Raw genomic sequence first — 72,089 nt, 5'->3', positions numbered from 1 at the left:
GTAATACAAAGCACTATGACAAGTCCAGTGGGAGAAGGAAGACGTTAACTCAGAAGTAAAAATGTACCTTGGCACTTCCTGTTCTCAAAATGCTTAGCTTCTAGTTGAGAAGATAGCTTAGGTAGAATGTGCTAAGAACTGCACAAATTTTACCAATTAAAAATGAAGCTGAAGTTTGGAAAAGGGAGAGCAGCTTGTTTTGGCTAGCATGCTCCAGAAGTTCTTCATAAAGGAGTTTGGAAATTAAATTGGGCGTTGAAGAATGTGGAGGGTTCCAACAAGAGGAGAGAGGTTTGTAAAAGTGCATCTATTAGGTGTGGTTTCTCTGTCCATTGTCCATTTTCCTATGTTTCTACTTTATATCCATCATACATTGCATTATTGTAGGTTAATTTTGATCATAGTTTCCAAGAGGTAAAAAATAAATTTTCTTTTCCTCTTTTGATAAGCACAACATATATTTCTAGCTTTCCTGTAAAATAATTAAAATTAGAGTTCTGGGGTTTGTACTATTTTAACTTTTTATTTTAATTTAAAAAAGAAGTAACACATTTCATTATGGAAATTTTGCGAAGTACAGAAAACTTACAAAGAGAAAAATAAAAATATCTATAATCTCACCATTTAGAGATAAGAAAAAAAATTTTGGTAGTTGCCCAGGTCATACACAATTAGGGAGACTGTGCATATTATAGCTCCAGACTACAAATGTCAATGGTACTTCTGGGATGCACTTAGTAGTGGTGCTGACACTCATAATTAGAACATATCAAGCATATTCTTATATAACCTCTTTACATTTGTTAATATTTCAAGTATTTTATATATAATACATATTTATCTCAAATATATTTTTAAATAGTAAATGATATTTTGTTTTTAATGTATCACGATTTTAAACAAATTCTCTACATTTGGAATTTTTAAAAATTTTTAAATTTAAATTAATGTCTTAATGAACATCCTCATAGGTATATATTTTAACTTTATCATAATTTGATTTTTCTTGGGTTAAATTCCTAGAAAGAGATTTGATGGGGAAAACAATCTGAACACTTATAAAAATTATTGAAGTATAACATTCTGACATAAGTGGACAAATCATTAGTATATAGCTTACCGAAGCAGCACCTAGAACAAGAAACAATTTATATGGAACCCCATACCCACCCATTCCTTGTTTCTCTTTAGTCATGGTTCTCCAAGGGTAACCACTGCTTGACTTATAGTACCGTGTACTATTTTGTCAACTTTCGTACTTTATATAAATGGAATCATATAGTGCTTATCGTTTGTGAGGTTCATGCAGATTATGGTATATGGTTGGGGATTGTTTGTTCCATTACTGATATAATTCCACTGTGAGAGTATACCACAATTTATCTGCCCATTCTACTGTTGAAAACATTTGGATAATTTTTAGTTTTAAACTACTACAAATGATACTGCTAAGAACATTCTTGTACCTGTCTTTTGGTAAACATATGTATGAATTTCTGTTAGGCATACGCCTCGGTAGGAAGTTGTTGGGTTGTAGGAAACAAACACACATATCCAGCTTCAGAAAACTGCAAAACTGTTTTATAAAGTGGTTTTATCTATTTACCATCCCACCAGCAATGAGAGAGTTCTGGTTGTTTCACATCGTTGCAATATTTGTAGTCTCTGTCTTAGACTGGTGAACACACACTGATATTTCATTGCAGTTTTTATTCATTTTTTTTTTCTGATGGCCAACTTAGGCGCTTTTTCATATGTTTATAGTTATTGGTCATTTGCAAATCTTCTTTTTTGAAATGTAAGTTCAAGTCTTTTGGCATTTTCTAATGAGTTATCTTTTTATTGTTGGTTTGTAAGAGGGATCTAAACACTTTGTTTAAAGACCTTCTTCGAAATTTTGGTGGCAAATACATACATTTAATCTACTGAGCCCTAGGGAGAAGAGGTAGTCCTTGGAATTCACATAAGTATAAAGAAAATCTGACGTGTGAAGAAAACCAGAAGTATTTACTTAGACTTTAGAGTGTATTTTCATTCTGCTATGGCATTTAAAAATAACACTTTCTATAAAATTCCTAATGTCCCATAATGCATGACACAAAGTAGAAATATATAGATGTTTATCCTGACATTTTATTTAAAAGTGTTTTTAAAAAGCCAAATTGTGTGAATGCTCCAGTATGGCAATCTGGAAATAAAATGATAAGGAAACAATTTTAAATTCTGTAAAAAAGAAATGAAGAAAAAATTATGCTAAAAATGTTCGAGTTTCAATATGTATCTCTATTTAGATGGTGATGATATATCCAGGGATATATAGCAGATGTGCTGGCCCGTTTCCAAACCCTGCTCGGAGGTTTTGAATCAAGGAAGACCGTTGCATTATGTGTGAAATGCCACTTTAGTTCAGAGTCAGCCAGTAAATTGGTAATACCAACTTCATAGTCTTTTCAGACTGATTAGAGGGAAAAGCATTTCCAGGTGCAAATATCCACACGTTTAAATCATTTTTAGAAAAAACATGAGCAGGAAACATCATATGATCCATCTCTGGTGTCTTCTAGATACTGTAGGCTTAATAATTTTATATTTCTAAAATTAGGTGGGTTTAAAGGTCATAATATTCCTCTCTCTCAAGGAAAATAAGAACCCTCTGCCAGTTTTTATTGACACTACATTAAATTCTGTGGGTAAAAAGAGTTGAAGTTGAGAGTTAAGAGTGAAATCTCATTAGTCCATTTGGGCTTTCTTCCAAAATATCATTACAAATCGTACAACTTTCATCAATTTTGGATTGGACAAACTACTCTTGAAGGTTCTGTCCATTACTTTCTTAGCTGTGGAAGGAACATCATCCTCAAATATTTAGCACAATGTATATGTGAGCTTGTCTTATACAGTTTTGAAACACGAAAAGATATTCTGTAGAGATAAGACTAGAGAGCTTCACAATGTGTGCTCAATCTTTGTGCATCTGGCTTTACTCTCAGAGTCTTTTTCTTTCTTGTGTGGCAGAGCAGTTTTTACTGGTTGGTGGGAAGGTCAATAAAAGAACAATATTTTAATGTGATAATAAAAGGCGAAAAAGAGGACATATAAACAAATAATGAAGAAACAAATGTTTTCTTTTCTGTTAAGAATTTACCGATGAAATCACAGATTTCACCCAGGTAATCAATACCTTATAAAATCATTTCTCTGAAATTTTACCTAAGTTCACACAGAAAACTTTTTAAACACACACCAAAGCACAAAACTTCGGCCACCACCAATCCCATAGGGTAGAAAATTTGGGGAAACTATTAAGGAAATTTTGGTTGACTTGACTGGAAGAACAGCTGCTCTTTATGTATCTCATCAACTCATATGATTTCATCAGCAAGTGCTGTCTTTCTTTCTTCTGTGGACTTTTGACCTATGATGATCGTCAATTTAAGATCAAGGCACATGACTCAGCATCATTGTTCTGGGATTTATTATACAGAGAAAATAAATCAACTAATGAGAAGTGAGATCCAAATTAACAAAGAACATCGTGTAGAAGAGATCAGTAGGGTGTTTATGTGATTGAACTAGGGCTAAAATAATTTATAAGGGATATGTGTAAAATTGTTGTCATGTATTTTAGGCTTTTGTGTTGGAATCGAAGTACCATAACTTTTAAGTTTTGTAAACAAAGAAGCAAAACATCATAGTATTATATGCTATTTTCCTTCGTGTGCTCAATAAACATAAATATTTTTCCTGACATTTTTTCATAATATTTTATAAGGGAATACTCTACATCATGATATCATTTTTCATTAGTGGTTTGTAGAAATATCATTACTTTTAATCATGCCTCATGCTTTTCTCAGGCATGAAGTTCAATCTCTACATATAATGGCTATAAAAAGAAGATGGATCAAAAAGACCATTACTGACTATACTTGAAAATGAACTCTTTATATAGAAAAAAAAAAAAAAGTAAAAAGAAGAAATGCAAAATTGTGAGGGAATAGTTTACTTGAAGCTTACCATTTTAATCATGTCTCCCAACTGCAATGCTCCCTGCAAGGAGATCTATTCAGACAATTTTTAATTAGGTTTTTGGCGCTTCATAAAGTAAGCTTTAAGGTAACCACAGGATTAGAGAAGCTAGATTTGACCATAATTCTGAGAAAATACTAACTTTAGATCTTTGTGCTCAGAAAGCTTCAGACAAGATTGTCTCTGAAGCATAGAAGTACTACACCAGAGTTATCCTCTTCAAAAATGGATAGAACTCATGTCACTCTCCTGCTAAAAACATTTACTTGCTTTCTCTTTATCTTTGGGACTAAACCCAAACTCCTTAGCCTGACATGCAAGAGCTTCTATAGTCTACATTTTCATTCTTATTTCCTATTATTATTCATTCTTAAAATATGGTCCTTGGATCATCTGAACCAAAATAAAAACAAATGCCTATTAAACTGAGACTCAAGCTCTCCAAATAAGTCTCGTACAAATACATTTAATGCTGAGATTCCTTATTCTACATGAGCCCTCTGCACAAGCAAAAGTGATGTCCCCAACATGCTTTATTAGGTATTATTTTTGGGCTCTGGCTCATAACATTCTTGGCAAGTCCTTTCTTTCTATTTTATTCATCAGTCAAGACTCAGCTCAGTTCTAATCTCCTTCATGAAACCATCCTGCGTGGTTTCTTCGGAGCCTTATTTTTTCCATACATAAAAGAGAATAGAACTAAAATAAAAATGAAAAGATTATTGTGAAGTAATGCTGTTACTATGACTAAAACCTGAATTCCAGAGCTCAGGGATGGTACTACCAGGGTGATATGAGATTAGAATCCAGGCTTGTGTAATTTCAAAGGAATCCATGCTCTTGTATGCTGTGTTACTGGAAACATAAATGTGTTGAATGATTGAGCTACTGAATGATAAGCTTTCCATCCATTTTATTCCAGCCAGAGAAGCTCCAAATAGTGGGACTTGAGGACAATCAGTGAACTCCTAATTTTTGTAAAATAGGAGTCAAGTGGAAAATTTTAAAAAAAATTTCTGAGAAGGTTAGTATATTAAAAGATTGGTCTTCCGATGCTGCAGAAAATATTGGTCTTCCAGAATTTTCCGGAGTTTGTTCCCCTGATTATATTTTCAAACTCTAGGATAACTCTGGACCGCCCCCTACCTTCCCCCAAGTATGTTTAGATTTGTGTGAGCTTATGTAGATTTATATAGACCTGAGCCAGCATCTGGTCCAGAGGAGGGAGAAATAGGTGGAATTCAGACTCTCCTCACATGTTTCCATATCTGTCTAGCCCAATGGTCCCCAACATTTTTGGCACCAGGGGCTGGTGCTCCTTTGAGAATCTAATGCCTGATGATCTGAGGTGGTGCTGAGGCAGTGATGCTAGCTCTAGGGAGCAGCTGCAAATACAGATGAAGCTTCACTAGCTTGCCTGCAGCTCATCTCCTGCTGTGAGGCCTAGTTCCTAACAGGCAATGGGACAGGTCCTAGTCTGCAGCCTGGGGTTTGGGGACTCTTGGTCTAGACTACCTAAAGCAAAAGGAGGTAGAGGAAAGGCTCTAAAATAAAGCTTGTTCTAGAGGAGGTCTACAATAAATAAGGGCCCTTTACCAGAAAGCAATTAACAACAATTAGCAAACACATATATAACTGTCAAGGAGAGGGTAAGAACATTTAGACTTGATTAATAATGGACTTGCTTAGGCTGTGGGAAACTTTATAATCCCAAATTTCTAAGCCATTTTATTTACCCCCACACAGCTTTTTGTTAATGAGTGTTTGGTTCTGCACTGTTATCTCTGCATCATCTCTTAGCTTACTCCCGTCTCAGACAAAAAGACATTTCTGAGGAGCTTTTGCATTTCTTTCTACTGGTTCTTTCAGTGTACTTTATTAATAGCCTCACTTTATTGTCACTTTAATTTGAAAATGAAAATACAAAGCAAAAACCATTTGGATGAGGAAATTTACAATTAAAATTCTTAGCGTGAAAACTTTAATTTACAGGAAATAGGGAAGAGAGGGATCAAGCATTTACTTACCAGCAAATTCAGTTTTAAAAATGGGAAAAAGGCTATATGTAGGAATCACATGTGGAAAGCACCTGAACTCAACCCCTTGGAGTCTGAGAGTACTCTAGATGGTAACTGAATGTTGGGAAATATAATTGCCAAGGAAAACTTTGTACTCACTCTTGCAGGGGAAACAGAGCTTTACTGACAAAAGGTCAAAGGACCGTAGGCCATTACATACTCAAAGGTATTAACCAGTTTACAGTTTTCAAATTCTAAAGAGAAAGGGGACAGTCAAGCCAATGAGGAAAGAGCAAATTAAATAGAGTTGGGGATCATGTCAACAGACAAACATGTTGTCCATAGTCAAACCATTTGACACAAACATCTTCTTGGCCTTCTGGATGTAGAAAATGTGAATTCATTTAATGAGATACAGGTTTGTCCGAACCTTGGCTTTTCCTATTATAAAATAGAAAGAGACGCTCAGAGCTGGAAGAACCTTCAGGCTTATTGGAACTATTCTATTTTTCCCCTCCTTTTCCACCTTAACATCTCTCATTTAGTGTGTTATATTTTTCAATTTCTAAAATTTCTAAGTTTTTATTTTTTTCTTCAAATCATTTATCTTCTTCAATTCTGTAATCAGATAGACAAGTTTAATCTTTGTTGTGGATGGAATGCTCGTATCCCCTTCAAAATTCACGTTAAAGCCCTAACCCCTAGTGTGGCTGTATTTGGAGATGAGGCCTCCAGGGAAGTACTTAAGGTTAACTGAGGTCATGAGAGTGGGATTCTGATCCAATAGGATTAGTGTCCTTATATAAGGAGGCGCGGAGAGCTAGTCTCGTCTGTTTCCTCTCCTCTTCTCTCCTCTCTCCTTTTCTCCCCTCCCCTCCCCTCTTCTCCTTCCCTCTCTCTCTGTCCCTCTCTCTCCCCATCTCATGCATGTGCACACACACACAGAGGAAAGGCATGTGAGGATATGAGATGGCAGCCATCATAAGCGAGGAAGAGAGGTTTCATCAGAAATCAATTTAAAAAAATTAAAAATCATCATCACACGGGAGAAGCTTATGAATGCAGTAAGATTGGCCATGGGTTGATGGTTATTAGGGCTCAGTGAGGAGTACATGAGAGAGCATTCTACTGTTTAATCTACTTTAGAAATTGTTTAGTCTAAATTTGAAATTTTCCATAATAAAATAACTTTTTTAAGTGAAAAAAAAAATCAATAGATAGCTGGAAACTTGATCTTGGACTTCCATCCTCCAAACTGTGAGAAAATGAATTTCTATTATTTAAGACACTTGATATGGTATTTCGTTATGGTAGCCAAAGCTGATCAATTGCAATCTTGTTTCTCTTATGATCTGTGGGATCTGTTCAAGCTCTCTGAGTCATGGTTTTGTTAACTGTGAAAATAGTCTAATGATATCTAACTCTGAGGACAGTTGTAAGGATTAAATGGTAAAAAATACATATAAAAGTTACTTTTATATAACAGAGGCACAATAAAATTTACCTTTCCCTTCCCTCCCCTATGGTTGCCCATCTCTAGAAATGAGGGCCCACTACACTCTCAGACAGCTAATTTCATTTTTCAATACTTCCGACTTTTTAAAAATCCCTTCTGATTACGTCATTTGTGTTCTCACATATCTTGGCACTATGGGAGGGAGTGTTTGGGGGGTCAGAAAACAAACCCTGTCTTATCTACCCTTTTTCCAAACTGATGGAAAAATAAAGTATAGGTGTCAGATGGACATCTGTACATTAGCTAAATTGGTGAAGCTGGATTGGCGAAAGCAGCTTTAGATAGCGCCTATGTGGATTCCCAATGCTCAGTTGGACCTATCTAACCACTGGGTCACAAGTGCAATAGGAAACCGTTCCCCTCACAGAGGGAAGAGGCTGCCCCAGACAGTATCCACACTGCAGGGAGAGCCAGAGGAAGGTCAGAAGGGTAGAGCTGAGCATGCTCAGTACTCTCTCCCAGATACTAGTCAGATAAATCATTTATTTTTCCTAGGTGAGGAGGGAGGAGGGGAAGGAGGGACGAGAAGGAAGGCTAGACATGTGACCTCAAAACCACTCACACCTGGGAGTACAGATTCCCACATGGAAACATGGAGAAAGGAGAAAAGGTTTCCCTAACCATAACTTTAGTTGCCAAAAATAAAATGTGACTTAAATGTTAAAGGAAAATGGGAATGCCCAGCACATGCTGACGTATTAACGATAAGTCATAAAGGGAAACCGGAAACTGCAGGGGAGTATATAGAGCAGATGCAAGGTTGGTATCAGACTGGGACAACAGGTAGCAGGGAGGGAAAGCGCAGAGCAGGGGGGATTAGAAGCAGATAGAGACGACAGGTAAGAAGATTTCTATACAAGTCTGTGAGGAGAGGAAATTTGTATTTAGGAAAGTCCAGAGGATGTAACCTCTACCTCAGTGAGGAAAAAAAAGTAAGGTGGAGATTTTTTTTATAAGTTAACTAAAAGATGAAAGAGAACTTTTTAAACATAAAAAAGCAAAAATGTAAGGAGAAGCAATCTTCTGGCTAGAAAAGCTGTTTTTATATATGTGTGGAAGAGATGGTGTAGGCATTTCAAGGAAAAATTAAATTAAGGGAAATTTAGCACAAGCTAGAAAGAAGCACGTCAATAACGAAAAGAAGTTAGGCTAAAAGAAAGTAAGAATTTTTATAAAACTTTGAAATGAGTTTCTCTTTCATCCTACCCATCATGCGCTTTTTTATTGTCAAGGTCATTTGATACACTTTAGCCATTTAGTGTTAGAAAGTGTCAAGTTACTAATTTGTCACGTGATTGTGGATATTAAAAATGAATCTGCCGAGGTGCTAGAGTCTTCTACATTTTGTATTATTTTCATTGAATCTAAGTTGTCATCAATTGTAAAATGCATTATTTTAATATCGCGAAGAAAGAAAAAAATGCTATTAATTAAACTCAGACATACTAGCAGATTATAAGAACTTTCCAGAAATAGTGAAATGTGAAAAAAAAATTTTAAAACTGGTAAAATACTGTATTTTATTTTTTTAGTAGCATTTATCAGAAGCTGCATCTAATTTCAGTCTCTTTTCTTTAGACTTTAAGCTCTGTGAAGGCAGGTCCTTTGCTTGCCTCATTCATAGCTGTGTTCCTGTCTAGGACAGTGTATATACACATAACAGGGAATACTGTTTGATGACTGGCTATTCTCATACAAGGGGGTAATAAGAAAAGAGAATGAAAAGAAGTTGGGATTCATTTGGTACCATTCAGTCACCCACTCAAGAAGATATTCTTCCTTAATTAATACTCTTCCTCAGAAATATTTCAGATGCCCCCCTCTCAGCAGTACAGAGTGCCCCCTCAACCCATCACAGCCACCACCACACATACTCTCTTCTAGGACTTGGCTTATCCCATTGTCTAATCTGGGGTCGCAGTCTAGCTTCAGTGGATAATGTAACCATTGTGCATAGTTGAAATACCTTGAGGATCCCCCTAAGAAGGTGCCATAAAGAAGAGTAACAACGTCTCTCAGTAATTCCGGTAAGAGCCAAGTTTTCCCTTAGGGTAGGAGCAGGTTAAGGTTTCTTTTGATGGGCACCAGATGAAAGAATTGGCTTATATTTAGAGGACATGCATGTGAAAAATATGTATCTCTAACTTCTAAAGTCTCACACTTATTGTGGTGAGTTGCTCTCACTAGGGGTGGGTGGAATGTAGACACAGAAGCGGATGGAAAAGCAGCTGATCCATGCTCCCATTACAGGGCCGTGTGCTGAGTGCAAAGCAGGGGGGTCACATGCAGTATTTAGATTTTTTTTTTTTCCTTTTTCTTTTCCTTTCTTTATTCAGGTAATGGAAGTAGGGTATGTCCTGAGTGCATAGGATGCCATTCCACGGATCATGTTTATTTTCCTTTGAATGTATCCCATTAAGATGTTCTCTTACAAAGTGAGGAAATAATTGATTTATATTTATACTATTATGAATTATTTTAATTTATGACACCGTTTATTAATTATAATAATAATACTTGATATTTCCAAAGTCCTTTAAAATAATGCTTCACTTTTCTACATTGCTTCACTTTACTATGCTCCTGGATTAGATAATATATCATGGAATGGCCTCTAGCTTCAAAACACTCAGCTTCGATAACCGTTCTACTATCTACTAGCTATGAAACATTGGAAAAATTACTCATCTTTTCTGTGCTTCGGGTTTTTTTTTTATCTGTAAAGTGAGGATAAAATAACAACTAATATCTAGAGTTGTCATAAGGATTAAATTGGATAAGATTAAGAATAATGTGGTCTCTCTGGATCTCATAGTGCTCACCAGGAAAATCATATCCCTAAGGCACTGTGCAGCTGTTTTGTTATTGTGTTCGTCTTTTAGTTCCTGGGACCCTGAAGAGCCATGTGCTACTTCTGACAATCAGGAAACCACCGATGTACAGCATGAGAGATAGCCTCAGACCATCATGATGTGGCAAGTCAGCCCCTGAATCAAGGGCTACTACGTCCAACAGTCATCCATTCTTTGTGAAATATTTCTGGAGTGTATGTTCATGGTACCGTTATCATCACAATTGATTATTTATTGGGTGGCATCCCTTTATGTAGGCTGTGTGGAACACACACCAGACAGGGCTTTCCCCAAGGAAATGGAAATGGAATTCAGATGCTCATGATTCATGAGATAACAATAAAGTGACCCAGAGTGTGCAAACACGGCTTGCAATGAGATCAGCCTTGGAAGGCTCAGCTAACAGAAGTGTTTGATAGGAGAGGAAGAGGGAAAAGTCACTTGGCACTAAAGGAGCAGAACATGTTTGCAGGTATAGGGAACATTATGAAGGTCAGCAATAAAAGGAATAAAAAGGAGCATGGTGGGAGGAGCAGAAAGAGAACCGACAATCCAGCCGAGAGTTCTGTATTTGTGGCTGTATGCTGGTGCCATGTGCTGTTTGTCCTGAGACAGACTGAAAGAACATGTCTTGCCTTGTTAAGGGAAGTGGCTCCATACGGCCGCCTAGACCAGGCTAGGAGTGGAAAGTTATATCACATCTGTACTGGTTTTTAATCTCTGTTTGGTTTTGTTTGTTCAAGTTAATGAAAATGATGTGCTATTGTTATGTAGTGATGCCAGAAAAAGTTTCACCAGAGACTTTAAAAATGTTTTTGGTATTGTGCCCATTTCATGTGGTTTCACTTTCCCCTTTCACTGTCTCTTCCCCGAAGCCCTTCTCTGATACTGATGGATTAATATCATGTGACTGGAAGGATATTTGGAGAAAATTCAGCTAAGCAGGCAAGCCAGCCCCCAAAAGATAAGTGATGGAAAAATCTAAGGGTGAATGGAGTTAGTATCATTTATAAGACATATTTGTAGGATATTCCAATAGAAACACATAATTGATGGCTCCTCAAATTCATAGCTGGAGCTGATGAATTAGGATGAATACACCTCCATCTGGGAATAATTAATAATAATTTATAAACTCTTTAAGGAAAGGAACTATGTCTTCACCTTCCTCAGTCAGTCCCCTGGGTGCCATAGAACCTGTTTTGTCCACTCGGTCTTTCGAAATTTATTAAGTACTAGGCATTGTGTGAAGGAATTGGGAGACACCAAAGAAAAAAAAGGCATCCTTACCCTCATGGAACTTAAAATTTGGGGGAAGAGGATAAAACAAGATAGAATGTAATAACCGCTCTCAGTAAGGTAAGGTAAAAGAGATATGGGTTTTTATTAGCATGGGGAGTGTATCACTCAGGGTTCCCAGTACCAAGTGACAGAAAATCTACTCAAACTGGCTTAAAACACAAATGGGAATTTATTGGCTCACTTGACTGCAAAGTAGGATGTTACCAGATTTAGGCTGATCAGGGGCTCTAATGACCTACCAGAAATCTCTTCCTCCACTATTTTGGCACTATCTCTGCTGAGTTGGGATAATCTTAAGACAAACTCTATCCATATTGGAGCAAAGATAACCACTGGCAGCTCTGTATTTATACTAGACCACCTGAGTAACCTCATCCCCAGAATTCCAGGAAAAGTCTTGGGGCTTCCTCTTGTTGGATCAACTGTGGTAAAGTGCCTACCCATGAACTACTTATTGTTGCCAGACAGATGGATTGGGCTCATTGGCGAAGCTTAGTTCATGTACCAGTTCCCTGGAGCCCAAAAGGTGAAGTCGGATCATTCAAATCACAGAATTTAGAGTGAGAGGACATTTTTCCAAATGAAAATCGGGGTTATCAGAACAAGAGGGCATGAATGTGAGCACATGAAATCAACAATGCTTTGAAGATACCCCCAAACAATTGGTGGCAATCTATGAAGAAAATCTTGTGGATACAGGCTCCACAGTGCTTCCACTAGTATATGAAAGTGCTTAGTCACATAGGCACATCTAACTGCAATAGGTTGCTGGGCAATGCATTTCCTACTCGAAGGAGAGAATAGATTTTGATGAACAGCTGCTATCAGTTTCCAATATAAGGAGAAATTTACTTAGTCAAGGAGGTCTCAAAGGGATGTACAGAGGAGGTGAAGACTGAGGTGATGTCTGTAGGAAGAGTAGGAATTAAAGTAGGAGAAGAAGGGTAGTGAGGTGTATGGATGTTTCAGCTTCGAGCTAGAGTAGCTGTGATCCAGGGTGAAGTATGTGTGTAAACATAGGCATATGTGGAAGGATTTATGTCAAAGTGTTAACACTGTCATCTCGGAGGTTAGGACAGGAAGGAGATTATTAATTTTTTTCTTCATCTAACAATGTCATTTAACTTGACAAAATGAACTTGCATTATTTTTGTAATATTTCATTCCTGTAAAATAAAGTAAGAAATTTGCAGAAAGTGGCATCTAATACAATAGAATTTTAGACCTGAAAGAAAACTTGGGCATCATTTCTAGAAGTTGAGCGAGGCAATATAACTTTTAAAAATATCATCCAAAACAAACAAATACTGAGATCAGAATACAAATTGCTTGGTTTAAAAAAAAAAAAAAAGTGTGAGGTTTTATAATTGCCCCCAAGCTTCATTTATATTTTCTTTACCTTTTCTTTGTGTGAATAATGGCTATTTATTGAGCATGTACTGAATGTCTGGCATTGTTAGGCATTGGAAATATAGTAATGAACATGGCATTTGTGGGCTCTGGGCTCAGTTTCAGTCCTGCTTTAATTCATTCATTAATGTCTGTCAGCTATTGAAGGTGATGTAAACAATATGTAAACTGTCTATGTTTTTAAGGGGCATGATTACTTTAAAAAGTTAACTTTGAAATCATGCAATTATAGTTTCCTGGCTCCCCAGTGTCTAAGTAGTAACTTGGCTGCTATTGTTTCATTCGCTTTGACACAATGTGATATGTAAAAATTACTTCTACTTGAGATGGTTTCACCATCTCATTTAGCAACAACTACCTCACCTTAAATTATTCATCTCTTAATCACTTTAGGTGACTAATATTGAAAACAGTTTCAGTCCTAAATTAGAAAGAGGATAACAAAAAGTTTGGGATTTTCAAGTTAAGTCCTTGTGGTGGTGTCCTCCGCAACAGATAAATGTCTGTTGTAGTTTTCTATTGGGGTGTTTTAACTATTTATTATAATAAAACAAATGCTTCGGGAGAGATATAAACTCAAACTTTATCATGACGCATGACTTTGTAAGATGGTTTTAGATTTCCCCAGAGCTTTAGTTAAAATACCAGGAAAACTAAAGGCTTATTCAGGTAAAAGATAGGGAAAGTGGAGTGGACCGATGGGAGAATTTATTCAAATACTTTCACCTGAAATAGACTTAAATTCGAGTTGAGTGGATAGGTTAGTTTTTTCTGGATTCATTTCTAATGTGATACTAGGAAAAGACAGATTTGAGAACAGATTTTTAAAGAGCCAACTTCATTTAAAAATGCGTTAGTTCTTCAGTTGAACACTTCTTCAGCATGAGCTAAGGCAAGGCACTAAATTACACATTACTTGATAGGTCTTTGAACTTTCTAGCTGGAATTTATTGTGATGTAAAAATAGAAAAACACATATCTATACTTCATTGGTCAGAAGGCTTTTGAATGGTTATTTGTCCAACTTCATAATTTACTTTTTATGGTACAAAAGACACACCATGATAATCTGTCTTTCTGATTATTTTTTGGCATCAATGGAGACTTTTGTTTTCTCAAAAACAATCATATCAGTCATTTAAGAAAAAAATTGGCCCTGAATGCAATCCTGCACATCTGGCTTCTCTCCTCCCAATGAGTTACATCTTCAGAGGGTTTTAAAAACATATTTGAGAGGGATCTTCAGGTGTGGTTGGCAGTAAGAATATATGTCTTCATATGTTGGAGAAACAAGGGAAAGTGGAGGGGTAATGAAGAAATAGGTCTGTCTGGAACCAATCAATTAATTAATTGATTCATTCCACAAACATTTATTGAGTGCTTGCTCCATAACACACTGCACCAGGTGCCAATAATTTAAAAGTGAATAAGATAGATATTTCTGCTCTAACAGAACTGAGATTCAGGCGAAACAATTATTAGTCTCACACGTATTTATTTGTCAATGATAATGATCCACACTATGACGAAAAGTTGCGAGGTGTTAGGAGATCACATAACAGAAAGCCTAATCTGGTCTGGGGAATCCAGGAATTCTTCCTCCAGGAGAAAGTGACATTTAAGTAAACATCCTGCAAGATGAATGGAAGCCAGTGAAATTAAGGGCAAGTGAGAAGAAATCCAGATAGAGGGAACAACATGTCCAAAGGACTAGAGGCAGAGTGTGAGGCCTCTGAAGGGCTAAAAGGTAATAGATAACTCCCAGATTTATGAGACCAGTTCCCCACCTTTCCATGAAATCCATTCTCATCCATCGAGTCGCCAATTTGACATCTTCATCTGGATGTGCAAACTCACAAAACATAATATGAAGTTCTTGATTTTTCTCCTAAAACCTGCTCTTCCCCCAGTGTCAGCCATCTCAGCATCACCATTCACTTGGTTGCTCGGACTACAGACTCTTGAATATTTGGCTCTTCCTTTGCTCTCATATCCACATTCAGTCACTAAGCGAATCTTGTTGGATGTGCATTGAAATTTTTTCTGAATATAGTTATTGTTTTTTAAAGGTCTGCCATAGCTTCCTCTGTCAAAATCCTCATCATCTCTCACATGGGACAATATAAACACTTTCTGATTTCTCCCTCTGTCTCTGCACTTGCATTGCCTCCATCTGTTCTGCAGGCAGGACCCAAGTATAGTTTTTAAGCATCAATCATACTCTTACTCTGGCTCTGTGCACTGCTTGCTCCTTCCCTTAGCTTACGTATCTGCTCAAGAGTCTCCTTCTCAGAGAGGCCTATCCTGAGCATCTTAACTTAAACAGCACCCTCGATGCTCCTATAACCTCTTGCCTGTTTTATTGTTTTTCATAACACTTACCTCTACCTGACACTGTATTATAGATTCCATATTAATTTGTTTTATTGAAGACATGGTCCTAATCCCTTTTGCATATACTTATAGTATCTCAATAAATATTTGTGGAATGAATGAATAAAAGAAAGGCAACATGGCTGATATATGGTAAATGGGGAAAGAAATGCTGCAAAATGAGTCAGGGAAAATAAGTGCTTTTAAAATATGCAGAGCTTCGTAGGCCATCGTAAGAAGCTTGGACTTTTTTCTAGGAGAAGTGAGAAGCCATTGAAGATTTTAAGAAAGGGCAGTGATACAATTTGACTTACATTGGACAAAATTTTCAGTGAAGTCATCTGTGAGCCTGAATGTTTTCTTGATCTCAAGTATTGTTTCAAAGAACCTGTCACTTGTGAATGTATTTTTAATTGCTTTGTATAACTGTTTAACAAAAATCAAATGTGTCTGATTAAAAATAACTCCCTCTACAGAGAAGAGTAACCTAATAGTATATAATTTTTCCTCTAGCGGGGCAATGACTGTTATATGACTTTCAAGATAAAACATTATTTTAAAATAATTAAAATTTTATTATTGCTAGAAAAAAATATATTTTCTCATACTTTATATGTGTTAAGCCTTGTTAGACTTAGTTTACATTTATAAATATGAAGATAGTAATTGAAATAGAATGCTTAGCCTATTCTGAGTTGGGGATAAAAAATAAAAAGGCTTTAGAGTTTTTTGAATGGAGTCTGAACTACAGGCTAATGCAACATTTAAAAAATGTATCTATGGACTACTAATGCTTCCCAAAATATTCAGAAGTGTTTTATGTAGATTGAATTCTGTTGCCAGACATGTTTCAGAAAAGATGGATTAAATGAAATTAAGTGTCTTTAATTCAGTATTTTCAGAGCCTATAATTTGCTAACTAATGTGCAGTCTGAATCCCCAGGGCGGATACTTGCAATACAGCATTTCCCAAGCCCCTGCCTTCACAGAACATGGTTCGGGAATTGCTGATGGCCTAAGGCACAGGGACATTAGTATAACTCATATGGCACTAACAGTTTGGTTTCATGGGTGTGCAAGTTATACGTTACTACAGGGCCCAGCTCTCAGAAGTAGCCCTGCATCTGATTTAATGCTCTGTTGGCATCATTTTGAAATTTTTATAATTTTTTTCTGTCATTTAGCTAAGGTTTTGTAGATGAAGCTGTGCACATGCACCGGGGCACTCCAGGACAGCATGGGACTCCAAGGGGGCAGCTGAGGATGGGAGCTGGGTCGACACCGATGGTGTCCTGGAATGCATCAGTTGCAGAAGCAGCCACCCTGGCTCCCAAGGGAGAGGAGGGCTCCACATGGGGACAACATGGGACCAGGTGGGAGGCCAGCTTGCCTGTCAGTTCTGTGGCCATCTCCATCCTATGATGTTGCATAGATATTAACTTTCAAGCTGGAGCGCTGGGACAGGATCTGCTGGCAATAACTATTCAGTAAATATTTTTTTTAAATGCCAACACATGGCTAGCCTGATAAAGTATATCAGGGAGTTGCCAGAATCCTTCATATATTTTAGAATCTCAGATTTTGAAACTTCTCCAACATTGCAAAGCAAATACTGTATCTACAGACTTAGAACTAGGAGCTAAATTTAAAGATCACCACAGTGGTGAGAAAACAACACTATTTTCATATAAAACTTTGGATGAACCAATTATTAAGAGGAAGACTATTTTTAAAATTCCTTGTCATTGAAGATACACTGATAGATGTATAAAGAGGCACTTTGAACTATATACAAATCATGAAGCCACTTTATGTTTCTTATACAGACTCCTCAAGTTCTAAGGAATGTCAGAGGAAACATTAAAATGCCACCGTATACATTTACATTGACTACTAAATGCAGACTTATATGAAACTGTTTTGTATGAAGAATTAAATCTTCCTGGAAAATTGTTGCACAAGAATCATTAGTTCTAGATGTACCAAAATCTATGTTTTAAAATAATTTATCCAAAATTCACTCTAACGTTGTCACCAATTTATAAAATATTTTTAGCAGCTTTAGTAGCAGTTGCATCAGCGAAAGATCTTTATCAAAATTAAAATGTATTAAGTTATTTGTGATATTCCATTTGCCAAGAGTAACCAACATCACTCCCAATTGTATCAATTGAAAATAAAGTTGCTAAAAGTATAATTTTAGTAACCTAATAAATAAATTTTCAGCAATCCAAGCCAGAAACCTTTACAATCCATCAAGCTATAATATAAAATATTATTTTTTATTTTATTATATAGAGTTATGACATCAAAGTAGTATTGTTTTAAAGTTTGTCATTTTATGCTGGTACTCATATATCACTATTATCTTTATTATGTTTTATAAATATTAATAGATATTTAAGGGGAAAGTTTATATTTTTGTACTTTTTATCTGCTTTTTGAGCAATGGGTCTCATATTTTTATTTTGCACTGAGCTTGGGAAATTCCGTAGCCAGGCCTGGATATGGGGCATGAAATGATGAAACAAAGTTGTCCAAGCCACTGTTCCCTGAGGGATGTTTGGGGTTTTTTCCAGGAAGTGTCAGGGCGGTGGACAAATACATGATTTGTTTTAGGCTTGGATTCTGCAGCAACACTTTCTACCCAACAAGCTTTACAATCCTCATTTTCATAGCAAGCTAAGAACCTATGAGGCAATGAAGGTCGATTGCAAAGAACATAGAAGATACAAAGAAAAGCTTACAGATCCTGCATTGTCAATAATATTCTTAGCAGCTGATTTCCTTTCAGAATTAGAAAAGTCAAAGTCAATTTCTGACAGTGGAGGGTCTCCAAATCTTCAAAAGAATTTCTCTAAATGGGACGAGATATTCCTTGGGTATACATTTGGGTACTTCCAAAGTGTTAAAAAGATGACTTTTATTTAAAGCCTGAGAACACATGAGATAGGGTTTTGGGTATGTGTGACTCATGTGTCTGTGTAGTATTATGTACGTGGTTATGGTGGTGGCAATGGTGATAGCGGTGGGGGTGACTTAGGTAGCATATGGGAAAGGATGACTTGCCTGAGAAAAGAAGATGGTACCACAGTATAAAGAACTAAGTGACCATGTTATGGATTTTCTCTTTATTGTACGATATTGGATGGTTCTATAATGCCAGGAGCTAAATGCACTATTTTTAAAATAATCTTTCTGCCGATAATGTGACATGGAATAGTTTCCCACAGCATATTTCAACAATAGTTTACTAAGGAAAACTGGTGATTGGTGATGTCATTTTTGTATATTTGGAAGTGCAATAAAAATTATAGCTTCCTTGTTTTGAGAAAAATTTTCACAGGTCATTTTCCAGAGAAAAAATTGCCCATGTCTTTGTTTTAAGAAAGTTTCATGGCTACATGAGATGCTTTATGGCTTATTTCACTCACTTTGATAAATAATAAAGTACTTTGAGCAGGCAACCAGAGCAAGAGCACAATGGAACAATGGACCTGGACCTGGGTAGATAAGAGGGAAAATGTTAATATCATGATTTTATATTGATAACTGTTTTCCTGGACACAATATAATAGATCACACAACCTCAGTGACTACTGATAAATTTTGTTTTTAATGTGACTAAATTTAAAAGTCCAGGTATAAGGAACAGATCTTGAACCCAAGACATATAAACAAATTTAGGGGCAGGTCCTAAGAATTTAAAGAACCCTCAAATTTGCAAAAATTATTAGATTATTTTATTTTTCATAAAATGCATAATAAAGTATAACTTAAGGATATAAGATAACATCTTCAGAGCTTAATTAAACATCCCATTCTAAATTTCTAGATAATTTTTGGCCAAGAACCATTCATTTTTTTAATTACCATTACTAGAACTAGCAATTGGTTTTCTTTTTAGGACCGTGTTCCACCAAGAAACAAAATTTTATCACTTCTCAAGAAATACTAAATAAATGATAATATGTAGTACAGGAGAGACAGACTTAAATGCTTGTAAAATTCAGGTAGTTGACATAGATGAAAAAAGAGAACCATTTTGTTTTAAATGCAGATTCAGATGACTATTCTTTTACTATAAGAAACATAATAATTGAAGTGTGATAATAAAAAGCAACTAATCCTGTTTTCATCTGGGAAATAGCAAGGAGGGGTAAGGAGTGCAGCAAAAAAAAAAGTACATGTTTAGCTAATTCTTGTCACATAAGAATTTTTAAAAAAGAAGTTACAGATCTTTTTTCTTTCTTTAAAAAAATATGACTTCTCTCAGTTTTTAAACCTTCATTAGAATTTTAAATGCCATGCAGACCAAATAAAATATGTTGGCAGGCTGATTAACCCCAGAGGCAGCCAGTTTGTGAAGTCTTGAGTACAGAATCATCAACCCCGCTGAGATGCTATGCTAGGCAGTTTGCTGGACCTGTGTTCCCCAAAGAGCGAGAAAAGGAGGGTAGAATGGAGGGAGGGAGAGACTGAGGTCAAAATGTATTATTCATAGGGGTGAGCCATCAAAGTTTAGAGACCCAGCTGTGCTAGACTCACCAGCTACAATACACCAGCCTTACAACTCATAAGATTCACATTTATTTCTCAGGAAAATTAAGTCACTGCAAACCTTCAGGGTAGCTTAAGACCAGCTGGAACTATATCTACAAAATGCCATGTGACTATCTATTTCTTAATTTTATCAATCGATTATCTTGGAAAAAACAAAGACAAAATCAAAGCCTGTTTCTTAGTTTAAGGATAGGGAGATTAAATTCAGATCGGTGTCAAACTAGAACATTTTCTTGATGGAGCAATATTTGTTTTACATTTTTAGATGAATCGTTATGATTATAGAATAGAGATCAAGTGAATTATTCTAGTGACCTTCGGAAATGTGGAAAAATTCATGTATCGTGACTTTTGATGACAGCAGCTTTTTCTTATTAATTGCCTAGAGTCCCAGAGAATTATTTATCCAGTGCCTACTCCATTATATCCCTACTTTATAGAGGTAAGGGAGCTAAGGGGATCCAACAGTGAGCAGAAGGACCCCGTGGCTTTCTCATATTTTGTTTGCCCTTCTACCCATGGAAGGAGTAAATCTCACAGTGATCCCTCTAATAGACAGTTTTCAGTCAGGAAGTTTAGGCAAGCACCATTCATTCTGATGATTTCATGGTGGGTTGTTTCATTTCAGTTTAGTAATACACAGAAAGTCTTTAAATAATTAAAAGGTATCGAGCCCCTATTATGTTACTACTCTTACTAGATACTTATATATTATATCATGTGGAATCTACAAAAAAGCACCACAGGATTGATATTACAATATCCATTTTTCTATTAGAGGAAAATAAATCTCACAGTGGAAAATTTGTGAAAACCACAGAGCTAGTTAGTGGCTGTGTCTTGTTTAGAACTCAGGTTTTCCTGACACCAAAAGCTGAGTTCTTTTCATCGCACGACATCGTCTCTTGATTTACTCAATGCTTTTATTGAGCTCAGCAGTCTGAAAGTTTGCAGGGAGACATGTTCAAACACAGTCTGATTTTTAATTTGCTTATTTTTAAGTTGGTTGAACTCTTAGAATATTGTCTTTTTAAAAATTTTGTTAATAAAGAATCTGAGGCTCATAAGTATTATACAAATGAGCAATGTCACTAAAAAGAAAAAAAAAAAAAAGCATACTATGTAATTCCCAAGGGAAGGAAGCAGCCTGAAGGAGATGCCAAGATTCCGGAAAAGTCCCATGGTTTTAATTACCATCTCTGTGCTGATTACAACTGATTTTATCTCCAACTCTTGGCATCTCTATTGAGCTGTAGAGTCTTAAAGCCATTTGCCTATTTGACATATTCATTTTGGTATTTAATAAGGCAATTCAAAATTACAAATCCAAAGCATATTTTCCCAAATTTTCTCCTCAATTATTCTTTCCGATCCTAAGATATGGTGCAACTGTCCACCAAAAACCAAGAAGCCATCCTTGAGCCTTCTTTTCCCTTCTCCTCCCCCTCAAATACATTTGAAGTCTTGTGACTTTATCTCCAAAATGTATGCCAAATCTATGCATTTCTCTCCATCTCTACTGTATCACCAAAGTCCAAGCCATTGTTATCTCTTGCCTGGACTCTCAGCTTGCTAACTGGTCTCCCTACTTTCACTCTTGTTACCCTATTTTCTATTTTCCATCAGCAGCCAAAGTGATTTTCTACCTCTTACTACTCTCTCCTTAGTTCCTTATTCTCCAACTCCACTGGGATATATTTCAGTGGTTTGAAAATGCCTTGAATGTTCTTGCTTATTGTATTTGCATTAACTTAGCTGTTATCTAGCTGTACAGTTAGATTAAACATCCCTCTCTTCTTCCTTTGATTCATTTAGGTAAGACTAAAAAGTTATGACAATGATTTTTTAAACTCATTTCCCATTAGAGAAAAAAAGTGAATTACACCTGAAACATAATGGATTTTGTTAACTAAAGTCACCATAATGAACATAAATAAATTAGAAAAAAGAAAAAAAAAGTGAAGCCCGCTGCCAGCGTTAATTTAATTTACATAAATACGCTTTGTTCAGGCTGAAGCAAATCTGACTGGTTTTCAATGTAAAAATAAAATATAAAAGCTGTTCTTGGAGTTATTTCTAAACAGAACTTGTCTCTAATCCTAATGTAACAGAAATGTATACATATGTCGAATTCATCAAACGAATCTTTGGCTAATAACTGTTCAAGAACGATGTCAACATCATATATACGAATGATACGTTTTCTAGGATTTGACATTTTCAGCAATTGAGAATTACTACATTTTGTAAATGGAAATACCGCTACTAAAAACAGAATGCTATAAATAAAGTGGTCATTTGTTTCCAAAGACTCGATATACTATAGAGATGTGAAAATAATAATAAAAGTAAGATATTCCGTGGCAAACTTTAGGGGTAAGGTTAAGATTGTAATCCGTGAGTTATTTCAGAGTAAGCAGTGTAGCTGCAAGTGCCACCAGTGAGTATTCTCAGGGCAAATGAGAAATGGGTTAAACGACATATCATTTATTTCATTCCACACACACACAAAACTATTGTAAGGTGCAGAGATGTTTCCCGTAGACCCCCTTTGAGAAAGGGCTTACTACCCAGCTGCAAAGAATGTTGTTAGTTGACCATCTTTAGATGTCAGTTTGATTGCCAGGCTCTGCCTCAGCTTCTTGAGACCCCAGCCAATGAGTGAGCCAGGTGATAGTAGTTGAAGTCATGATATTCTGGAGACAACTCCTAGCCAACGACTGAATAAAGAAGTGGAGCAGGGACTAGTCATTTGTGTCCAGCTGGGGATTCTAATGAGGAATCTTTGATCTAGGGCACCCTGTTAGGCTGAAAAAACCATCAGGTCAGCAGTCAGGTCTGATAGCTCTCCCTGTTCAATCCTGCTTCTTCCTTTCTCCTTTCACAGGTATTACTTCCTCAAAAGCCTTTTGCACTCCTAATTCTGTCTCAGAATATGGTTTCCAGAGGAATTGTACTGCACGTCCCTATTATATGCCAGGGACATTCTGAACACAGGATTTGGCAGGGAGCAAAGGAACAAAGGAAAAATGCATCAAGCTTACATTCTAGTCAAGAGAGAAAATATAAACCAATTTATGACAAGGGAATACCACAGAGAAGGAACGTCTATCAAGAAAATGAAACAGGGAATGACTGGGGAATTAATCTGGATTAGCGGATTGGATGGTTAGGGTAGCATTCTCTAAGTTATAACATTTGAACTAAAAACCTAAGTGTCAAGAAAGCATCAGTTCTACAGAGATCTTGGATGAGAACATTGAAGAAGGAGTGAATAACTAGTGCAAAGACTCTAAAATGCGAATGAGCTTAACGTGATTGAGAAACAGAGAGGAAATAAAAGTAGCTCATACCTTCCATGTGCCAGGCCCTGGGCTGAGGTCATTGAATTCATTATTTCATTTGTCACTCACAATGACCATGTGAAGTTAGTACTCTCATTAGTCAGGGTTCCAGTAGGAAACAGATAACATGTACTGAAAATCTATTTATGAAGGTCTGGGGAGGGTTAAGATAACCAATGAGAGATGGCGAAACACCCAAGGACAGTTTCACGAGAAGCCAATTCTCCCCCTGCCCTATCTCAGGTCTGAAAGGAGGGGAAAGGAGCTGGGGGTAAGCCCAACCATCGAGAAAAAACACTAGATTGAAATGTAGCTTTGGAGAGAGACCACAGTGACTATCTCACCTCATCCTCACAGTGATGGAGGGAAACTGACACTCTCGAACTATATTTTATCTTATTCCTTAAGACTAATCAGCTAACCCTTTCTAATAGCATATTTTAAGAAAGGCACTGTGAGGAAGAAAATAATAAACATGACTTGGCTTTGGGAAAGTGTGTGTGAAAAACAGAAAACCAAAACAATAAATATAAATAACATAACTAACCTCTCAGTTGGTTAAAAAGAAGAAAAGAGTCCTGGTAAAAAGTAGAGCTTATACTTTGAGAAGTTAGGTCGATTCTGACCCAGAATTTGAAACATCCTAGACAAGTGTTTACTCCAAGTGGAATAAAGGTGAAAGGGCTGGGATGAGACAACTGGCTGCTGGGACAGACTAACCTTGAACATCTTTTGTAGTGTTACTTAGCCCAGGATCATCTGTAGGCCATAGAGTTCTTGCAAGAGTAGTTTAGATTTCAGACCAGATAAAATTCTTGGAGTGGCTTAAAACCACACAGGCTTCTGTAAATTCTCTGGATCAACCAAGAATGGTGGCATCATCCAGGACAGCAGACGAAAATATAAATAAAGTAGTTATTTGGCTCCAGGTGGACCCAGTATTGACCTTAAACCTAGGAAGATGGGGCAAAAGGGGCCCCTACCTTACACCCCCCTCCCCCATTTAGAGGAGCCCACACATTAGAAGGTTCTGCTCTAGCCCTCCTCTGGCTGTGTGTCTTCCCTCAAAACAGTTAAGGGATTGTGCCACCCAGAGTTAGTGTCCCTCAGGCTTTCTGGATTGTGCTGTAGATAGGGCAGACCCAAGAATCTCCTGCCCAAATGGTTCAGAAGCAGCATCCAGGCCTATGAGGGCCTCTTGCCTAGTCTGTTCTCCCAGCGATGGCTTGTGCTGCCCGTGTGTGATCCCCTGGGCTGATTTGGCGAAAAGGTGGCTGTTTCCAGGGCTGTGGATGGAGTTTGCGCATACTGGCTGGGGTGTCCATACACATGCAGGCGCGGCCCCTTCATGGTGTAGGAGAGAGATGGGATAAGGATGGAGGCCAGGTTCTATCATAGAACTTTGAGGAATGTGAGAATTCAAAATTCAAACCTTACCTTCCATAACATTTTAAAGATTTATTTATCAAGGCAGACAAAAGGAACATGTTTGATCTAACAGATTGTTTATTTAGTTTCTAACCATTAAGTATTTGATATATGATGTCTCAATGTTCATTTACATTCTTTTTCTAGGCTCCACAAATGTTATGAGTGGGCTTGAGTGACCAACTTTGCATGACAGCACAAGAGAAAGTTGGGTACATTTGCCACAAAGCATCTATCTTGATCTCTTTACCTGAACTAAGGCTCTTTAACTCCCTTGGATAAACTCAGATCGACACAAGTTATGTGCACATGACTCATTTACATTGAAGTACAGACCTTATTAGCGTTTTATGCTTTGTAGAGTCAAACACTCTGTTAATGGTGCTCAATAAATAACAGAGGTCGCATTTGTGACAGTTAATGTATGGTGAGTCAGTTTCCCTGCAGTTACTTAGACACATTGTCTCTCAAAATTGTCTTTCTGTCTAGTGTTCCAGAGAGTTACTTGGCTAAAAAATGTTCATATCTTGGTCCTAATCCTCGAATTCCTGTTTATCGATTCAATTTTACAGTAGTCAATTCTGAGGCAGCTGTTCAAGCAAATGCTACTGAGAAGATCATTCAAGGGATTCTTTTTACACAGCTGTTTAAATGCCAAGGTAGGTTTTAGTGGAGATGAAAATCATCTAGATTATCTCATGAGTATAAACTTGTTGGTATAGTTCTCACTGAGTGCGGGTCTCTGTGTAGGTGCTTTCATTATAGTCTAGTTAAATATTGCTACCCTATAAATCAGATGTCTAAGTACTTTAGGGAGTTTTGGGGTGGGCTAAAACTGACTGGAAGTTAAGCTTCAAAGGGTTTGTTATTTTTACTCTTGATAATAAATTCTAAGATCTTTTTTCTTAAAATACATAACTGAATGCATGAAAACAGCAAATGGTGTTCAGTCCTTTGCGGCTCATCTAAGCAACTGAAACTTCTCCAAAGCTCTAGGAGTAGCAAACTCATCTCCTGTGATAAGGACCAAGCTAAAGGGATTTAAGTTAATAGGAGAACATGTAAGCCCAAATTTCACTTCTAGTCATTCATAGTCACTTAAAACAATAACAACAACAACAATAACCACTGTGTGGCAAAAATACTGCTTGGACTAGTCCACGCTCTCTGCCTTGGGGGTGACCTTCATAGTATGACTTACGATTTTCAGCACACCTAGAAAGTTCCTTTGGCCTTAAATAGCTCACTTACATGAATGAAACAGGGTTTGAAATTCCACTATTATAGAAACATTCTTTTAGATTAACCAATCTCTCTCTTCATAAACTTCAGAAAAGAATAAAAGGATATGTCTATGAAAGCATAGTGTATTTATAACAAGAATTTTTCCTCCATGAGCATTTCAGGGCCCTGATGTGGAAGGAGATAGAGTACCATTGCTACAAAGAAGGGCAAAAGGAGACTGGGAAACAGAAATAATGTTCTTCTAAAAGAAACTCCCACATTTATACAGCTATGACCTGTCAGGCATTCTTTAAGAGACTATTGTATTTGTTTCTCAAAAAAAAAAATTGTGATTTAGAGATAGGTAATCTTGTTGTTCACATGAGGAAACAACCTAGGAGCAATTAAATAACTTGCTGAAGATCACATGGTGATAAGATGCAACCAAGACTCAAATCTAAATTGTTTTGTTCTGAGTTTTATGCTCCTTCTACTATACCTAGTTTTTGCAAATCATGTTGTCCATCAGCAAATTTGTGGTATTCTCTGCTCTGCATAATTATAGCTTCAATCAACCTGATACCTTGTATGTGTGATAAATGCTTCAGCTTGGGAGCCAGGTGCTCTGGGATAAAGTCTCAGTTCCAGAAATTACAAACTGTAATATGGGCAAATTACTTACTCCCCTTGGATTTTATCCAGAAGTAAGGATAATAATCTTACTTACCTCATGAAATTATTGTGAAGATGACTTGAGTGACTACACGTAAAGTGCTTAGAATAATTCCTAGCACACAATAACTGCTCAATAATTTTTAGCTAGCATACTTATTACCTTTTAAATCCTTGCAAAAACAGTCTTAAGGAAATACTAGTCTTATTTATAGATAAGTAAACTGAAGTCAGGAAAGTTAGATGACTCGCCTAAGAGCAAGAACAAATAAACTAGCAAGAAATTTAGTTTACTTTATGCCAAGGTTTGTTCTACACTCTGCTGTGAAGTTGAGATGGCACTTGTACATCCAATCGAACAAATGTTTAATATTCAGAACTGGCCTGCACATGGGTGGAGAGCTGATATAAGTCTCGATGCACTCAACATGGTTTCGAGGTTTTGAAAACCACTGCCAGTCCAAAAGAGATTCTGTGGATGATGGTAATGGAAGTCAGTCTCCGAAAGATAGCAAAGTTTGGGGCAAAGCCTCAATTAGAGCATTAACTTAGTGACATACACAAAGGGGGAACAGATGGATGAGACTGGGCAGGCATTAGCATTAGGGAATGATTGCCCAAAGGAAGCAGGCCTCAGGCAAGGGGACCACACTTCACCTACCTGTGAATGTTTGTTTCAGGCTCAGTGTTGAGTCAATGGAAACAACCACTCATATTTACAGCTTTTAAAGATATTTTTCCAATGTGATTCTTTATGCAGTGAAGATGATTTTATTTTTTCACAGTCTAATTCCCATTTTTCAGATGATGAAATTGAAATTTAGGAAGATTAAACTAACAACACAAGGTCACAGCTAGAAAGTTGCTGAGACTGTGCTTGAACCTGAAGTCTTCTGATGGCAAAGCCCTTGGCTTTTTTCAGTACAAGAGGCAGCCTCTCAAAGACCTCAAATTGCTGAACACTAGGTACCAAGAATGGAAAGTAAATGAAAATCTGGGACTGGATATTTACATAAGTAGTGGATTGCACACTATTCTTTGAATTTTGCTAGTTTATAAACTTTCATTATGAAAGTGGCCTCCGTGAAACACAATTATCAGCTTGGTTTGTGAGTAAATACTAAACCACAAGAATATGCTTCCTCATAGTCAGTCCATACTAATTTAATATTATGTTAAATTGCTCATAAAAGTTAAATATATCTCAGAAGCCTAAAATTTGACCAAAGTTTCCCAGGATTTTTTATTGCATGTTCATAAAATTTTACAAGCTCTGCAACTTGTAACTTCTGACTAAGTCCTTCAGCAAAGGATGATGAATTAATTAGAGACACCAAGAAGTCTATTGCTTACAAAGGTTTTTAATTTAAGGTTGTCATTGTAAGGAATCACAATTCCAGAAAAATCCTAAATTCAAATGACCCAAGCAAAGCTGCACACTCAGTTGCAGCACTAGTCGAAGCAATGGTAAGTCTAGAGTGAGGATGAAGAACTTTGCTTTGTATGGAAACAATCAGATTCCTCTCTTCCCTTGAGATTGAACGTGTAATTAAAAATGGGACATAATTATTGTTCTTTTGTATCTGAAAGAAAATTCAGCAAACAAAGGCAGCTGGAAGAATTAACCACAGGTGAAGGCAGCTTGCAACTTGGGAGGTAACTTCCTTGTGATTTATACTGAGTTATGAATTAGGTGCCAGATGAGGAGTATATTGGTGCAGCTCATTCATATAATAAGCAGCAAGAGGCTATTTTAATCTTTCAAATTATCATTATGTTAGTGAAAGGCAAGGATGATTTTACCAAAAACATTCACTGAATTGTGAACCCCAAATTGAATTAAAATGAAGCTTACTAATTGGTTACCCCCACAATGGAAAATAACTTTTGTTTAAGCATATGCGTATTATTTTATAACTTACAGTCTCCCTACTTTCAGAAAAGATTGGACATAACTTAACTTTATTTTTAATAGAAAGCAAACAGGAATACAAGACTAACTAAAATTTGTGCGTGTGTGTGAGCAAACCATCTAATAAACCTATCTAGAATTCTAAATCTTTACATATTTTTTGAAAGAAAGAAGAGAGCTGAATAACAATATCAAAATATTCTATGACTCTAACTCTGCAAAATTAATATATTTTAATCAATCATAGTTCAGTAATCAATTAATTATTTTTTTGTCCTTAGAAGGGCCTTTTATGTTTTATTTGAAGCTTTTAGTTTAGTAATACTTGTAACACCAGCTGTTAGTGCTCACATAATTTGTGTTTTCCTTCTTTCTCTAGCATATCACTTGACTACATTTCCCAGAGTTTTTGTATCTGGGTAGAGCCAGGTGACTAGCTCTTGACAATTGAATTGAACAGAAGTGATGTTTGTCACCTTAGTGCTAAAGCAGTTAAGAGTTAAGAGCAGGCGTGCCTTCTCTAAGCATTATCTTCCTTCCCATCCACCAGCTGAAAGCTGAAGGCAGTCCTCGGAGGTTCTCAGCAGTGGTTCTCAAAATGGGGTCCCTGGACCAGTAGGTGCACATCACTTAGGAAATTGTTCAAAATGAAGATTTTTGGTACTGACCTCAGACCTACTAAATATGCAGGCCCAGCAATCTATGTATTAACAAGTCCTCCAGGTGATTCTTATGCACTCTAGAGTTTGAGAACCAGTGTTCTAGACAATTGCAAGGCCCTAAGTTGAAAGAATCCTGGGTCCCTGGATGACTCCATGGAGCCTAGATTCCTTTCCTGTTCTTCTTCTCACCTTGTTGGACTGTGACATAAGATAAATTTTGTATTTCCTTAAGCCCCTGAGACTTTCAGGTTGCCTTCTATAGCAGTTAGCCTATCTTGAATAATGCTGCTTTCTTTCCCTCCTTTTTTTTTTTTTAAAAAAAAATCATTGCTCTTGATGAATGTGACAACACTTTGCTTTTGTCCTAGTCAACACAAATTCCTATGTGGATTGATAAAGAAGGAATAAACCAAGCAGCTAATCAGTATTGTTTTTCCTCAGGTTTCACTATTTTATCCTTCCTTGAATTTTCATACACTGTTCTCTCTGCCTAGATTGTTTCCTACTGCTCACCCAGCAAACTTCAACTCATCCTTTAAGCATCTCCACATCTATAAAATCTTCGAGAACACTTTATATGATATAGGAGCCACCTTTTTATATACTCTTACAAAATTTCTTGGACTTTAAGGACCTGAGGTTCTTTAATATGAGGCAAGCTTCTCAAATTTGGGCAAGCTTCATCCAATTTTGGGATAAAATTACCTAATGTATTCTTTATTCTATACAGTTGAAATTTTAAAATTTTACCCCACAGTTTTTGGTAAAATTTTTCTTTGGGAAAATGCTTTTCTCCAACTCTAAATATGTATCTCCACTGAATATGTGTCTTACTTCTGTCTAATCAAAGTTCTTCCCCCAAATTTTCATAAGTGGGATTATTAGAAAAATTTTAATAGGTCTCAACAGTTGAAGTTGTGACCTGAAGCTGTCTGCTGGCATGCTGACTGACATATGAGAAAAGTCTGTCTGTTGTGGGAATGAAAGAAGCATACCCTCTAAGACAACAGTGTCAGTTCTGAAAATATCCTGGTCTCTGGATACAGTCACTTCATGAATCTGGATTCGCATCTCTGTGATTTGGATACTTAGAGCAATAAAGTTTCTTCTTTTGCTTTAGATAAGTTGAGTTGAGTTTCTATCACTGGCTTTCAAAAGTTGCCAGCTGCTATGAATATGGAAATCAGTTAGTTCATTCCTAAAAATGAGAGATTGCAATAGGCTTTGGGTTGAAGAAGGGAGAAGAGAGACCTAGAAAAATAGGATGAAGAGAAAAAAAAAAAAAGATTATTTAAGCATGACAGTGAGAGATAGTATAGAAAAATGTCAGATGAATGAAGAAAGTCATCTCAATTAAGATAGAACAATGCTCCTCAAACTTAATTCTTTAATAGCTTCAGGATTTTTGCCTTTTTCTTATATATCTGTGGCATTGTATATTTAAACTTAAAAAAAATTAGCCTCAGTCTAAGTAATAATGTCCACTAAGTTATAAATTGATTTGCTAGTTTATATACATAGCTCTTAGAATCCTTAAAGCTCATTTGTGGACCTTCTAATGACATTATGCATGCTGCAATGGTGTAAATATCACACTTCGGGAAATACCGAGATAGAGGATTAAGTCGGCTGCAGGCTGGAGGGGAAACACAAAGTGGGTGGAGGAGAGAAGAAATCAACTTCCACATCTCATGTTTGAATTTAACCAGCTCTTTGAGAGCAGCTGGCAGCCTTCTTTGGATAGCCTAATTGGGGCTACAATTAATTCAATAGACTGGAACCCACATGATATACGCAGAGTTAATGTGGTTGTTATAGGGCCACGTCAGTTGTTAAAACATTGAAATATTTCTGTGCAAGCTGGAAAACAGCCATTTTTCTGAGCCACTATAGTGCTCCAATACCCTCATGACTCTCTGGACCACCCTATGATCCAATAAGGAAAGAGGAAATGACAGTATAGCAGACAACCTCTGGGATCTTGAGCCAGCCCTATGGTTAGCTTCCATCCTGATTGCCTGGTACCCTTGCCAATTGGTTGTGAAATAATCTGAAACCCCCGGATATATACCTTTCTTACTGTATGAATCACAATAAGTTGTACTATTGGTTTACTTGTTTGTTTTCCTTTCCTGGTTGTCCTTCGTCCTTAGGCTATAAGAAGACATACATAACTGGGTGGGAGGTGATTGAGTGCTATCTGTTTGAGTTTAAATTCTAGTTCTGTGTCCCTTACAATCTGAGTGCTCTTGGGTAAGTTATTTACTTTCTCTGTGCCTTAGTTTTCTCATCTGTTAAATAGAAATAGTAACAGGACCTACCATATAGTGATAATATGATGATTAAATGACAATACATATAAAGCCTTTAGAATGGTACCTGACATATAGTAAGCAATCAATATGTATTAGCTATAATTATTACTGTTATTTTATGTAGATGTGAGAATAGCTTCAGGTAAAAGTCACTCTATTACTCTAAAGCAGTGTTATATAACTAATCATACTATTTCCCACATGTAAGTAAGCATTTTACATAAAAAGGTTCTGTGGTCAATTTCAGTTGGGAAATGATGAATTAATCAAGATTAAATAAAGTTTGCTGCTGGATACATTAATATGCTAATGTTTGCTATAAAACTCCAAGAGGGTTTTTTTTTTTTTAATCAGTTAAAAAAACTTAATTTTTTACTATCAAACTTATTTTGTTGCTATTGAGAATACTTTCATTGAATGCCACACAGGATTTTGACCTCAATCCTTATGTAAAAAACCCTAGCCCTCTTAACTGGACTGGATCATACGAAACCACAATATGCTTTTAAAACATGTACTCAATCCTAAGTAGCCTAGATGCAAAACAGGCCTCCTTGGTCTCTTCTCCCTAGACTCATCTTAGCATTCTGATGGTGAGAAGAGGCAAGGAAAAAACCAATCCTAGATAAAGATCTAAAGTAGCACTTTTCTCCCTTAAGTTTAGAGTGGCTCACCAAAGACCACTTCCTGTCTCTGGCTCAGCTCTAGTCCTTCTCATGCCAGAGGTTTCCTCCTACACTGTAGTCAATCCCAGTTCTATCTTATGAATCCATGATTTTAGTTTTAATAGACATTTCAAAGAAAGACTCAGTTAAAACAGCTACATCACATAAACACAGGAAACTTGACCATCTTGGCTCATCGTACCAAAAGCTTCTCCTAACTAACTCTAAAAAGCAATGATGTGCTTGGCTTGGACCCCCAAAATTAGTATCCCTCCTCATATCTGGAGTCAGGAGAGGTAAAGGCTCAAGTGTGCCCCCAAACCCAGAGCAAGGCCTGACATTATTAATATTTGATGTATGGTTGAATTAATGAAAAGATGAATATTTAGGTAAGATAGGACAAATATATGCTGCATGTTAGTAGTGCTCATAATACAGCTGACATTCCACAAATTCTGTCAATATTAAAAACATAAAGGTACTTAATTAAATGCAATATTTTTTTACTTCAGTTTATAGAGGAATTTTAAACATTTTGGTTTTATCTTCTATCTTTCAACCTTCAAGTAGTTTCATATGGGGATTTGACTTTCTCATTTATATGTGTGCATATATATCCTCATTTGGTTATAAGATTTAATTGTATTGACTTAATAACATCATCTTTCTCACCAGTAAATTCATGTCCCATTTCTCTCATTTGCTTATTTCTAAAGTTAATTTTATTGGCAGTCATTTTATCTTCCCATTCAAGAATTGTTTTCAGGGCCTGGGAGTCCTGGATAATGCCCACAGTGTTCTCTGAATGCAGAGTACCCACGTGTGCAGATTAAGGAGCACCACTCCACCACCTTCACATGTGCATGTCAGCTCGGCTGATGAAGCAACCCTGAATAAACCCTTCCATCCCATGCTGCGAAATCATCTCCCCATTATCTTCTGGCATGGGTGTAGCAGCAGAGAAGTCGAGAATTTCTTGACTTGGGCTTCTTTTACTGTTATCTTATTTTTATAATTGGAAGCTTGAAAGATTCTTTAAATTTTCTTGAAATTTAAAGATTTCACCAGATTTTGGTTACTTTACTGTTATTGATTTTGATTTGGAAATACTAAGCCTTTTCAAACATCTAATTTCAAGAGTGTTTTTAATTCTGAAAAGTGTTCTTCAATTATACCCTTGGGTATATGTCCTGATATTTTGTCTTATGTTTTCCTTCAGATATGAATATTAACTTTTAGTTACATTGCTATACGACTTTCCACATCTGTCATCTTCTCTTACATTTTTGCTTTTTGTTATGTGTCCTGCGTATTTTCCTGGATCTATCTATTGTTTTGTTAACATGATTTTCTGTAGAAACGCCTATATTTTTCTGCCACTGCTATCAATCTGAATAGTTTTAGAATCAAACCTAGTCCATACTTGCCATTCCTCTTTTCATCTTTTTGAAGATGTGTACTAATTCTTACTTAAGCATTTCCTTTGAGAATGTTGTGGAGGTATTTTCTTAGTGTGGTTGCAATACTCATAATTTCATGTATCCAGGATTCTGGACTTGGGCTGAGGTTCTAGGAACATATAGGTGGGTCAAGATTGACCTGTGGGTTAAAGATTGGGGAGGAAAGCATGACCTAAAAGACAGAATTGAGTGATGAAGCCACAGTTGAGATCTAAGGAGAAAATCCAAACAAAGCAGCAATGTAAAGACAGAGAGTTAAAATCCTGGTATAAAACACTGGAATAGAAAACAAAGTAGCTTTGGAATGGAGGGAAGAGGATTGATTCTTGAATTTCTGAGACACTATAAAGAACTACTAAATGTACTGGGAAATTTAGACAAAAAGGCAGAAAAGAAATCCTGTCTCATATCTGCTATTGAAACTTATGCTGGAGAGAAATGAGCTGGGGCCATATGGCTTCCAGCAGAAGTCTTTCCTAAGATAATATTTGTAGCTCAGATTGGCTGCCAGTGTCACCTTGATCCTATTCATCACACATAAGAATACACTCAATTCTATTTGTTTTGGCAATTGCTTAGTTTGCTTCTCTCTTGGATGATTCTACAAGTATTTTAACGAAAAGAGGGACAGAGTTCTCAGGAGCTTTGATTCACTCCACCATTTTCTGTCAATTCCCAAATTTTATTTAAAGATGTATATCTTTGTAAAACACAGAAGAAATATGAATATAAAATCTAAGTTCTAATTGCTGTGTATAATATTCTATAAATATACTTTCCCCACACCTACTCTCAGGACAGACTATAATTAATTTTAGACACCTATAATTCACAGATATAGAATGTTTGCATCATAAGATGGTGAACAGAAGTGTCAGTTTCCCATGCTTATGTGATATGAAAATATGCCAGGAGGAAGTAGAATGAAATTATTAGATCACTTTGGACAGTCCACAGCCTTAACAAGATAATCTGTTTGAGAGATGACTAGAAAATTTTGGTATTAAGTTTCTAACATTGGTACCATTCGAAAACTGGCCATTTAAACGGAGTATATCTTTTCAAGGAACTTTAGAAAAGCTAATGTGTTAAGGTACAATTATTAAGATAAGAGTCAAGGAAGCTTTCAGCAAAAATGTGCTTCACTGGGCCAAAATATTACTGTCTAGCTCTGCCCTGAATCTGTGGAGACAACCTCGGGGACTTGCAAAAAGTACAAACAGGACATTAAACCACATCTCCTCTTGGGCTTCAGAAACAAGGCTTCAAAAGTCAGTGCAGGTTTGTCATTCCAGAGTGCCTCACCTAAGATTTATTTTACATTGAATTTTAAACATATACGAGCAGAATTGGTATACAGCATGTGATGGGTAGCTGCTAAATATATGCAAAAACAAGTAACAAGCCAATAGGAGATTAGATTAGAACTTTTATATTTAATATACATCAAATGATTTTTCCAAGCAAGGAGGAACGCTTCTTTCATTTCATTTATGAACTTTGCCTTCAAAACTTACTCTCACTTGGGGACTATTTTTCCTAGCACTCATTTATTTATCCATCCATCCAACCATCCATCCATCATTCATACATCCATCTAGTATTTTTGAGTACTTTATGCACCAGTCCTCCTGTGAATGGCTGGGAATACGAGAAAGAATATGAATAAGACAGACTGTTCTTGACCATATCTTGTGAAATCTGTCTGCCTTTACTTCCCCAGATTCTTAGCTTCTCCTCAACTCAGGGAGTCCTTGAGCTCTGCCTGGATTCCCCCTCCCTGCACTGAAGACTGGAAACTCTCTCAAAGCAGTCAGCTGGGAAATCACAGGACCCACTTGTTTGTCTCCCTTCTCTCTGGATCACTGTTCTTTACTGCCTGATGTCCAGTGTCTCACAAACCATTGTGTTATATATTTTGTCCATCCTATTTTCATTGTTTTCGTTAGAATGGTAAATCCAGATCTTGTTTCTCCATCTTGGGTGAAAGCAGATATTTACTATTGAGTTTTGAGAGTTCTTTACCTATTCTGGACACAAGTCATTTGTCAAATACGTGATTTTGAAATATTTTCTCCTATTTCTAGACTGTTTTGGTTTTTTTTTTTTAATTCTCTTGATGATGTCTTTTGCAAAGAAAAAGTTTTTAATTTTGATGTTCAATTTGATGGCATATCTTTCCCTAATCTCAGATTACAAGTTTTCTCCTATGCATCTGCTACCTTGTAAGCTATTGTTCCTTTCATTCTATTTTAATCGTGTGCATAGTGAAAACTTATTTTTGTTGCAGAATTGTGTGATATCTATCTCAAACAAAACATCCATTCTGGGCTATGTCCTTGGGGATTTTGACACACCTGTAATTATTCTGAGTCTCCACTGGATGTCAATACTGCTCAAGGAAAAGCAGTTCAGTCAGACAGTATATTGGGTGCACAAAACGATCCATGCTTCTAAGAAGTGTTAAGTGGAATAGTTTGAAATGAGGCTAGAAGAAGTGAAATACACAAAGAGGACTATTTCTCCATCAGCCCTGTAATAAATGTCAGGCAGGGTGGTGGGATACAGCACTGAAATTTGTAGCAGTATTGAACCTAAAAGACTGAATTCTATTTTCCACTCTGGCTCTTCGGTTGCTGACTTATGCAAAAATGAAACCACATTTTTGCTTGAATTTTTTGGGTAATTCTCACAAGGTATTTTATTGAACTAAAATTAGAGACCAATCTTTTTTATTTCTTTTGTTCACTTCCCAAACATGCACAAATTTCAGTAGTGATCGGATAGAAAGGAATGACTTTGCTTTAAAATTACCAAGACCATTTTGGTCCGTATCTTAAAATATCACTAAGTTCAGGAATATGAAACAAGACCCAAAGAGTCAAATGAACTTTGATCATGCTTCTGAGCAAGTTTTGCTTCCAGGAAGTGCTTAGTCTGTTAAAGAACTAAAACAAGATAAGCAAAGTTGAATTTATATTGTTTTTCTTTTCTTCTAATAATCTGCCGCAAAATAAATACTTTAAGAATTGAATTCTAGATATTATTTTTAGTATCCTTATTGTGAAGTATGTAATTATATATCTTATCATTGTGGGGTTTTTTAAAATATAAAATCTTATTCTTCTTTAAGAAGACCTATTTTGAAAATTGGAAAGAGAAGAACATACAATATTTGACAATATGTCCTGCAGGTGAGACACAGAGATATGGGATTGATCAGGTTCTTTTAGCAAGGAATTATTTAAATGCATATTTTATGAAATATCTGAAATGTGTTACATTAATATATTTAATGAGGCTGTCAGTTGACAGAACATAAAAGTGAGCTTATGCTCATCATTGTCTGACTAGCATTGTGCTACTATGACTAGCAATAATAAAAAATTTAAATGAAGGACCATATCTAAAGCAGATAGAATTTTTGAGTGAGCAATTAAAAAATGTTCTAACATTTGCAAAAAGATACCCAAACTATGGTGTAAGATATGGATAAACAAGCAGAATTAGCTCTTAAAAGTAAGGTACTATTTTAATAAATATGTATTTGGGTGTTGATGATAAGCAAACAGAAGGTTTTTAGCTCTTTCTAAGGAGTGACTTTTCTGTTATGACCTGTTTCTCATGGGAGCTTAACTTCCCTATGTAGCTAAATATCTGACAAACATAATATTTGAATTGTTATAAGTGAACAGCCCTCCAAATGTGTCTCACTGACATACTGTGATTCTTGTATTCAGCTATATATGGTTGATAAAGTTTAACTGCGTTCAGTTTCAATATGCCATATGGTAACAAGATTCTGTCCAAGCATGCCTACTTTTTGGCCTGTTTCTCCACAGTGTCCAACATGTCACATTGTTATAATCATATACACACTTTGGCAACTGGCTCAAAGCTTTGCACTATTATTCATTCCCTGGGTTAATAAGAAATGTAAAAACACTTTTATTTATCAAATTTGCTCACATCAAATAAAAGACCTAGATTGTCTGCTTGTAACTCCTGGGTTGGACTTTCCTGTAAGCTGCTGGCATAAGATACAGAAAATTATGAAGGTGTAAATCATACTCTAACATGGCTAAAAGCTTTGTTCCAGACATGGTATTGGCACAAAACTAAAAATATTGGATTGATTTTCCAGAAGTTCAGAGCCATAGTTTTCATATCCTTTTTTTAAATGCCAAATTATATCACTAATATTATTTTTTTCTGTTTTGACATGATCTTGTGTTATGGGCCCATCTTTCAAATTTCCCATTTAAGCTATTCTCTGGCTTGCTTTTATTAAACCAAAGGAATTTCAGATCTGGAAGACTATTTAAAATCCTTTGGATGACCACTTTAATACTTAAGGGTGAAATACAGCCATTCTACAAAAATGGAATATTGGAAGCATTGCACTGGAATAAAACAAAACAATTAAAACAGATTCTTAAATAGCAATCATTGGTTCCAGTGTGTCAAATTAAATCTGTGCCTCCTAAGATAGTAATTTTTCCATTTTCAAATTAACTAAGCCAAGTTTTAACTTGTGTGGCATAATAAATCTTTTGCTATGTTTTTTATTTGTTTGAATAAGAATAACCTTTGTATTTTTTAGATTATTAATGCTTTGGTGTTTTATAATAAAAACTTTTCCTCAAGAAGAAATGAATGGTGGAGAGAAAACCTATTGCTCAATAAAAATAATGAAGTGAATTTTTTAAAAACCCAGATAATTCGAGAACAGACATTTTCTCAAATATTACTTGCTGCTCAGGATTAATTTTACATAAATTCATTCAGTGGTGACATTTTCTTAGATGACTCAAAGATACTAATTTAAGAATAGATTTCACCATCAAAATCTTTTGAGTAGAAGGTATAAAGACAAATGTTTCCTTTTTCAGTTTCAACAGTCTTGTTAATTTATGAAGTCCAGAATTTAGGAATCCATGACTTTAGGCTCCAGAGGGTCACTTAATAGATAATTGAGTCATTATATTGTATTGTTTCTAGTTTGACAAGGACCTATAGTAGGTGTTCAATAAATCAGTCATGTCTACAAAATGAAGGAATTCGTGGACTTGCTACATTATGTAACACAATCAGAGGCTCTCCTAGGGTGGCAGAGTAGGTTTGGAAGCAAATCGGGGAAATAAAGCAGCAACAAAAGTGCCAGATGCAGAGTCTGCAGCATCTTTATCCCCAAACTAGTAATTTATATTGAAGGAAAGAATACAGGCCCACAATCTTTCGTGTTCATTTCCAAAATCCAAAAATCTCAAGAAACTAAAAGTATTTTCCAGAATTCATATGAAGGGAAAACCAGATTTAAGCTGACAGAGGCTATTTATGTTATTTGTTTATCCCATTCAGTGTAAATATTCACATATTTTGCTACAGAAACACCAGTGTGTTTGATTACAGACTCTGGTGAGAAGTTATATGATATGCAATATATGCATTTTAATACCTTTTAAAAATACATATAATTCTGAGTTCTTAAACATTTTCACTCTGAGGTGTGGGACAAAAGCTTGTGACTCTGTAAATAGCTGATCTCAAATTATTGAGATATTTTCTGCGTATTTTCCTAGCCATCAATTATCCTCTCCTTTTCAATGCTTGACTCACAACAAAACTTCTTGCAAAGGAGCTCCCCTTCTAGAAGATGAATGGTACCTTCTCTGTTCCTTGACTCACAACATGAAGTATTGCACCTTCATCAACCATCAGCCCTCACTGTGGCCTGGTTCTCTGGGAGCTGTGCTCTTTGTGCTTGGTTAACTTGGGAAGGCCTTCGTGCCACATGCGGTCTACAGGAGCACTCAACAAGTAAGCTGGCTTCCTGTGGGACCATCAGAGGTATCACATCATATATATGATAACACATACTGAGTGATCAGAATGTGCACAGTTTTCTCCATGAAGTTGTATCAAAATAGAACCGATCATTTGAGCTTTGTTAGTTTCAGGCATAAACCATAAGGTGATCCAAGGAAGAGAATTCAGCTATTTATCCTTGATCAATGAATGGTCTTCTTCTGTCATTAAACAAAGATTGTCTGGATAAATTGAACTTTTCCATGAAAACCAAGTCTGCTGTATCTACTACTCCATGAGGGACAAACCCCAAGGTAGAATGCTTTCACATCTGGCTTTAAGTAACTGATCTAATTGGCCCAGGTAGAACTTAATCGGGACAGAGTAGAAGGGAAACTAAAATTAGTTAATTCTGTTCTTCATTAATAATTTGGGCTGTGGAATTTGGGAGATGATTGGAGTGTTTATTCTCTAAATTTATCCATATAATCACTCTACCTACCTCTACTAATGGTAGAATTGCATCGAGATTGGTCAAGCCAGAAAATTAGTATTTAAAACCTGCTATGATAACCCACAGGAGTCATTACAGGGGGAAAGGAAATTTGGTGGCTTGCACCTTTTTTGTTCCTTCTTGACTCTGGATTTTGGAAGGTCCAGAGAAAACACTAGTCTTATCTGGTTTCTCTAATGACATCTCTCTCCTTCCTTCTTTCACCCTTCCTTCCTCCTCTAACCACCCCAAATCCTCTCTCCTTCTCTCTTTCTAATCATCTATTGCTCACTATCACTCTCTCTGCCTGACTGTGATTCTATCTGCTTTTATCATACTGGGAAAGTATGAGAAAAGATGGGAAAGGAGAGAAATGGGCATTTGTCATCCTCTAGTGAGAGTTCAAATATTACTGAAATCATTATTTACCGTTTGTAGTCTTATAAAAGTAAAGTCTTCCTATAGCAGCAATGGCAATTCTTAAATTTCACTTTGAGAACCACTTAAACTAGAGATCATTTAGTAGGCATGTAATTCATACAGCACTTTGAATTCCTTGGGAGATTTTAACTGAACTGAAGGGCGTTAATCCTTTATAATAAAATGAAATCAGCTTGTCTATTAACCCTGGAATACATTTTTCCGAATTATTCAGGGTTGAATTTATTTAGCTAGCTTGTCAAGAAAGGTTCTGAAAGTTTCATTTTAGGGGAGTTCCCATGGGAAATTTTCTTATCAAAATTCTTATTTTGATATTCTGGCTCATGATTATTTTTCTTATTCAGAAAACAAACAAATAAAACTGTAGGGTTTATAGAAAGTGAATAAACACTGCTTTTCTAATATTTCTGAATATTTGTGTTTTAATTTTATAGTGAAATGTGTTAAGAATATCTTTTGGCTTTTCTAACCATATTGTCAGCAAGAAGCTAGAAGGTGAGTTTAAAACCAGTTGTGGCATGGCAGCTGCACTGGACTTGGCTTCTTAAGTGGCATCTCTAGAGAGGGAGGTGAATCTCAGCTTTTCACCTTGACACGAGCAGGAATAATGAGAAACGTGCTCTTTGGAAAGCTGAGACCCTTGGTGTTCTGTGTTCTGGCTCAAGCTATTTGCAGTGCACCTCCCTGTCTTCTACCTCTGGCTCGGGGATGCCCCACATGGCTTACCAAGACTTCAGACTCTCTTGATGGTTGCAGTGGCCCTAGACCAAGGGTTTCACACACAAAAGCATACAAGTTCCAAGCAGAGATGTAAGTGAAGCCTGTACAATGAGAGAGGTTTCTACTGAGTTTCAGCTGAGAGGTGTACTGGTCCCATGGTGTTAGAGATTCCATTTTTTATTTTCAAAGGAAACACAAAATCCAGAATATTTTTAGATGCAATTTTATAATTTTAAAATATTCCCTTGTCATTACTCAAGTTTAAAAAAACAAAAAACAAAAAGCAGCATAACAGCAGGCCTGTGAGCTGCCTGTTGTGATTTCTCCCCAAATGAAACAAAACCAGGAAGAGACATTGTAACAGTTCACCTCTGTACTCAGTGATTTATGTATCCCACAATTTTTTAAGGCTTTAGGCATCTTTCTAGTTTATCAGGAATCACAGCAAAAACGTAGACTATTGTAACTCCACATATGGAATGTGCGCAAGAGCTGTCGCGCCATGGTCTTGACCGCTCTTGATCATTAGAGACCATCTGCACACTGTGTAAGAGGAAAGAGGTGTTGATCAGGTAGTATGCTTTGTGCTCTCCAGCTGTGATCTTGCTGCAGCTTCTATTAACATTGACCCTGTAACACATACTCTGCTTTAACAAGGAGGCAGCACCAACAAGATGAACTAAACATGAGGACCAACTCCCTCCCTCGCCCCCAAGAAGAGAACACCCAAAGAGATGCTGAACTAAAGGCCCGTAATACAAACCATTGCTCATGGGAAATGAAAAGTACTTAAGAGATGACTGAAATTTACAATGATTTCAGACCCACTTGGCCTCCATTTCTTCCTCGAAAATAAAGCAGTCTCATTTCAAGTGGTTCTCTATAGCTTGTGATTATAACAGAGACATCGATTTAGGGCTTGGACACAGGTATTTTAGAATATGACTGCTATCAACCCACAGTATAGTGAATCATCTGAATTTCTGAGCATCTGGCTCACCTGGATTTTATAGACATAAACTGTGTCTACATGAAGCAAAGTAAGGGATTTATTTATTTTCTTATTTATTTATTTCAACAAATGATTACTGAGTTTTGTGTTGTTAGAACTAAAAGATAATTTTGACAATACCTGCCATTAAAACCATTAAGTCTAAGAGGTAAGAGAGAAACATAAGCAACCAACTAAATATAACACATTAGATGTTATGATAATGGCATACTGTTCCATCAGTAACTCCTGCTGGAAATCAATCCACATTTCTCCTTTGTCAGTATCCTAGTCTAAGGCACTATTATCTCTCTTGGAGACTACTGCCACAAACCCCTATCCGCTCCTGAAGCTTCCCTTCCTGCTACCCCCATCCCCATCCAATTCATAGCAACCAGAACAATTATAAAAAGAACAATAAAGCCCTGTAGGTATAGCTATTGTGTATTTCTCCAGCCTCATCCCCTAGCACTGCCCCTCCCAGTCTGGTCTCCATCAGTTCTCACAAGGAGCTAAATGCTTTTCTTGCTCGGAATCTTGCTGCTTGCTATTTCTTGTGCCGAGAGACTCTTCCCTGGTTTACATATCACCTCTTAAAAAGGTGTTGATTGCCCTAAGTTCTCCACTTTAAACTTCATCTCTATTTTGCTTTTTACCTTTATTATAATGTTCACTTATTTTTGTCTGTTTTCTGCATTTTTTTTGTCTGTCTCCTCCACTGGATTTCGTGAAATTGACATCATTATCTCTCTTGGTTCCTATTGTACTCTCAACAACTTGCAGAGCACTTGATGTACAGAGTCATTCCTCAATAAATATTTATTCTAAGAATGAAGGAATCACAAGTCCTTATTGGACAAATATGGGGAGCAATTTGTTCTTGAGATTACAGAAAGGAGAAAGATGGTTGGTTATTTTATTAATATTCTAGGGCTGCCATAAAAAACAAACAAACAAACAAAAAACAACAAAAAAAGACGTCACAAACTGGATGGCTTAAAGCCATGAAAATTTATTCTTTCACTATTCTGAAAGCTAGATGTCTGAAATCAAAGTGTCTGCAGTGTTGATTCTTTCTTGGGGATCGGAAGGAAAATCTGTTTCAAATCTTTCTCTTAGCTTCTCAATGTTACTTGGCTTGTGGCAGCTTAACTTCACTTCATCATCACATGAGATTCTCCCTGTGTGTCTATGTCCGAAATTTCCTCCTCTTATAAGGGCACCAATCATTGGTTTATGGCTGTCCTTAATTCAGTATGACCTCATTTTAATTGATAACATCTACAAAGACTATTTCCCAACAAGGTCATGTTCACAGGTACCTGAGAGTTAGGACTTGAACTTATCTTTTGGAGGAACACAATTCAGCCCACAATAGTCATCTATCTCTCATAGAATGTGGCATTAGAGTGGGGTCTTAAAAAATGAATAGAAGTTGGAGTGGGGAGTGAGTTGGGTAAGTGTACAGTTAGAATAATAAGCAGGACAGTACATTTCTCATAATAAAGACATTAAAGTTGGGCAGTAGTTGACTGAGGGAAGACTTGAATTCTGTATAGAGGAGTCTTGATTTCAATCTATTGTCTTAGTCTGCTCAGGCTTCCGTAACAAAATAGCATAGACTGGTGGCTTAAACAATAGAAGTCTATTTTCTCAAAGTTCTGAAGACTGGAAGTACAAGATCAAGGTGCTAGCAGAGTTGGTGTCTGGTAAGATCTCTCTCCTTGAGTTGCCTTCTTATAAGGGCACTGACCCTATATATTAGGGTCCTGTCCTTATGACCTCATTTAACCTTTATCATCTCTTCACAGGCCCTCTTTCTTTCTTTCGTTCTTTCTTTTTAATTAAGTAATTTATTTTTATGGTGACATTGGTTAACAAAATCCAGTAAGTTTCTGGTGTACAATTTAACAGTAAGGCATATATATATTGCATTGTGTATTCACCTACCATAGTTAGATTTCTTTCTGTCACCACATATTTGACCCTTTATACTCTATCTACCACCCCCTCTCCCTCCCTCTGGTAACCACTACTCTATTGTCCATGTCCATGAGTCTCTGTTTGTCTTGTTCATTTGATGCTTTTAGTTTTATATCACACATATAAGTGATATCATGTGGTTTTCAACTTTTTCTGTCTGGCTTATTTCACTTAGCATGATTATCTTGAGATCATTCATGTTGTCGCAAATAGGCCCTATTTCTAAATACAGACACATTGAGGCTTAGGGCTTCACCTCTAAAAATAGCAAATTATATTAGTAATGAGGCATGGGAAATAGGAGATTTACTTCAGAGACATTTCAGAGGTAGAATCTATAGAGCTTGGCAATATGATGGAGGGTGTGATGATGAGGGAGAGATACAGGATAGATGAGAGAATCTGGTGAGACTGGGTATTAATCTTATCTTCATTCATCTATATTGCCATGGTATGGTTAGTTAAGGCATGCATGTTTATGCATGTCAGAATTTCTCTATTTTCCATTTTATGAAATTAAGACTGCACCCCAATTTTCCTGATTCTTTTATTTCTGAGTTTAATTTTCTCGATTATAAAAATTCTTTCCAAAATCCTGGCCTGCTTGGCTGTTTCCTGCACCCCAACAAGTTCTTCTCAGTTACCTCTCCTGAAGGTTAAGTTCTGTTCCTCAACTGCCAATCCCAGTTCAGAACCTACTGTGATTTGACTATTCCTAATATGCCTAATTTTCTTTTCAATTGTTGCTGTATGAACACCCGTTGCTTACATTACATTTGTATTTCTTGGTCCTAGCATTTGCTTGTATCACCTCTGGCCTTACTAAACCATTTGGACATTCAACTATCTGGCCGCTCCCAGAAGAGCAAGCGTACTGCCAAGTTAGTTTCTTCCATGTGCTTCCTGTCCATCATCAGCTTTCTCCCAACTGGCCTTTGTTTCTGACATCTTGCCTATCTTCTCTCCCAGACTTTTCATAGCGCTGGAACTTTCTAACTCAGGCAGCTAGGTAAATGAAGAATCAGTTTAGACAACCAATCCTCCCCCTCTTTTGCCCTGGTGAGTTCACTGCCTCAGCATTTTTTTTTTTTCAGTGCTTCTGCATCATAGTAAATGTTTTCTTTTCAAAAGCAGTATAATTTTTATAACCTTCAAATTCATGTTGCTTTATTGATATAAAACAGTTTCTTCTAAATACGAAAGGCTTAAACTCATGTTTAGCCCTATCAGGTTCTCCACCTGACTGATCCCAATGGGCTAGTAATTGCGAAGTTGAACCTCATTTAGCATAAGGCAGCAAGCGATATGCCCATTACCCCGACAGGCAGTTGTCTAGAACACTGGGCGACTGGGCGGCGCATGGAACACAGCTCACTCCCCCTCCCCTCCCGCCACTGTTCCCAGTCAGACCCTTTTATCCTTCACTGTGTGCTCAGGGTACTTCCTGGAGGTACTTTTGTTTCTAGGTATCATTATAGGGCTTTAGAGAAGTAAGAATTTTCTCCACAGAAAGTTTATGGAGATTTCCTTTAGAGTTTTGATTGCTTTTATCCCATGAGACAGCCTAAAGATGATAGGAAAAATTGTAATTTGTAAAAATGATGACCACATATGAAAATATGTAAACATAGTTCACGTATTATACTTCATACAAATAGTTTTGGTTTGGGGATATAGATAGATAGATAGATGATATAGATATAGATATAGATATGGATATATAATCTCCTATAGATTGTATTCTATAAACATTTTAATGGATACTTAATTTGGAAAATAATTTGAATTTTAATATTTACTGGAATTTTTTAATATAAATTTTGTGTCTTCATCTTAAGGAGCAAAAAAAAAAATGTGTTTAGAGACTAAGGATAAAATTCTAGAGAGAAGAAAAACAATGTTTTACTGAAGGATGGATTGAATTGCATGCCAAAAGTACTCAGAAAGAACAAATGCAGTTATATCAAATGTCATAATGTAATTTTCTAATTTGAATACTATTAACATTAGCTTCTCAATTTTTATGTGGCTTTTTAATATTAGTGAACAGTGCCAAATGGCTCCTAAAACCAACTTATTCTTTTTCATTTAAATTGCGCTTTCCAAAATCTGTAAGGTTATTCCATTCCAATATTCTTAGCTATATTTATATTTAAGTATAAAGTCAATATCTTTGAATGTGATATTGCATATCAGATTGATCATATTTTGTTATGCAGGAAAATACATATTTTACAGTATAAAATATTCAATATATAGGTGTGATTAGAAAAGAGTCTTAAATTTTTATCTTACAGAAATAATGGAAAAATCATAATCTCAGATTGAATATCTTGACTGGAGACTGCCTAAGGTACGTGTGCTTCTAGTGAGTTCGCAATTCCAAGATGGTTACTTCATGTTTGTTATTTGTAAAATATAGTAAGGCCCATTAACACTTTGGTACTGGGGTTAACAAGCAGTTTTTTCTTCTTAGACTCTGCTATATCCAGTTTTGTACTACCTTTCATTATTAGGCTTTAGAAGCTTAACCTAATGTACAGTCTTTGAAATATAAAAATAGTCTTTATGTTACAAAATGATGCACCATAGAGTTCCTTTTAAATGACAAGCTTTTTTTACGTGGCTCCACCTCCAGCTGGGCCAGGATCTGATCTGCCTTTGAGGTAACTATATTTGCAATTGCTCTTTGTCATTCATCTCTCAGAGGTTCTTGTCACAAATTAGAACAGAGAAGCCCCAAACTTCCTCTGATGTTTCCTCTAAACACAGAGCAGCTTTGTTCAAAGAACAAGGAGTTTTCGTAGATGTCTTTACAGAGCAGGCTGGCCCACAGAAGTCCCTAGAATATGGAGCTAAGACGAGTTTGTCCCTATTTACAGAAAAAGTGCTGGAATCTCAGCCCCTTATCCAACTCCAAATCCTAAGAGCTCCCGGAATCTTGCATTCAATCATTGAATAAGTAGAATAGAGTCCTCTCAATTCTGTCTCTATACCTCAGAATCTATCTACTTTTCTCCACTCCCCCACACCACCATCCTAGTTCTGGTCACTATCATCTCTTGTCATTGCCAGAGCTTCTTATTACCTTGGTCTTCTGTCTTACTTCTCAGAAGTCCATTGTCTGTATTTCAGTGTTGCTAAAAAGCAAATACTTCCAGCGTTTCCTTTTGTCACCAAGATAAAGTCCAAATTCCTCAATATGGTATAATTTTTACCTCTTTCTGCCTTCAGTTCTCACTCTCATGTTTTCAGCTTCTTTGTATTTCTTTGTATTGTTACTTGATCCTAAACCTTTGCATATGCTACCCTTGATCTGGATGCTGATCTCCTCTGCCCTCCCTCTGCCTCCTCCATTGCCTTCCCTTTCCCCTTCTCGACCATCTTGCCTGCTTAATTAAATTCAGCATTTAGATATAAACCTTGATGTTATACATTCTGACAATCTTCTCTGACTCTCAAAACTGAGTTAGGTACCATGCTTGTGTGCTTCCATAAGACATAACACTCCGTGTGTAATGACTTATTTATTTTTTACTTTCCCAACTAGACCATCAGTTTCTTGAAGACAAGCTCCGTGTTATTCATTACTGCATCCTCATCCTTAGCACCTATGATTTTGCTTGACACATAATAGATATTTGCTTTATATTTGTTAAATAAATATTGGCTTGTGCCCGCTTACCCCTTACTCCTGTTTTGTTTCTATATTTCATTGGCTCCTGGACATTTGGGTTTCTCTCCTGCATGCTGCTACCCTGTGATTGTCCCCACTGAATCTGACATCCAGTTTGGCTTTTCTTATTTTAATCTTGGCAATCGTTCTGTCTTGCATAACTTTTATACCAGCCCTCTGGCCTTCTCTGTTTTGACTGCTTTGGAAAACTACCCTCACTGTGACATTTTCTGCCCGGATGATATCCCTTCTGAACCTGTGTCTGTATGGAGAGTAGGGGGATGGAGAGTACATATTTTGTTTCTAATTATCTGTTATTACAGCATCACTGTGCAAAGGTGAGGAGCTTTGGCTTTCTTTTTAACTAGAGAATAGCTAGAGAACTATTCTGGAGCATGAATTTATCACAGTATAGTCATGCTTTCTTTACTGGGTGACTATGAACAGCATCTCTGTTAAAATAGTCTTGCCTCTGCTCCCCTCAGCCCATTTGCTATGAGCATCAGGTCTCTAATTAGCTGCTTACTCTAAAACCTTAGTTATCCCTTTTCTTTATCTCAGTCTGCTTTCTGCAAGTCTTAGCAAGATTCAGGGAGAAACACCTTAATTATTGCTTCCTCAACAGCCTCTATCTTTTTTTTTTCCTATTTCCAAGTTTTAACACAGAGGATAGAAACAAAAGTGTCCCCCCAAATCCTACCGGGCCACCAGTGCCTTCTTTACCTACGTGTCCCTGACTACCAAATTAGATAACACAGATCTAGAGCCTGAAGATTGTGGCTGTCCCAGGTACCATCAGAGGGGCTGTAAGATGTCCTTTACTATGTCCCTTACCATAACACTCATAATGTCTTCCAGATTTAGATCCTAACTCTGGGAAAACTTAAGGTTGGAATTTTTTAATAAGGATGAGATTAAGTTGCTTTCATTTCATAGAATGGGGCCCTAATGTACAGATTAAATTTAGGTATGAATGAATCAGAAATGTGTTTCTTGCACTCTCAAACTTGTAGTCTGTTTCTCTACTTGTTATACTTACCTCACAGAGTGGTTTAGATTATTAAATGAGAAAACGTATACAAAAAATATGGTACAATGCATGACCCTTAGAAGGTGTTTAATACCTTCATCTTTCCTCAGTTCAAACCTTAAATGGCCAAGGTCATAGGTTTTATCTCTTTTAGGATCAATAAATTTTCACAGATGGATATCTGAAGATTTTGGCATGTGTTCACTGCAGTTATCAAGTGAGAAAGCATAAATGAATAAGTGCACTTATTTTCACTAAGGGATGACTAGATTTAATCATATGACATTCTGAGATTCTATAATATCCACTTCATCCATGAAGACCAGCATTTAGAACTGGAAACATATGGATACTAAGAAGTGTGTTAAGTATAGGTATAGACACTGGTCTATTCATAGACGGAAAAAAAAATGCTGAAAAAATATATTTAGAACATATATTAAAATATATTAAGTATGTATTAATATATCAAAATATAAAAATATATTAAATTGTTTAAAAAGTGAGAAAAGCATACTAAGCACTGGAAATATCCAGGGTTATGTTCTCTTTTTTATGCTTTTTGAGCCATAATGATTTTCTGTTGTTTAGATCGAGCTTGAATGAAATTCTGCCATTTTGTCAGCAGTGTTCAGGCCTAATCAGTAAGAAAATGACAGAGGCAGAGGCAAGAAGCTTGATGGAAGAATGAAATTATACATGATTATTGCAGAAATATACCATGGAGATATCTTATAAAGAAGAGAATGAGGATTTTGGAGAAAAGATTCAGAGTCTTCTTTGTGTAATGTTGTATGACAATGAAATCCAGGTAACTGTTGCCTGAAGACAACATTATAGTTAGGATACAGGTTTAATTCTTGTAACAAAGACTCAAAATTTCAATGATAAAAACAATATAAAAATTCGTTTTTATCTCACAGAATTATTTAAGAATAAGCAGCCCAGAGCAGACATGATGATAGCTCCTCAGTGTCAAAAATCTGTATCTTTCTAGCTTATGGCCAATACCACATTTAGACTAGTGCAAGAAAGGCCCTTGCACTTGGCCCTGTCTCTAGTTCTCCTTGAGATGTGTGTTCTCTCCGCAAACTGGAAGTCTTCAGGACCAAGGAGGTGTGCTTATCTGGAACATCTGTCCCCTCCCTCACAGTTTAGACCATGTGTTAGGTACTCAGGATCCAGAATACCCTACTCCAATGGCTCCAAACCTGTTTCCTCTATCCCAGAGTGTTCTGAGTTGCCGGTCTGTACTCCCTTAGGCTCGAGGAAAGAAGTGGCTAAGTGATAATTGTCTATGGGAACTTAGACATGTGATCTGGGGTGTATGTACACCCCATGAGATCCTTTATAGTGCATTGTAAACAATAGTTGGGTAGGAATATTCATAGGCCAGAGTTAGCTTGTCTGTGGTTCTGTAATCCTCAATGTAAGACTGATGCCTCATGGACCAAAATTGCTTGTTCAGCTCCAACCATTACATCTGCATGTCAGGCAGCAGGAACAAGAAAAAAAAAGAGGAGAGGAGATAGATGGTCCTTTAGGGCATAATCTAGGAAAAAATACAAAAACACATAGTTTCTGCTCACATTCCATTAGCCAGACCTTTGAACATTTTTACTGAGCATCCCACATTCTCAGTTAAAAGTTCTGTTACTAAGGAGAAGAGAAGAATGATATTGGAGAAAACCAGCAGCCTAGCACATTCTTTTTCCTTCCAAATGTTAATCCCAAAGTCCCATTAAATTACAAAATTAATCTCAAAGTCCAGGGTCTTGAGGTAATATGTGGTCCTCTCCAACAGGTTAATGTAGCTTATGTGGGTTCGGGGATATGCCAACTAAATAAAAGCTATTTGTCTCTTCCTCCCCACACCCAAATTCTAGAAAAAATGGTAAAAGAGGAATAGGTTATCCACAGTAAAAATGCTCAGTCGAAACAGAAAAGAACGAGAAATTCTAGGGCAGTTGCTGGTTTTTAGCAGTCATCAAATCTTGCTGAGGAAGATATTGCAAAACCTCCCTCTCTGATAGCTTGGTTAGTCCCTGGTTAGCTCATTTGAAAACCTTTGGTTCTGCTCTCTGAGGAAGTTCTTTCGCCACTGTGATGGGTGGTCCCTGGCTTTGCCCTCTGTGACATTCTTCCTTGTCTGATCTCCTCCACAGTAACTTTACATGAACATTGGAGCATGTGTTGCTTTTGGGAGAAGTACTCAGGGGTTGCTTTATAGGTTCAACTGACATAGACATTTTCATGTTACATGTGTTATTTTTTTGAAGTATATTTTCCTCAAAATCTTAGGGCCCGAGCTCATTCTCTCAGCACCAGGCCTGCCCGACACCTGTGCTCTCCTTCAGCCACCCGCCCACCACTGCCAGCAGGTCGGGTCCTGCCGCCCGAGACCCTATCCGCCATACAGATCTGCCGGATCATGCTGCATCGTCCACGGAGGAACTATCCTGAGTATGATCGAGGCGTCAGGGGGCATCATCGGCACTCGGTATGGTAATTGCCAGAATGGGGAGCGCTCTGTGGTCACCCTGGCCGGGATCGAGCGCACCGACTTCTGGCGCGCATCAGCGCAGAGATCACCTACACTCCCAAGCACTCCATGCAAGTCCAGGTCAACGTGATGTCTGAAAACATTCCCACGGGTACCAAAAAGAGGACCAATAAGGCCACCATGTGCTATGTGCCCCTGTCGCTGAAGAATGTGTACGAGAGCAGGAAGACAGCCACAGGCGGTACGAGGCCCAGAAGCCCAAGTGGAGGAGCCGGGATACCGTCCAGCCTGCCCTGAACCCAGGGCCAAACACGGTCAGTTACAACCAGTCCAGCTTGATCCACCTGGTGGGGCCTTCGGAGTATGCACCGCACGGCTTTGTGCACGGAGGTGAGGTGTCACCGTGAACTTCATGGAAGATGTGGGTGAGATCATGGCCACACGTCACTGCAAGGCCAACACACTCACAACTTCTGTGGACGCCATTAACTTTCACAATATTAGAAAAGGCATGTCATCACATCTCTGGGCACTTGACATTCACAAGCAATAAGTCCATGGAAATCGAGATCCTGGTGGACACCGACTCTGTAGTGGACAACTCACAGAAGCGCTACCGGGCCGCCAGTGCCTTCTTCACCTACGTGTCCCTGAACCAGGAGGGCAAGTCACTGCCTGTGTCCCAGCTTGTGCCTGAGACCAAGGATGAAAGAGGTGCTTTGCAGAAGGCAAAGGGCGATACCTGCAAGATGAAAGCGAAACAACAGGGCTAAGCGGAGCCTCAGCCCTAGATGCCTTCCTCCTGCTGTTGGGCCTGCAACAGCCCCAGCGTCTCATCATCTAGAAGTTATCCCCTGGCCAAAAACGCAATTCAAATTGAAAACTGGTGTTGTGTGCAGTATTCCTCTGGCGGTGTTAACTCTTCTGAAAACCTGTACACCAAAGCTTTATTTATATCATTCCAGTGTAAATGCTATACAGTGTTGTTGCCAACACCCAGAGGCATTCGGTGGAGCCCTGGGGAATATTCCATGTTCACTACACAGTATGTAAAGAATCCAGCATCACTGATGAAGCTGCTGTTTGGCTGGGGGTAGTAATCTTAGTAAAACAGTTTATTGGCTGGCTTTATTGTTATTTTTATTTTTTTTATAAATAAGAAGCTGAAGATATTCTCTCTTGTCAGACATATTATATCTGAGAACCTTTAGTAACTACTCTTGTGCCTTTGCCTATTCTTCCCCATGTTCTTAATGGCCTTCTTGAAGCCATCCAACAGTTGATTGGGAAGGCTACAACATTAATCTGATCATTGTTTGTGGGCTGGACTCATTTACTTACAGGGAGATGCTTGAGAGACAGGCCTGAGGGCATAGTTTTAGGTCCTGCTAAGTCTTGTCTTTAGAGCCACTTTTTAATTTTGTTTGCATTTTAGATACAGTATAATTAACTTTGTTAATGACATGAAATTCTAAATTACTAGACTCTTTGTCCATTTAGATGAAAGGGTACATGCAGAGAAAAACCTTAAGCATATTCCCTTCAATCAATGCTCATAAATGTTCTAGTTCTAGGCTGAGTCTCTCTTTTTTTTTTCAAGTCTTTGCTAAAAGCCTCAAAAGGCAGCCAATATACAGCAACATTCTGAGTTTTTTCAACAAGTCCTAAACTCACAGTCCATGTTCATATGTGTTTTGCCTTCCAAGGCATCAGAGGTAACAGTTTTGTCAATGTATTTCCAAGAATAACGAGTCACCAACTTTCCAGCTTCTTATTATCTGTGTCCCTTCCACCTGCTGCTCAATTCTTAAGCCAATGGCTTTAGATACAGTTGTTGCTATAGAATTCCAAAATAACAGTAGTTTAAACAAGATAGTTCATTTCTAACTTCCATAGCAGCCCAGGTCAAAGCGGCCCAGAGCAGGCTAGCAACTCTGTGAACATGTCCACTTTGTGGTTCAAGATGACTTCTTCAGCTCTGCTCATCATGTTCACTGGGAAGAGGAAACAAGAAGATGGAAGGCACATCCTTTCCTCTTAAAAGCATGACTCAGAGGTTTGCACCACTTGTGCTCACATCGAATTAGCCAGAAGTTAATCATGTGACTGCACCTCACTACAAGGAAGGCCAGAAATCAGGTCTTTATCTGGGAAGCCATAATCCCAGCTAAAATGTCTGTACCATGGAAACAAGAAGTCAATAAATATTGGGAGAACACTCATACTATCTGCCAGAGTGAGCCATTGTTGGTACAGATGGGGAGCAGTAAACAGAGAACACTACTATTCATCTGCTTTATAAACATTGGTGGCTTTCATAGTCACTGAATAAACTATTCCTTCCTTTTCCTCCTTAGGAGCTGAATAGCCAAGCCTGAATTTAAATGATGCTTATGGACTCTAAAGTGGCAGAGCATTTTTGGAGAACTTCTGTTTTGTTTGGCAGAGATAATTGGCCTACGGGAAAGATCAGCATGTATTTCTTAGTCTTGAAGATTTTATAACATTTCCTTAGACCACAAAATGAATAGAACAACTGTGAACAGAATATTGGAAATTATAGAAGCCAAAAGAGTGCCTCCCAAATAAGCGTTTATTTTTTAATCTTTCTAGATTCGCTTTCTAGAAATAGCTCTCTTCTTGTCTTTGCTTTCTACAGTGGTCTTGCACTGAATCCACACAGAAAGAACAGAGCATCTAAATCTAGATTCAACTCTCCTCGACTTTAGTGGTAATTTTCTCCTGGGCATGTACTACCAGACCTAATAAGGGTTTACGTTAGGAGTCCCAACTATTCTTTAGACTGTATCAGATTTTTCGCATTGCGGATTAAATGATAGTGTTCAAACACTGGAGCTAATTAATTTCACTATGACTAAAACCAGGCCTGACTGCTGACTCAATTTTAATACAAAGTAGTGGTAAGTGCACAATCCTTGGGTCAGACAGACTGTGATTCAAGCTGGGCTCTGAGAAGTATGTCTTAGCCATTCACTTATATGTGGGGAAGGAGATATCAGTTTTCTTCTCTCTCGATGTTACATATTTATGATCTTATCTTCAACTATCAGTTCTTGATATATATCTCTAGCTCTGTTCTTTTTCCTAAGTGTCTTTTTCCTGTATTTCTAGTCATATGGACTGTTAGGAACAATAATTGAACTTAGTAGGCCTGTAGGTAGTTAAACGAGATGGCATGTAAAATTGCCGAGGACAGTGCCTAATAGTCAAATGATAACTATTATTATTTGCTCATTTGGAATGAATGAATTAATAAAATAGCACCTGTAATATACTTCACAAGAAATGGTATAGATGTGTGTGTATGTATGTGTATATGGTGTTATAATAAAAGTTGTTCAAAATAACACAGAGGTATACCAGAACTCTTTTTCTTTAAAAAAAGACCTATGATTGAGAAATGCTGCTCTGTCTAGCCTAGAATTTCGCCCCTCCCTTGCACTATACTTTGTATATAATAGGTAAGTAGTTAATAAGTATTAATATTTGTTAAAATGAATTTATTAATATGCAGATTTTTATCTTAAGATTTTCTACTATAATATGTTAACATAGTAATACATTAATAGCCAAATGCAAGGCATCATTACATTCATGTCATGTTATCTCATTTATTCATCAAAATTACACATGATGATAGGTCTTATCTCTATTTTACAGAAAAGTACACTGACACTTTTATAAGAGGGGTTAGCTGACTTATACAGAGGTATATGGCAAGTAGCTGGAAGATGCAGTAATAAAACTCAGATTAGTTGGTTCTAAAGTCCATTCTTTCAACCAAAGTACTGTACCAAAAAATTTAAAAGGTAAGTGTGAAAATAGCAAAATGGCTACATAATAGCAATATTTACATCAATAACATTATCTTAGAAGTTTACCCTCTAAGCTTGAGAGCAAATGCCCATGGTCTTGCTCTCTCAGACAAAGCAGGCATGTAGTATAGAATTCAATGTCAATCAAAGCCGTCAAATGTATCTTACTGATGTTTTTATCTTTGCTTTTTATTTTCGATTTTGTTAGGATCTAAAGTGAGGGAACAAAAGAAGAAAGGGGGATTCAAAGAAAGAGATATATTGATATCCATCATTCTTGTATTTCCAGTGCCAGTCTTCAAAAGAAAATGCTTTCCAGTTTATCTTTCTTTGTCTAACATATACAGAGATGTGATCAGTTATTAGAATGATCAAATATATGGGAGAGATATGAATAATAAAAAGGCAGTTATACCATCTCAGCAGACCAAAGGAAATTTTCAGTTAACAGTTTTAGCTGTGATTTAGAAAGGCTATCATAAAAATGGTGTTAAACCCATTGGAGGAAAACTTCTCATTAGAATGTAATAGGACAGTTTAAAATACTTAGAAAAAATAACCTGGATAGAGTTACTGCTGTGGCAGTGTATCAGTTTTCTATTGTTACACAGCAAATTACTAGAAACTTAGCAGCATAAAACAATACACATTTATTATCTCACAGTTTTTATACATCAGACGTTTGAGTACAGCATAACTGGATCCTCTGCTCATGACTCATATGCTGAGGTTAAGGTATTGCCCAGAGTTGCAATCTTGTTGAGGCTCAAACTCCTCTTCCAAGCTCCCATAATTTTTGGTTGAATTCTTTGTAGCTCTAGGCTTGAGGCCCTCAGATGCTAGAGTCTAATCATATAAAAGACTAAAAAATGTTAACTACTTTACAGGGACAGAAAGCAAATCAGTGATTCCTTGGGGAAGGAGGCAAGATAGATCACAAAGGGGTAAGACAACATTTTAGGGATAATTTGATTATTATTTTGGTGGTGGTAATGGTTCCACAGATATATACATATGTTAAATTTCATCAAATTGTATACTTTGAATAGGTTCAGTTTATTGTACATCAATTGTATCCCAAATAGGTTTGAAACAATGAATATAATGGAAGAGTGAGCAATGTGCTACTTATACTGAACTGTGATGAAGAACTAAGAGGAAGCAGACTTATCGTGAGGAAAGACTTTTCCCTGGCCAAGTCGGCTAAGACTTAATTATTCAGCATTATTTACTGAGTACTTGTTACATGCCTTGTACTGTATTAGGCATTCTGTGTATATTATCTGATAAGACTGTCACAATAACTTTGAGTGACTCAGGTCACTCTTGCTATAAAATAATTTTTAAACAAAAACTTTAACAATCATTTGCCCCAAATAGAGACCAACAGTGTTCTGAGAGATGCTACACACAGCAGAGGCCTCCGATTTACAGAAAACTACCAAATAAAACTAGCTGGCTCAATGATTCAAATCTTTCTTCATAGGAGATTCTCTGGTTCAGAAAACACAAAACTTAGGCAAGAGAAAGAAAGAAATTTCTCTTTACCCTGTTATTTAAGTCCATGAACTACAAAATCTCTAGCCAATACAAGGCACTTTATGAAATGTATGAATTAGCTTAACACAGTGCCACCACTATGTAGGCCAATGGACAACAAACTCAGTGCTCTCCAGTGGAAAGGAAAATGATCTTGAGATTGAGGAATGGAAAGATCAAGATCTGAGATATATTAACCCTAATTCCCACATGAATAAATGAGATATTTGAATGGAGAGCCATATCAGAATCAGAGCAGCACTTTCGAAGTGCTGCCATAATGTGAGAATAGAATGGTTGTGGGGAGAGGGTAGTGTCATAATTATGTCTTAAAGCTTGGAAACTTGATAGAATAAAATCAGACTAATGAGATGAGGCTTGACTCTAAAAATCATGGTCATGCAGTTATTGGGCATTTCTGACTCTTATGCTGGGATTGCTAATTTCAGACACATGAAAATATATATAAAGTAGTGTGGCTTATGGAATTTCTCTGATAAATTATGCAAATGAACAGCAGACACAACGGGAAGATTCAAGAAACCGACTTGATGATCATGCATATCAGTCTAATTTACCCATAAAGTAAGGCATGGTGCAGGTGAAGATATGTCAAGGGCTTTAAGAAGAGCTGATTTCTCAAAAAGTATTTCATGCTTCAAATTCCATATTTATCAACTAACTTTAAATCTCTGACCACTATTAAATGAAAACAACCTCAGAAAAGATCGATGTGCATAAGTTCAGAACATTTTGAGAGGTGAAGGAAAGTTCGTAATTGAGAGAAGAATTAATTGGTTTCACAAATTCGTAAAGACAAAATTTTAAAAACATTTTTAAATGACAATTATAATTTTAATTATAAAACTATATTATTTAATTACATAAATTATATAAAATTTATACAAAATTATATAAACTTATTTGATTACAATTATAATTATAGTTTATAATCTTATAAAATACATAATTATAGTTTTATAATTTTACAATTGTTATATCATCATAATGTTTTAAAAATGATAAATCAAATATTTAGGATAAGGTGCTTCAACTGCTTTTTGGTTTTTGTTTCCAATAAACTAATATATTTTTATACAATAGGACATTTGTTACTATATAAATATAGTACATGCAATATTACATGATTTCACTGGGTATTTAAGAATATATACAATATAGTAAAGAAAAGTACTTAGAAGTAAAACAGAGGAACCTTAAAATATTTTAAATTGCTGTATCATTAGACAAAATCATGCTATTGTAAATTACTTGAATCTAGAAAATAATCTTTGGAATCTAATGCAAAACCATTATCAATGATAACCTTGCTATAGCATCAGCATTATAAAACAAGCCATACTCTTTGGAGAGAATGATGGAAATACACCTTCGAATGCTGTAAAACACCTTTTGTCTTCAGAGACTTAATCCAGCAATGCCGTTTGAGACTCTGCAAACATAACAAAACACTGGTAACATTTGACAAGGCTGAATCTATTCCTCTTAACCTCTCCTGTTTCAGATTTTCTTTATTTTCTGCAGTTTAAATTTGAATCAAATCAACAAAGAAGATAAAAATATTAAAAAGTAGAGCATGCCATTCAAGTTGGGCACAAGACCAGTTTTCAAAATTTAGTAAAATTAAAATTGAAATAATCAAAGTGATATATCAAAAGTTTCTAATGGTTAGAGCTTGGTCCTTTGGGGTGAAATTTGTGCTAGAAGGCCTACTTCTCTTTTTCTCTTGCTTTTCTGAAGTGAATGGTCTTTTTACCTGTGTGATATTGTTCATCCTAAGTTTAGAAAATCTTGCTTAGAAAATCTTGCTTGACTCTCATCTCAGGGTTTTGCTATTTTTACATATTTATGCTCTTCTCCCAAAGCAGAAATAGTAAAGAGATGCCAGAATACCCCACACATACCTTGTGAGGTAACCATGTCAATCTATTTACTGGACCAGGCAATAAATTGTGTCACCTCTTTATTTTTGCATATCTTACTCTCTCTGCTTAGGACGCTCTTCCCTTGTGAACCTGGACATAATTTTTTTATAAAATATGATAAAGTAATAAACTTTTTTTCTCATAAGTAAATGCATATGTATACAATTCTGCATACACTGCCTGGCTTAGACACAGTCCCCTACAAAGTAGTCCTTACACTGCCAAACATTGAGAGTGTGTCCGCTTTTGTCATTATATTATGAATATTTGTTTATATATTTGACCATTTTCAGTATACTGAACTCCTGGGAGATGGGGGCTATTTCTTATTCAGGTTTTATCTCCAGAATGTTCAATAAATATTTGCCGAACGCATCAATTCCTTGAGGTTCAGCTACTTGAGGCTCAATTTGTTACCAATTATAAATATTTAAGAGCAAATTCAAAGACTTGGCAGAAAGACTTCTCAACAAATGTTGAATGAATGCTACATTTTAGTTGCCTGAATGCATGTACTTTGTAATATAAAGGATATTTTGTATGTATTAACTTAGTAAATAAGACAAGTTTCACTCTCTCTCTCTCTCTCACACACACACACACAATACTCCACACACACACACACACACACAAACTCAGACACATGCACACACATGCACACAACAAACTAGAACTGGATAGTGTAAGAAAGCTACTAAAATATTCAGTAGTGAATATATAACAAGACATTATTATATATTTAATATGTTGAAGCTCTGGAATTGTGATTATGCTCCTACCCAAGGATAAAAAAGTATCAATCATCCAACATTACTGCCATTATGTATAGAGTTAAGCCAGATATTTCTAGATTTGTTATAAGATTGTTTTTAACTGGTCCTGCTACCTCCTAGGTATCATACCAGCACTGACCCAACCTCAAGACGATGTAAGAAGAACAGAAAGGGAAGGGAGAAGGTGTTCTAGTTTTCTATTTCTGCTTAATGGTGACAAATTCAATGGCTTAAAACAACATAAATTTATTATCTCTCAGTTACCTGAGTACAGCTAAGCTGAATCCTCTGCTCTGAGTCTCACAAGACTGAAATCAAGGTGTCGGCCAGACTGTGTTCTCATCTGGAGGCTCAACTAGGACAAGATTTGCTTTCAAACTTCCTCAGAAAATTTGCAAAATTTGTTTTTGTATGCTTGTGGGATTGAAGTCTTTGTTGTCTTTCTTACTGTCTTCCTAGAACTGTTTTCAGCTGCTAGAGGTCATTCTCAGGTCCTTATTTCATGGCTCCTGCCATTGGCACTTTCACACTTCCAATCTCTGCCATCAGAAAGAGAGAGCCCCGTTCCTTTTAAGAGCTAACCTGATTAGGTCAGGCTCACCCAGATGACTCCCTTTTATAAAACTTGAAGTCAACTAATTAAAAACTTGGTCAAGGAATTGAATAGGTTATTATTCCATCACATTCACAGGTTTTTCCCACTCAAGGGCAGGGCATGACAAAGGGGTCAGGAATCTTGGAGGTCATCTGAGAATTTTGCCTACCATAAAGGATATTGTAGAAGGTATCTAGGAAGCGCTAAAAGTGCAGTGAGAGGTTTCTCGAGGTAGGAAAAGAAGACTCTAATTTCTCACCGTGGTCCTACCCTGGTGGTGCCATTGGGCAAAAGCAGAGCATGGTAAGGGAGGTCCTGGGAGGGACTGATGCAAGTTCCCTGGAGTTTCAAGGTGTATATAAAAATCACTCTTTGTACCAGCAAGAATGAGGGAATTTTTGAGGAATATTTAGCTTCAGAGAGGCAAAAACAGATGGTGGTCTGGTAGGTGTCAGAAGAGGACAGAGTCATTCCATTCTGGTACTCCAAGGCTCTTAGGGAGGGGTAGGAAGATGCCCCACTCTGAGGGATATTGGAACATGGGCTACTTGAGAGATACTAAAGGAAGACAAGGCTGCCCCTCTTTGAGGGATCCTGATAGCTGAGGAGGCTGAGAGCTGAAATCCTTCCCAAGAGAGCCATGCACAGAATCTCCATGGAGACAGTATATCAGAAGAGCAGATAGAATCCACTTGAGCCTGACTGAGATCTTGGTTGTCTCACCAACTCCAGCAGGTGACCAATTACCTCAAAAGATCTCTGCCTCCTCTGCTTTTTCCTGCAATCTCCCAAATCAGGGGAACTGAGCTTTGAAATATGGAAGAGAAAGAAGCAACCAGAATCAGACCATCCTTTCCCCCCAATCCAAATCACTCAAGCCAAAGCCTGGTCTCCTGGGGAGAGGGAAGATGTGCGGGTAGGAAGGGGAACAAATGAGATTTAAACCAATATGCGATGAGAGTCTTAAAGAGACCTGAGCTTTAGTGAAAAGTATGGCATATTTCCAAGATGTCCTTAAGAAACAGGGAAGTGACATTTAACAGAACATGACTGAAACAGTTACTGGAGAAAAATAAAATATTTCATGTTTATAACCCATATTGAGGCTAATCAATAAAACAAGTATACATATATTTAAAATTTCCTACAAGCTTCCAATTTTTTTTCATCCAAAACAACTTTTTTTTCCACATGGCTCCCAATTTTCCGGAAAACAAATGATACCATCAAGTTACATAGTAGAGTGAATTACATCCAGATACATTTCCCAAGAGCAGATTTTGATAAGGAAGGCTAGGATGAATCAGTACACAGGATATATTAGCAGGATGGTGAAGAAGGGATGCCACTAAAATTGCCAATTATGGAAACAGCCAGAAAGCATTTCTGGATGGCAAATAATCCACAGTTTGACACGTTTGCCTGTTATATAGGCAGGTCATTAAAATGAGACCCTATCATTTGTTTCTGAATGCAGCTATTATCTTATGTTATACTTGACATTTTTAAATAATGTGAAGATACATCTGGAAATACAAAAGTATTTCACAGGAATTTAAAGAAGCCAAGAAACCATAGCAACGTAGCTGATTTTGTACATCCCCTCTAAAATAAGTTGGCTCATTATGAGGTGAAACAAGTAGTTCTGATGATGCCCAATCTGAATATAATTGAAATGAATGTAAATAATGTCTATAAAACTTAATAATAAATGATAAATCCATTATTTTTATCCTTGCATTGCTGGTTCACCTGATATACATTTCATTTTGAATTCCCATGATAGAAGTTAAACTTAACGTGTGTGTGTGTGTGTGTGTGCGTGTGTGTGTATGTGTAGTTATCGGTCATTGTAGCCCATTAATCATAGTGCAAACTTTTAAAAAGATTTATCGTTGACTTTATGCAATCAGCAATAAGTTCAAATTAGCATCAGAAGAAACCAATGTTTTCCAATTTAACAATAAGAACTATTAACTGCAATAGTAAATATCACATCCATATGGTGGAGAAAACCACATGTCCCAACAGAAGGAATAGGAAGCAACAAAAAAAAGTCTAACTTAATTTTGCTGGTTTGGCACAGAACATTTGATTGCTAAAATAACTTTTAAGACATAGCACCATGGAAATCAAATTTTGTTAAACTTCTTGGTTTTAAGACAATTTTATGTAAAATTACAGTTGTTTATAATACATACTTTAAATATTTAAAATTATTACTTCAAATGATAGAACTACATTGCTAGAAAGTCCCATGTGCAACAGAATATGAAGGCGCTGATGTAAGATGAGTGTGGTAGATGACAAGCCACTAATGAATGGTGAACCCTTGAGTACTCCTTGGCAACACAATTGAGACTAAATGACATGCATTATGCATGATTTTAAAATGTGATTAACAGTATTATAAGAGTGATTCTTTTTCAAGTGCAGATGTACCTTCTTATAAAAGAGACAGCTTTCTTAAACTGTTTTGTAGGATATGATTTTTTCCCCTCTGTTTTGGATAATTGAGAAATTGTTAAAAGCTTATGCTATATATATATAAATACACACATATATATATATATGTACATATGTACATATATATGCAAACACTTGCTCATGCAAAGGATATTTTTGGAGGATAAGAAACTGGTAGAAGTGGTTGCCTCTGGAATTAGAATAGTGTGGCTGGGAGGGTGCCCTAGTTTGGATTTTCCCCAAAGTAGTCCTGAGCTAAGAACTTGGGTGCAAGTGATTCATGAGAGGTGATGACAAGAAGTATAATATAGGAGTAGGAAAAGTGAGACTGGAAAAGGAGACAGCCAAAGAGGATAATGAGCATACTACTGGTATGTACAAAAAAAAAACTCAGTCCCACTAGGGATTCTTTCAGAAATTATGCGAAACACACTTCAAAATGTTCTCTCTGAAAGAGAGGAAAGGGAGGTTGGGGCATTTATCCACCCACTTCCACCCTCCACCTTCCATGGTTGAGAGTTGCCCCAGGAGCATTAACTTCTCCACATTTTCTGCTCAGAAGAGAAAAAGAGAGACTGGGGATGCCTCGGAAGCTGTCGCCATCACCCCAGAGGCTCTTTGTGGTGCTGGAAGGCTGGGTAGAATGTGTTTACACTCATCCGATGCCCCTGGCTCTGAGTTCCTGTTTCCACTCTCCTGCCCTGCTTTGCTCCATGTTGGACTATATTCCTATGCCGGCTTCTGTATTCCCCTCACACGTGCTACACAAGGAAATGTATTCAGCAGACTTTATTAAAGATTTGGGATAACAGAGCCTGGAAAATCATAAACAACAAAATTGGTTATTAGCATCTTTGTTCTTAAAAGGCCTTTGCTAATCTCTGTCCCGTGCAGGGACTCTCAATGGACCTTTTACGCCATAGTTTCCCACCTTGTAGGTTAGCCTTCTCAAGGCTCTTTCTGAAATCCTTTTCTTTACCGGGTCACTATTCCCAGGATCACAAATTCCTAAAACTTCTTGTGCAGAGCAGTTTAACTCTAAGCTTTGCTGCCTCCTTCCAGCTGTTTCAACGGACTCACCTTCTGCATTCAAAGTGAGTTACTATGTTATTTTCTTAACAAAGGCAGTTCTCTCCCTAAGAGGAACTTCAGTTCTTACTATTAAGATAACAATTAAAAAAATTTTTTTTTACCTTGTTAGATATGTAAGATTGGTGGACAATAAATCATCTTAAAAATAGAGTGGGTTATAATAATATTATTTATTAATGGTATTGATTCACATTTATTAATGGTATTAAGTTCCTATTTTCCTTTTACTCCATAGTCTGTTTTGGAAAGTCTATCTCTTGCTTCAAAGCCGAATCGCTGATATTTCTTAGACTTTTCTCGGTTCTCGCTGTGTAATTCCATTAAAACCTCTCTAGGCCATAGAAGCTATGAACATTACTTTTTAATCATGTGCATTGCAGTGGCACCAGTTGACTTCTGTTTATATTTATCAGAGGGTATGTGAGAGATTCTCAAATTGAGTTTGAGAAAGGCTTGTAGTTCAAGTTGCAATTCCTTTATATACTGAGCTGAGAGGAGAAGTTGATTTTAGAAAAACTTTAGGGAAATAAATATGTTATTTATTTGTCCTGGAGCTTACTGTTGACATTATTCCTCTTTTACCACGAAGGAGTTTGACTAATGGCTTAGCCAAGCCTACAATGGCTAGAAATTAGAAAGGGGAAAAAAGGCAAAGATTCTCTCCAACTTCCATCCCTAACCCTCAAATCCCAGACCAAGATGCACTCTTTAAACCCAATTACTTTCTTAAGAGAGAAATGAGCTCTGATAAAAATACAACTTTGAGCAAGTGCTAAACCCAGTTTTCCTTCTTAATAATCTATAACTGGTCACAATGGTTTCCCCGGAAGTTCTTACAAGTTAGCATTTAATTTAAATAAGCAATTCAATAAACCATTGAGTTACGTGCTATGATCTTAAAACAGCATAAATTCATCCGCTGAGGATTTTTAAGTGCCTATGCATCTGGCTTTGTATATCCTCAAGCATCTTCCAAATTATAATTCTATTACTTTTTCCCAGAGATTGGCATTCTGCAGACAGCCTGAGAGGTCTAGTTCGTGCTTTACCTCTGTTTCAACCCCTCAGTTTCTCTCAAGGTCAAATGCAAATAATACTGTCAGGTTGTGTAACATCATTTCAGTGACTCATAACTAGCAATTCTTATTTTAAAGCACTTTCCAATTATGCAAATGATAGCTTATCTTTTAAAAGAAAATAGGCTAGTATATGGAAAATATTGGATATAATGGCAAAATACATATCATACCACCTGCTGCATGTAAAAATGTCTCAAATCAAGAAATGAGAATATGAAGAGACTATATCCTTAACCTAAACACACAAAAAGACCTGACTATAGTTGTCTCGCTAACGGAAAGCAAGTAGCTCTTAATGCTTGAAGGAAAAAACAAAACAAAACAAAACCTAAAACCAAACCTGTTTGTATTATCACAAACATACATTCTCAGAGAACAAGGAGAGCTAGAAAACAGAAAAATTAAATCTTCCTCATTTCTTTCTTCCTCCTCACCATGCCTATCCTGAAAGATTGGTCATCGCTGAATTGTACAGACTTTTTCTGTGAAGTTGATGACACTAATACTTTACATTTGCATAGCATTTTACAGTTTCCAAAATGCTTTCACATAGATTATATCATTTAGAGAGAAGCATTGCACAGATGTTTTGAGGATTTGTAACCATTAAAACTGCTAATTCTGATTAAACCAATCTAATATTTCAGGTTCTGTTTCACTCACTTATTTTATCCTGCCTTCTAGTTGACAAAGAGATTTTATTATGCTGATATAAACTGTCAGTCATTTTCCAGTTTTTAAAGCTCTTTCTCAAATGAAATCTTAGCAAGTTTAAGTTGGAAAGAACTTTGGAGGAATTTTATTTTAAACCTTTCATTTTGTGAATGAAACACTAAGGTTCAGAATGCCTCCTTTTATCTCTTGTCCAATATGACCAGATATAATTTTTCCTTTTAATTAAATGAAAGATCTTTAGATTCTTAATCAGATATGTTTTACTCTTTTCTCTTTAGATCCTTATAAGAGTCGTATAAAAGAGGCAAAGCCAGTATTATTAGCCTCATTTTCAAGTTAAGAAATCTGATACTCAGACATATGATTTCTATAAGGTTAGTGAAATTTGTAAAATTAGAAATCACATTGTCTGATTTTTGGTCATCTTTTTTTTTTCTTTTTACTACATATCATTGTTGGCCCTTGAACAGAATTGAGAATCATCAGATTTTGTCCAGGATAGATTTTTACCTTTTTCCTAAATAGCTTAAGGACAGGACATGGTGATCAATATATGCCATTGAATTGGATACAAGTTGAAGTTTGTCATGTGTGCATGTATTTATAAAAATACCTGACTATAACATTATACGTTTCTTTTTAATATATTATTTCTCATTTCTAGCATTTCAAAAATGAAGTTGAATGAAATATTTTTACATAATATGAATACACTAAATTTTAAATAGATCTTACATTTAAATTAGGTATGAAGTCATGAGATTGGACAATATTTTATCTATAAAGTGGGTAACTGACATTTTGTGTGTCTACCATATGCTATCTATATTTTTTTCCAGTTGGAACACCCACAACAAACATGGAAGGTCCCAAACATTATTCCTCTTTTTACAGATAAGGAAACTGAGGTTCAGAAAGATAAAGTAACTTGCCCGGAGTCACAGTATTCTACATGATTCCAAATTTCATGTTTTCTTCCTGCAATATTTCTCATCTTCCCCCAAAAGCACAACTGAACTACAAAGAAATCCATCTCAATGCATTTAGATCTAGTGATTTCAGTCAATTCTGAGAAAAAAAAAATACTTCCTTTTGACGGAAAAGACCTGTAAATATGTCTCTATTTATTTACATTCTTAACAAAGCACAAAATATTCTGGAATACGTAGCTAATATTACTAAGTGACCTCTCTCAGACTAATAAAATTAATTTGTCCCATTTTTGTTTTTGTTATAGAAAACATTCTTTCCCTAATGGTTAATATATTCTTATTAGCTTACACTTGTGAAATAAAAATAATGAGTATTTCTATCATAATAGATGAGCTAAATTAATTGTAATTGAGACTTGACAAAGATATCACAAACTATTATTTATATATTTGGAGTTTTATGAAGTCTATTGGCTTTACATTTTAAATGTGCAAGTGTTTTAAATAAATCTATTTTGTTTTGTATGCTTACTAATCATGACATAGCAGTATACTGTTCAAAAAATCATTGAAGATTATTACAAATACTTGAAGTACTAGATTCTTAGACAACATATTTTATGAAATCTTGAAATTTAATATTGCTATTGTATCTTGAAGCTTACTAGTGTTATTGTCAGTATATGCTTTCATAAAGACTGAATTAATTTTTATTTTAAAATGTCTGTTTTAAAAATATAAAATATAGCATATGTACAGAAAAACACATTAAAATGTACAATGTAATGACAGTTATTAAATGGACATTTATAGAATGATCAAACAAGTTTGGAAATAAACTAACAGCACCCCCGAAATCCCACCTCCACATGTCCCTTGCCCATTCTTTTGAGAATTTCTACTTTCATTAACATTATATTGGTTAATTCTATCCCCATTATTACATATTGTTCTAGTTCTTTTTCATTTTTATTGCTTTATTATATTTTTTTTGAAATTTTGATACAAATTTATTTATTTGTTTACTGTTGGTAGATATTTATATTGTTTCCAGTTTATTGCTGTCACAGTCAATGCTAATATATGCTTGGACATGTCTTCTGGCACACATATAATCATATTTCTCTAGGTGATAGATTCAGAATTAGAATTTCTGAGTTATGAAGCATGCGTATGTTTAAATTTAGTAGATGATGTTGCAAATTTTTCAAAATATTCATTCTAATTTATACATCCACCAACAGTGAATAAGAATTCCTGTTACATTATATCTTTGGAAATACCTGGTGTTTTCTGAATTTTTAATTCTTTCCAATCTGGGGAATATGTGTAGTAGTTGGTATCTCATTGTAGTTTCAATTTAGTGTTTCCAGGAAGCTAATGAAGTTTGACATTTCATCATGTGTTTAGTAGTCATTCGGATTTTCTATTTTGTATTAAGCCTGCTCACAATTTTTCCTCTATTGTCTTATTTAATCTTATTTTTCTTATTGATTTGCAGAAGCCTTATATTCGGGATATAAATCCTTTATCATTTGTATATGTTGAAAATGGTATCTCCTGTTCTGTAGTTTTTCTTTTTATTCTTTTTTTGATGACGTTTGAACACTACGAGTTCATAATTTCAATGTAGCTGAACTCTTTTAATGAGTTCATGCCTAAATACCAAAATAAATACCAGCATAGCCTAAATACCAAAACTTTACAAAAGATTACAAGAAAAAAAATTATGAACCAATCTCTCTTAAGAACATAGGTGCAAAAAAGCTAGACAAAATACTAACAAATAAAATCTTGTGCCATACATATATGATATATATGTGACATATCATATATATGATATATATATGGTATGGTATCTGTTGTATGATATGTGTGTGTGTGTATGTGTATATATATATGTGTGTATATATATATGTGTATACACACACACATATATATATATACACATAATATATATTTCCCAGTGAAGACAGAAGTGACAATGTGGTGCAAAGGAGAAACAATGGCCTTTAGTTCTGAGTCAATTTCATACACCCATAGGGGAAAATTTGTTTTCTGATCCCTATCTCATATTCATAACTGTATAATACTAGAAGTCCTAACCAGGTTAATAAGTCAAGAAAAATAATAAAACATATACAGATTATATAGGAAAATATAAAACATTTTTCTTTTTTTTGCAAACTATAATTATCTGTTTAAAAAATTCTAAGGAATTTACAAAAAAAGCTAATAGAACTAGTAAGGAAGTTCAGCAAGGTCACGGGATACATTCAATATATAAAATTCACCTCATTTACTTTTGTTTTTTGAACACTAAAATGGAGCTTGAAGCTCCATCTGGATTCTGAAGATGGTCATAATACTTCTCTTTCCTGAGATTTAACTAGTCAAGCAAACTTTTCCTGAAACCTATCAGCAGCATTGAAGAAGCATTATGTTTGCATGAAGTTTGGTCGTATTTATTTGCCTTTGCATTACTCTACCTAATTGCTCCCTCGTGTGTTTCATTTCAACCATTAAGTTCAGTGATTTACTTTAGCAAATTGTTTATGGAGAGTTATCAATTTCTTTCCCCAGATTTCCACAATTACTCTGGTTTATTTTCTTGTCATCATATATGAGTGTGTATGTCTGTCTGTATATGACATACCTGAATATATGTATACACAGCGATTTAACTTATACACACATGTATATTACTATATATTAGTACTTCTCAAATGAGTTTTCACGACTTCCCAGAGGACATCTGGAATCACTTTCTTGTAACATTGTTACCAAATATGTTGTGACACTTATTTTTAAGTGGAGAGCCAATATTTCACCTTTGATTAAAAAGAATACTTTCAAAATAGTACAATAATTCAATAATGTCTTTGGGTATTTTAGTAGACATAAGCTATTGCTGACAATCCATACTTCCTTTATTACTGGGATATGTTATTCTATAATATAATATATGAGAATGGGGTCCACGGATGCATTTTACTTGTTGTGAGCATGGTATCTGTTATATGATTTTTGGCATTGTTAAAGGTAAAGGAAATAAAATGTGACTAGACCATTTACCTGTCAGAATTCTCTGTCTTTCTATTTTTGTGTCTTGCCTGTGTCATTCTTAGTTTATAAATCCATGCAGTGGTGAATATTTGCTGTACATAAAGTAGTTGAATCTACAGTCCAGCTCCAAGAGAATAATGATGTCATACTGGCAGTTATGACTCGTGTTGAGAGCTATCTTTAGACAGAAGTGATACTTACAAAGCCTAGGCCAGACACCATGACATCTCTCCAGAAATTAATCTTGAAAATCAAAATCTGTGTGAAACCTCTGATAAAGAGACTATGCAATAAATGTTAATAGCAATTAAGAGCCATTGCAGTTTTTTTGTCCTTAATAACAGTTATTTAATTTTGAGATATTTCCCAATTAGCCTTATTTCCAATATTTGAGATCATTTCAAATTACTTTCTATCATTTTATATATTATTTAGCTAAATAATCCTTGACAGCATATTTCTATAGTATTTTTAAAGTTAATTCTCTGAAATGAGAAAATGTTTTATTAATAAAAACATCTCCAGAATTCAATTGGCTTTTCTCGATCTCTTTCAGCATAGAGAAATTAAATTTGCCTCAATAGAGTGGGTTGGGTGTTGTCGTTATTGTTGTAAACTATCAACCTGCATTGTTCCAAGTTCAATAGAAAACTGCAAGTACATTTTCCAGCAAAATCCATGTGCTATTTTTACACATAGCATTGCAGGCATTGACTTTTAGTCACATGTTTAACATGTAGATTAAGAACTGAAATAAATGTTTGTATGACTTCCTTTTCAAATGATAAAGAAGCAAATAACATTTTCTGAAATCCTCTAGTCTAAGTTTAAATTAGCCAGGTGTACACATGGACTTCTCCACTGGTGAACCACCCTCAGGACCTGATGAGCTTCTCAATGGATAAAAGGAGCTTGAACAGAGGGGCAGTTTCTCCCTCTTAATTCTCCTTTGGTTTTCTCCCTTCTCTTTGTCCACATTTTTATGTTCTACAGTCTCTTCACAACCCCTTCTCAGCATCTAGCTTATTACTTATTCTGTAGTACTAATGATGAGGGTAAGAAGAAGTTGAAGTTAGAAAGCTGCTTCTGGCATGCCTGTTTCCAAAGTTGACCAAAATATGGCAATAGTAAGATAAGATCTGAATTGTTACATAAATCATATATGAGCCAAATTTATCAGTTTTTTCTTTATGTTTTGTATTTTTTATCTTTTTTTAAATCCTGCATATCTCAAAAACAAGGATATTCTCTTATATTAAATTCTTTATTTTCATTTTTCCATTTAGATCATTAATCAAAGTGGAATTGTTTTTTGCCTACAGTATGAAGGAAAACTTCAATTTTTTTGTTTTCTCCCAAATGGATAACCGATTGCCTCTTTACCATTTATTGATTATCTTCTCTCATCTGCAGTACAACCTCTGTCATATATCATGTTTACCTAGAAATAATAGACTCTATTCTGTTGGTTTATTTGTCTATCTATGCTCCATACCACACTACTTTAATTATTATAGCTTTATAATAAATCTTAAAACCTGAAGAGTAATTAGTTACATCTTTTTCTCTTTCAAAGTTATTTTAGTTATTATATATTGTTTTCATATAAATTTTGGAATTATATCACTTTTACAAAAGAATATAATGAGGTTTTTGTCAAAATTGTGTAATATATATAGATCTATTTAGGAATAATGAAATCTTTATCTTATTAAGTCTTCCAACCAATTTATATGGGGCATCTCTCCATCTATTTAGGCCTTCTTAAATGTCTTTCAACAAAGTTTTAAAATTTTCTTCATTAAATTTTGCTTATTCATATCAAATTTATTTATAGCTATTTTAGATTTTTGTGGCTGACGTATTTTTTAAATTTCAATATTTAATTCTTTCATTGTTGCTGATGTGTAGAAATACAATAATTTTCTACATTTATTTTTCATTCCAAAAACTTTGTAAACTATCCTATTAATTCTTATAATTTGTTTTTTAGATCTGCCATATAGACACTGGACATTGGAGCTCCTGATTCTCAGGCATTCAGACCTGGACTGAATTATATCACCAGCTTTCCTGGGTCTCCAGCTTACAGGCGGCAGACTGTGGGACTTCTTGGCCTCCATAAACACATGAGCCAATTCTTATAATAAATCTCCTCATAAAAATCTAGATATATAGATATCCAATTGGCTCTGCATCTCTGGAAAATCCTGACTAAAACAGAAGCAAATTCTTCCCTAGAGCCTTCAGATAAGATCGCAGCCCAATTCACGACTTGATTACGGTCTGAGTGTCTATGAACCAACTGAAATTGTATGTACTGTATTTGTATGTGTGCACATATCTTTCTGTAGGAGAAGGTGATATGGTCCTCATTAAACCCAGCTAGAGACCCAGACTCCAGAACTAAAGAAAAGTAGCTCTTCTAGTATTGAAATAAACGAATGAAAAAAAAAGTCAATCAATAAATGTGTCAATAGTAAATTAATCAGTTTGGAAATCTGAATGAACTAACCATAAAGTATGCATACTATTAAGCATAACTAAAAAATTCATAGAAAAAATGACTAATATTGTTACAAGGAAAAGAAAAGCATTGAAATTTTGAAATTGTTTAACCTGGAAGTGAGATGTGCCCTGGAATTAACCATCCTCAAACTTTAGTGCACATAAGTGGACTCCTCCCTAATATTTTTCTGA

The 72,089-nt window shown here is 36.1% G+C and overlaps 1 pseudogene; it reads left to right on the top strand.

The window, feature by feature from the left end:
* The first annotated feature begins 14,825 nt into the window (after positions 1-14,825).
* On the top strand, positions 14,826-52,181 carry LOC120604867 (cytosolic acyl coenzyme A thioester hydrolase-like; annotated as a pseudogene).
* The last annotated feature ends 19,908 nt before the right edge of the window (positions 52,182-72,089 follow it).

This window comes from Pteropus medius, unplaced genomic scaffold (genome assembly GCF_902729225.1).
Source record: "Pteropus medius unplaced genomic scaffold, Ma_sr-lr_union100, whole genome shotgun sequence".
Taxonomy (NCBI): Eukaryota; Metazoa; Chordata; class Mammalia; order Chiroptera; family Pteropodidae; genus Pteropus; species Pteropus medius.
The sequence above is the reverse complement of the archived record's forward strand: the minus strand, read 5'-3'. Positions and strand labels throughout refer to the sequence as shown.